Source organism: Camelina sativa, chromosome 11 (genome assembly GCF_030686135.1).
Source record: "Camelina sativa cultivar CO46 ecotype springtype chromosome 11, ASM3068613v1".
Taxonomy (NCBI): Eukaryota; Viridiplantae; Streptophyta; class Magnoliopsida; order Brassicales; family Brassicaceae; genus Camelina; species Camelina sativa.
Genome location: NC_141890.1, coordinates 7159729 through 7218440, shown reverse-complemented (window position 1 = coordinate 7218440; position 58712 = coordinate 7159729). Strand labels below are relative to the sequence as shown.

The following is a 58712-nucleotide window of genomic DNA, read 5'->3' as shown; positions in this document are numbered from 1 at the left end:
CAGGTGTTGACCAATCTTCATCAGGAGAATCCGAGCCGAGCACGGAAACACATGCAACCCCCAGTGGTTATCTTCCGAATGAATCAAACGCAGAAGAAGCTGAGGGGAATCACCCGTAAATTGCCATCATATTTTCAAGCTTATCTGATACTACTTTTTTTACTTAATTGTGACAATGAACTTGCATGGTCTTGCTTAAGTGTTTGCGTGTTTGCTTCACGTTTCTTTGTAACTCCGAGCAAAACCATTCAGAACAGAACAGAGAACAAAGGATTCTTATATGCTCTGCTATGTTAATTGTCAATGTCCTGCCAGTTTAACTACTCTTTAACATTCATTAGTTTAGGAAATTAATAGTAGTGGTTGAAACTGGCTTCGTTCGTCTCTTTCTCTATCGTCAGCTCTCATTTGGGTTTTTTTTCGACTAGTTTTCTGGTTTTTTTTCTCGGTCTCCTGAACTTTGTTTTATTACGACTCTTTATCATGTCCCCAACGAACAAGGTTTCCTTTGAAATTCTACTTGTTTTGTCGTATTATTTTGCTTCAAACTTGGATTGTTGTTCGGGTCCATCAATCCGGTGGGGTTTAATTTCGATATCAAGATTGATTTCTGAATACTTGACCTCTCTCACAATTCAGATTGCTTGGAAGCCCCCTCTCTATTCTCTATCATCAGTTTGCTCTTTGAATATTTTAGCTAATACATTAGTACTTCACACGACTAATCATGAACAGAAATTAGTAGTCTAATCATGAACAGAAATTAGTAGTCTATAGGAGAAAACATAAGCCAAAACCATGAACAAGAAAATACATATTTGTTTTACTTTTTTCTCTACACAAGTAAACAACAAAATCTTGAAAATGTTCAGAGAAATTGAAACAAATAAACATGATAAGAGAACAGGCACAATTCCCAAATAGTCTGCTCTGCTAATATGCTATTATTTTTCTCAGGTATCTACCACCTCCAAGTGCAACACAGAGCTCGGTAATGCAGTCGTGATATCCCTGTACGTAATATGAGAGGTCAATGTTAACAATACTGTGATGCAGAAACAAACATTGGAAGACATGCATTGGTTCAATAACTCACTTGAGATACTGGCGAGTCATGTTCCTTAGAAGAGAAGGATGCCTAAGAACAAGGATCCTCCACTCTTCCTTATCGATCTTTCCATCCTGTTTTGTGTCAGCCTCCTCAAACGTCTGCCAAAGAAGAAACTCAGAAATTATTCTTTACTTTATTCGCAACTGTTATCTTAGGTTGGTTATACTACAGTGGAGCAAGAAAATAGTATCATGCAGGGAAAGCAAGGAACCACACCTTGTCAATTATACTCTCTATGATTTCATCTGACAGATTCATGCCGGACTCAGCAAGAGTAGCCACCACCATTTGTTTCACCTCCTGCCTTTCGATTGAAACCTTGCTGCTTAAGATCATATAGCTGAATTAAACGAAACTGCAGAACAATGTTCCCGGTAACTACTAATGAACTTTCATGGATTCTATGTAGTATGTGAACATCGCATAGTAATTTGTTATAGATGGTTTCTTGGGTTAAATTTTGAAGATCAGAGACGCACAGTCAATCTTGTCTTCCGTAGGAGCATTTCGATGAAAGACAGAGAGAGCACGAGCAAACTCCTCGAACCCCAGTATTCCATTATGCTACTTCGTGTCTAATAAATCGAGTACCTGTAATTGGTAGTGTCAATACACTTTGTATAACTTCCTGAACCACAATTACAACAGGATACATCCAAGGAAAATCAGAAAAGGCTGTCTAAAAGAAGTAGCAATATGCTTGATTCGTGAGTGGCATAACAGACATATGATTCCTTCATACCTTGTTTATTAGCCCATCGTCAATCACAGCACTGCTGGTTTGATTTTTTTAAACAGCTCATAGAGAGCCTCTATCTCACTCACGCTAACTGCACCCAAACGATTCAAATGATCAATATCCAGATGTAAGATTTGCATTCCTGTTAAGAGGGAGCATCAACTAGAGAAATAGCTTACCTTCAAATCATATAACTGAACAAAAAAAGAGGACATGGAAGCTGAAAGAAATGGAAAAGAAGCTGAGAGCATACAAACTATCTGTCCCGCAAGCAGTTCAGGGTCTCCAAGGCCTCCATTTTGGTTTGGGAAATCAACTGTAATCAAAATTGAAATAAGAAGATAATTATAACATCACTTGGGTTCTTCATTCAACATCTACTTCAAGATCATTTGTCTTTTTAAAGTATTTTTTCATCGAACCTATGTTAAAGAGCATACGGAAAAAACTCTGACATCTTTCTTTGTACACCAACAAGTAAAGTATTGTTCTTTCTCACAAATTGGCCGTGCAAGCTCATCTCCCGAATACTCTTAGCACAGATGAGGTGAGAGCAGAACTGAGGAACCTCATGCCGGATGATCCACCAGGGAAGTAGGATATACAATAGTAAATCAGCGCAAGAACCTGTCCATTAGCACAGAGAAATAGATATCAGAATTACGAGATTCAGAACTCAGAAGAATGTGCGGAGTTAAGTTCTTAGACCTATGCAAGTATCTTTTATACAGTCCATATATATATAACGGGTGAAGAACCAGATAAGCATTGACACTTGTTAAACAGCTAATGCTTGTTGCTAAACTGGGGGAGGTTCAAAAGGTTCCATCTCAACTCTCAAGACCGATTCAGCAATGAGGTTACTATATGATCTCGAATACTTAGATGAGGTCCAATTTTGAAAATATATATTTGCTCATAGGAAAATCTCATTTTCAAAAACTTCAACTCAGACAAAAAGGGAATATCGTAAGGGTCGGAAGATGAAATGTTTAAGTACCTGTAACACAGAGAAGAGCACTGAGAGGATGTAGCTGTGGAGAACCACTGATACGTATATGGTACCAACCATGGTGGCAATGAAACCTAGGGTTGAAGGAAGCCTCTGGAGAAGTAGAGAAAGATATATTAATAAGAGAGGAAAGAATCCACTCTTGGGGATTTAAGGCATGAGACTCAATACATAATAGTGTAGCATACCTCCATCGATGACATGTGTGCAAGCTGATTTTGTGGGCCACGAAGTGCGAAGAAAGATCCAATGATGAATCCACATCCAATGGTGAAACAAATGGCAAATTTCTGTGGCATAAGCACCATGACTGGAAGAAACATTGTGAAGGCAATGAAGATGAAGAATACACCACTTGCGAGAAATAAACCAGAAATACATGAGTGCTTTTCCTGATGGCATACTGCTGGTAGCTGACTGCAGGCTCCCCGGAATATCTCTAACTCCCTTTGAAACCCTGGATTCATCAAATTCAGAGGTACATTGCAAAATCAACAAAAGAACAAGAACTTCTTCATAAGCGAAACAAAGGAAGATTCCTGATAGCTAAACACAAGACACTCTCAGACCTACAAAATCTGCACTAACAAAACTGAACAAACGGTTCCAAAACTACTTATCAAAGGCTAAACACAATACTTAAAACAAAATACAGCACATAGCATAACAGACCTATAAAATCTGCACCACACACGTTTCCAAAACTGCTTATCAAAGGCTAAACAAAAAAGCACGTAGCATAACAAGTAGACATGATAAGAGAAAACAAACAAAATTCCCAAATACTCTGCTCTGCTAATATATGCTACTATTTGTTTTTTTTTTTTTTTTTTTTTCTCAGGTATCTTTCACCGCTGAGTGGAACACAAAGCTTGGAAATGTAGTCGTGATATCCCTGTACGTAATATGAGAGAGATCAGTGTTAACAATACTGTGATTTAGATACATTGGAAAAATGGATTGGTTCAGGAACTCACTTGAGATACTGGAGAGCCACCAGCGTCCTCCTCTCTTCCTTATCGATCTAATAGGTGACGATTAGATACGAAGGCTTGCGGCGGGATTCGCTAACTCCGGTCAAAGGTTTGATGTTGAGGTCGTAACTTGCAAAGGAATCGTCTTTGTTTAGCGTCGGATCCATCTAATAGGTGAGGATTGCGTCTCCGGTGTACCCGCCTGTTTCAGATCTCTCAGTTTCTGGTGTGTTCCGATTTGGGCCTTTCTATTTTTGTAACCTTCTTGGCCCATCATCCAAAGCCCGTGAGTGAGGCTTTACATTTATTTTTTATTTTTCCTTTTTTCTTTTTTTCCTTTTTCTTTTTGTTCTTTTTTCCAGTTTTGATGGGAGAAGCCGATTATATATATAACCCTATAAAGTTAGCCACTATATTAAAACCTCTGTTCTTCCTTCAGTAAGCAGCCAGAAAAATCCTAAAGTTTCGTCTTCCTCGGTGGTTCTGTTCTCAAAAGCTTTAAAAAAAGAAACCCTAAAGAGTCAGATATAAAAAGATACATCTAATCGGAACACAGGAACTTATATATAATCTTCTACTGTCTCTTGTCAGATACGTACAGGATTAAAGATACATGGATAATTATGAAGAAGAGCAGCGAGATCCTGAAACATACAGTCGTGCCTTAGAGGATGAGAGTATGAAGAGGGACAGACCCTTGATGAGACAGCTCTATCTTGAGAAAAGGAATGAGAAAAAGAAGGGGCAAGATTCATCGTCGGATTTCGATATACCCGATGATCCAGAAGAAGTTGAACAAATGATCCTAAAGCTCAGGCAAGAAGTAGATAGGTATTTTGAAAAGGAAGAGGTGGAGATGCAAGCCCCAGAAGAAGAAACAGTTGCTGACCAATCTTCATCAGGAGAATCTGAGCCCAGCACGGAAACACATGCAACCCCAGTGGTTATCTTCCGAATGAATCAAACGCAGAAGAAGCTGAGAGGAATCACGCATAAATTGCCATCATATTTTTTTTAGCTTCTCTGATACAACTTTTTTAATTGTGACAATGAACTTGCATGGTCTTGCTTAAGTGTTTGCGTGTTTGCTTCACGTTTCTTTGTAAAATCCAAGCAAAACCATTCAGAACAGAGAACAAAGGATTCTTATATATGCTCTTCTATGTTAATTGTCAATGTCCTGCCAGTTTAACTACTCTTTAACATTTCATCAGTTTACTAAATCTCTGGACATCTGGAATAATATTTAATTACCACAAAAGATGTTGGATATAAAAAGCCCACAAAGTCTCTTCCATGGCTTCTCTCTCTACCTCCATTAGCTTCCTATTCTTTGTTCGGTTGGTTCGATCAAATCGGTGGTCTTCAATTTCGATTTCAAGATTATTACTTGGTCTATCATCAGTTTGCTCTTTGAATGTTTTAGCTACTAAAATACTTCATATCATAATATCTTTCACACGTCTAATCTTAAACAAAATGTTAGTAGTACATATATACTACTACATATGCTAGGAGAAAACATAATGGCTCTTTTTTTTCTCAGAGAAGTCACAACAACGTCTTGAAAAATGTTCAGGTAAATTGAAACAAATAGACATGATAAGAGAAAACAAACACAATTCCCAAAATAGTTTGCTCTGCTAATATGCTACTTTTTTTTTTTTTTTTTTTTTACTGAGTGGAACACAAAGCTCGGAAATGTAGTCGTGATATCCCTTCCCTGTACGTAATATGAGAAATCAGTGTTAACAATACTGTGATTTAGAAACATTGGAAAAATGGATTGGTTCAGGAACTCACTTGAGATACTGGAGAGTCATGTTCTTTAGAAGAGAAGGATGCCTAAGAACAAGGGTCCTCCACTCTTCCTTGTCGATCTTCCCGTCCTGTTTTGTGTCAGCCTCCTCAAACGTCTGCCAAAGAAGAAACTCAGAAATTATTCTTTACTTTATTCGCAACTGTTATCTTGAGTTGGTTATACTAGAGTGGAACAAGAATATAGTATCAAGCAGGGAAAAGCAAGGAACCACACCTTGTCAATTAGACTCTCTATGATTTCGTCTGACAGGTTCATGCCGGACTCAGCAAGAGTAGCCACCACCATTTGTTTCACCTCCTGCCTTTCGATTGAAACCTTGCTGCTTAAGATCATATAGCTGAATTAAACGAAACTGCAGAACAATGTTCCCGGTAACTACTAATGAACTTTCATGGATTCTATGTAGTATGTGAACATGGCATAATAATTTGTTATAGATGGTTTCTTGGATTAAATTTTGAAGATCAGAGACGTACATTCAATCTTGTCTTCTATAGGAGCATTTCGATGAAAGACAAAGACGTACAGTCAATTGTGGTTCATCGCATTAACTTCCTGAACCACAATTACAGCAGGACACATCAAGGAAAATCAGAAAAAGGCTGTCTAAAAGAAGTAGCAATATGCTTGATTCGTGAGGAAGTAACTCAAATGAAACAATCAAATCGGATACAAGAGAACTCTCCAATCTCTGAAACTGAGATCTCAGTTTCTGGTGAGTTCCGATTTGGGCCTTTCTATTTTGTAACCGTGTAATCTTCTTGGCCCATCATTCAAAGCCCGTTTGGGATTAATTAATTTACCAATGTTAAAAAAAAATCTACCCTGATCACCTGTGGGCCCATCATTCAAAGCCCGTTTATGATCTAACTCGCGCTACAATAGCGCGTGAGTAAGGCTTTTACATTTATTTTTTTATTTTCCTTTTTCTTTTCTTTTTTTTTTTGTTTTTCCAGTTTTGATGGGAGAAGGATCTAGAAACCCCAAAGTTAGCCACCATATATAAAACCTCTTCATCCTTCAATAAGCGCAGCCCTTTGAGATTAGAAAATCCTAAAGTTTCGTCTTCCTCGGTTGTTCTCTGTTCTCAAAGCGTAAAAAAATCTCAGCTCTAGTAGAGATCGTGATGTCGTCGGACACAGAGACGTTTGCCTTCCAGGCTGAGATCAATCAGCTTCTCTCCCTTATCATCAACACTTTCTACAGCAACAAGGAGATCTTCCTTCGTGAGCTCATCAGTAACTCTTCCGATGTGCGTCCCTCTTTTCCCCTCTCTCTCTCTCTCTTTATTAGGTTTACTAATTAAGTTTCTTTGTTGTTGAATGGTGAATCTTATTTATTTAGGGTTTCGATTTCACTAGATGAAGTAGATATGATGAGGATTTTAAGGTTGTTAATCTGTTGAAAGTTAGGTAGATTGTTGATTATTAGTTTATTTATTCGGTCGATCTATGCTTGGTTTGGTTGCTGTTCTAGGTTTAGGTTTTGCTTTGCTTCTATCTTGGAAGATTTAATTAAGAAGAATAGGAATTGTTTTTAGGTCTTAAACCTCATCTTATCAATATTGTTTGTGAGTCTTTGATCTGATCTTTTTATTATGTTTGTTTTAATCATATATGCCAGACCTAACAATCTCTCTTGTTTGTTTGTGGTGAATAGGCTTTGGACAAGATTAGATTCGAGTCTTTGACTGACAAGAGCAAGCTCGATGGTCAGCCTGAACTCTTCATTCACATCATCCCGGACAAGACCAACAACACCTTGACCATTATCGACAGTGGTGTTGGCATGACCAAGGCTGGTAAGTTTTCTTTTGTGCAGTAGAATAGATTCTCTTTTATTTGTTTCCCTTACGTGTATTAGTGTTGATGTGTGCGTTTACCTTTTTCCTTTGTACAGATTTGGTCAACAACCTGGGTACAATAGCCAGGTCTGGAACCAAGGAGTTCATGGAGGCATTGGCTGCTGGTGCTGATGTCAGCATGATTGGTCAGTTTGGTGTTGGTTTCTACTCTGCCTACTTGGTTGCTGACAAGGTTGTTGTCGTCACCAAGCACAATGATGATGAGCAGTATGTGTGGGAGTCCCAGGCTGGAGGATCCTTCACCGTTACCAGGGATACCTCTGGTGAGGTCCTTGGTAGGGGTACCAAGATGACCCTTTACCTCAAGGAAGACCAGTTGGAGTACCTTGAAGAGCGCCGTCTTAAGGATTTGGTCAAGAAGCACTCTGAGTTCATCAGCTACCCGATCTCTCTTTGGGTTGAGAAGACCATCGAGAAGGAGATCTCTGATGATGAAGAAGAGGAAGAGAAGAAAGACGAGGAAGGAAAGGTTGAGGAAGTGGATGAGGAGAAAGAAAAGGAGGAGAAGAAAAAGAAGAAGATCAAGGAGGTGTCCCACGAGTTTGATCTCATGAACAAGCAGAAGCCTATCTGGATGAGGAAACCCGATGAAATCAACAAGGAGGAATATGCTGCCTTCTACAAGAGTCTCAGCAATGACTGGGAGGAGCATTTGGCTGTCAAGCACTTCTCTGTCGAGGGACAGCTTGAGTTCAAGGCTGTTCTCTTTGTTCCCAAGAGGGCCCCATTCGACCTCTTTGACACTAAGAAGAAGCCCAACAACATCAAGCTTTACGTCCGCCGTGTCTTTATCATGGACAACTGTGAAGAGATCATTCCTGAATACCTTGGATTTGTCAAAGGTATTGTTGACTCTGAGGACCTTCCTCTCAACATCTCCAGAGAAACTCTTCAGCAGAACAAGATCCTCAAGGTCATCCGCAAGAACCTGGTGAAGAAGTGCATCGAGCTCTTCTTTGAGATTGCTGAGAACAAGGAAGACTACAACAAGTTTTATGAGGCTTTCTCCAAGAACTTGAAGTTGGGTATCCACGAGGACTCTCAGAACAGGACCAAGATTGCTGAGTTGCTCCGTTACCACTCCACTAAGAGCGGTGATGAGTTGACCAGTCTTAAGGACTACGTGACCAGGATGAAGGAAGGACAGAACGACATCTACTACATCACTGGTGAGAGCAAGAAGGCTGTTGAGAACTCTCCCTTCCTTGAGAAGCTAAAGAAGAAGGGATACGAGGTCATTTACATGGTTGACGCCATTGATGAGTACGCCATTGGTCAGCTCAAGGAGTTTGAGGGAAAGAAACTGGTCTCTGCCACCAAGGAAGGTTTGAAGCTTGAGGAAACAGAGGACGAGAAGAAAAAGAAGGAAGAACTCAAGGAGAAGTTCGAGGGTCTGTGCAAGGTGATGAAGGAGGTTTTGGGGGACAAGGTTGAGAAGGTCATTGTCTCTGACCGTGTTGTCGACTCACCCTGCTGTCTTGTCACCGGGGAGTACGGCTGGACTGCTAACATGGAGAGAATCATGAAGGCTCAGGCCTTGAGAGACAGCAGCATGGCTGGGTACATGTCTTCCAAGAAGACAATGGAAATCAACCCAGAGAACTCGATCATGGATGAGTTGAGGAAGAGAGCGGATGCAGACAAGAATGACAAGTCTGTCAAGGATCTCGTCCTTCTTCTCTTCGAGACTGCTCTTCTCACCTCTGGTTTTAGCCTTGATGAGCCCAACACCTTTGGAAGCAGAATCCACAGGATGCTTAAGCTTGGACTCAGCATTGACGATGATGCAGGTGAGACTGAAGCTGATGCTGACATGCCACCACTTGAAGATGACGCTGAAGCTGAAGGAAGCAAGATGGAAGAGGTCGACTAAGTGCCCAAATAGTAATAGTAGTAGTTGAAACTGGCTTCGTTCGTCTCTCTCTCTTTCATCTTTTGGGTTTTTTGGACTAGTATCCTGGTTTTTTCTCTTGTCTCCAGAACTTTGTTTTATTACGGCTCTTTATCATGTCTTCAACGAACAAGATTTCCTTTGAAATTCTACTGGTTTGTCGTATTGTTTTGGTTCAGATAGCCGGACTTCTATTGCTGTTCGGTTCAATCAAACCGGTGGGTTTAAATTCGATATCAAGATTGGTTTCTGACTACTTAAGCTATCTTACAATTTCAGATTGCTTAACAGTTGGAGCCCCCTCTCTTTTATCTATCATCAGTTGCTCTTTGAATATTTGAGCTAATCACGACTAATCATGAACAGAAATTAGCAGTATACTACAGATGCTAGGGGAAAATAGAAGCCAAAATCATGAACAAGAAAAATACGTACGTACATGTTTTACGTTTTTCTTCACACAAGAAGAGTATACAACAAAATCTTGAAAATGATCAGAGAAATTGAAACAAATAAACATGATAAGAGAACAATCACAATTCTTAAATAGTATGCTCTGCAAATATGCTATTGTTTTTCTCAGGTATCTTCCACCTCCGAGTCCAACACAAAGCTCGGTAATGTAGTCGTGATATCCCTGTACGCAATACGAAAGATCAATGTTAACAATACTGTGATGCAGAAAATGCATTGGTTCAGTAACTCACTTGAGATACTGGAGAGTCATCTTCTTTAGAAGAGAAGGATGCCTAAGAACAAGGGTCTTCCACTCTTCCTTATCGATCTTCCCGTCGTGTTTTGTGTCAGCTTCCTCAAATGTCTGGCCACATAAACTCAAAAATCACTATTCACTTCACATTTATCTGTTTACACACACTACAGTGGAACCAAAAAAAATAGTAGGAAGGAAAGCACACCTTGTCGATTATACTTTCTATAATCTCGTCGCTCAAGGTCATGCCGGATTCAGCTAGGGTAGCCACCACCATTTGCTTCACTTCCTGCCTCTCGATGAATCCTTGCTGCTTCAGATCATATAGCTGAAACGAAACTGCCAAGTAATATTCCAGGTAGTCATTATTAATAAATTATCATGGAATTTATATAGGATGTGTTGAACATGAGATAAATTTGTTAGAGATGGTTTCTAGGATCAAGTTTTTGAGATCAGAGATGTACCGTCAATTTTATCATCTAAAGGAGCATCTGGATGAAAGACAGAGAGAGCTCGGGCAAACTCCTCAAATTTAAGTATCCACTATGCTTTGTGTCGAACAAATCGAACACCTGTGATTGATTGATTGGTAATGTCAGTATATATTTTAACTGCCAAATAAATAGATTACAAAAAAAATTAAGATACCCTGTCTGCAAACAAACTCTCTTTTCTGTTTGTCTTGAATATGGCTACTTGAAACTCTTCCTGATACAAGTTACAACAGGACCAAGGTTATTGGAAATCTGAAAGACTGTTCAAAAGAAGTAGCAAATAAGCGTGCGTGGCAAGAGAGACATATTATCCCTAAGGTACCTACCTACCTTGTTCATTTCACCACCGTATATCTCCTCCACTCTGTTTTTCTTCCTCCACAATACACAGTAGAGTCCTATCATCAACAATAATCCACCTACAATGCTACCAAACATAGAGTACATAAAATAAGTTCATTGAATAGTTTCTTTTTAAAATGAATGAAGTTTTAAAAGAACCTTCCAAAACTGATGATCCCGCTCATGAATATCGCTGAAGACAGGAGAGTAAAGATTGACATGAAGACAGGTCCTCTGTTTTCTATAAACCATGATTGCAAATTATGTGGTACGCCTTTCACAACGTCTCCCTGAAAATAAGAAAATACAGATTTATATGCATACAGTGCGTGGCAAGAAAGTCACATACAATTTTTAGGTACCTCGTTTCTTTGCCCATCAGCACCGCTGAGTTTCTTAAACAGCTCATAAAGAGCCTCTAGCTCGTTTTGATTCGTAAAGCAACCCGTAGAGTTGGAAGAAGCTGCCATTGTCGATTTCAGAAAGAGTTAACAAAGGAGAGAAGATCAAAATAATAGGATTGTCAACGCTTGGACTATTCAGCTATTGAGAGAGGGACACATATATAATAGGAATGACTGGTTTATTTATTCCCCAAGTAAACTCTAATTACTTTGTCAACTCTAACCGAAAAGTCAATCTCCTAAAAGACTAACCAATCCTACAGTTGTAATATTGCATCCGGTCCGATCAAACTGGTGGTTTCAGTTTTGATATCAAGATTGATTTCTGATTTCAGGATCTAGATTAGAGCTTACCAGATCACTGATGTTGAGTTCTCTCTCTTTTCTCTCCATATCAGTTTGCTCTTTCAATGTTTTTTTTGACTTAATAGTAGGAATCATGTCTCAACATAAGTAGTATATCTATCTACAGATGCAAGGAGAGAAAAACATCAATCAAAATAAGGAGCAGAAAAAAATACAGATTTGTTTTCTTTTCTTTCTTTTTACAGAAGTAACAACAAAATCTTGAAAATGTTCAGAAGAGATTCAAACAAATAAACATGATACATAATCAGAAATAAAACACAATTCTCAAATAGTCTCTCTGCTAGTATGCTATTGTTTTTCTCAGGAATCTTCCACCTGCGAGTGGAACACAAAGCTCGGAAATGTAGTCGTGATATCCCTGTACGCAATATGAGAGATCTATGTTAACAATACTGTGATGCAGAAACAAACATTGGAAGGTACATTGGTTCAGTAACTCACTTGAGATACTGGAGGGTCATGTTCTTTAGAAGAGAAGGATGCCTAAGAACACGGATCCTCCACTCTTCCTTATCGATCCTCCCATCGTGTTTTGTGTCAGCTTCCTCAAATGTCTGCCAAAGAAGAAACTCAGAAATCATTCTTTACTTTATTCACAACTGCAATCACGAGTTGAACAAGAAAATAGTATCGAGCAGGAAAAAGGAAGGAAAGAACCACACCTTGTCAATTATACTCTCTATGATTTCGTCTGACAGGTTCATGCCGGACTCAGCAAGAGTAGCCACCACCATTTGCTTCACCTCCTGCCTCTCGATGAAACCTTGCTGCTTTAGATCATATAGCTGAAACGAAACTGCAGAACAATGTTCCCAGTAACTATTAATGAAATTTCATGGATTATATGTAGCATTGTGAACATCAGATCATTTGTTCTCGGATCAAATTTTAAAGATCAGAGACGTACAGTCAATCTTGTCTTCTATAGGAGCATTTGGATGAAAGACAGAGAGAGCACGAGCAAACTCCTCGAACCCCAGTATTCCATTATGCTTTGTGTCAAACAAATCGAATACCTGTGATTGGTAACGTCAATATACTTTGAATAAGGACCTTGGCAACAGGATCACAAAGTCTTTTGGTTGAGAAAAAAACATACCCGGTCAGCAAACAAGCTCTCTTTTTTATTTGTCTTGAACAAGGCTAACTGAAACTCTTCCTGACACCACAATTAAAAACATGACACATCAAATGAAAATCAGAAAAGACTGTCCAAAAGAAGTAGTAATATGCTTGATTCGTGAGTGGCGTAAAAGAGATATGATCCCTACATACCTTGTTAATTAGCCCATCGTCAATCACAGCACTGCTGATTTTCTTAAACAGCTCATAGAGAGCTTCTATCTCACTCACGCTAACTGCAGCCAAACGATTCACATGATCAAAAAATCCAGAAGTAAGATTTGTATTCCCTCTTAACAGGGAGTATCAACTAGAGAAAATAGCATGCCTTAGAATCATATAAGAGAACAAAAAAATGACAATGAATGGAAGGCGAGAGAGCATACAAACTGTCTCTCTGGCAAGCAGTTCAGGGTCTCCAATGCCTCCAGATTGTTTGTATATATCGATATCAAAACACCGGAAAAAAGAGGAGCACACATGCTTGAAACCGTCTAGGCACTGCGACATGATACCTCTCGTGAATCAAAACTCCCCATGTCTGTTGAATAACCAAAAAAAAAAAAAAAAAAAAAAAGTAAGAAGTTAAAGAACAACCTGAAAGAAACTAAAGACAATATATGCATATGAACAAGATAAGTACCTTTTAACCATTTCCTGGTTTGTCAAAAAGGCAATGCTTTATACACCTTTAAAATAATCCTGCAATGTGAAAGAATTGACATGTAGCTCATCAAAACGATTTGAAGAAGAGCAAACAAGTTTCATCATATTCAGATCTGAAGCAGTCACCATAAAAAGAGGTATATCCTAAACGATCTAAGCTTTTATGCATTAATCTTATAAAGTCCAGATTAACCAGTGATTATCTTGTTAAACCATCATAGTCATAGTCATGAAAACAAGTCTAATAACACAAAAAACCCCAAATCTAAGAAGGAAACAGCCCCAACAAGTAGAAATTGAGGGAATCACAATTTTTAACGTCATGAAGAAGAAATAAAACAATTCGAAACGAATCCAAAACCATGAGATGATGATGATAAACAAACAATCATGAGGATCGAAACCTGAATCTAGTCGCGAAATGAAACACACAAAAGTGATTTTTTAGAGAAACAACGCTTATGAGAAGAAGAAAATAAAAAGGCGATCCAGCGAGGTTTTAGATTCCAAATCGTTCGGATTCAGATACAACAAACAACAAACTCAAGAGTTCATCTCGTTATATAAAGTTGGTAATTCAGCTCACGGATCTATCAGCTAGCGATGATGGATTCACAGCGAATTTGATTTAATTAGTTTGCTTCATTTCTCAATCTCTTAATTTTAAAATTTTCCAATTGCGATTTTCCCGGAAAAAATACACACACGAGATTAATCACGAGGAAGACGACCGACCGAGAAATCGTAGAAAAAGGAGAAAAAGTTGTAATAAAGCCTTACGCCACTGCGGATGAAGAGCCTTCCTTGCGGCGGCTCCTGCGGTTGAAACTGACGATGGTTGCGGTGGTAAACTCGGAAAATAAAAACTCTTTATTATTATTATTGGTAACACAAAAGTGAAAGAGAGAGAGAGAGAGAGAGAGAGAGAAAAAAAAAGGCAGACACGATTCTTTTCTATAAGCAGAATGAGAATATTTGCAAAAAGATTTAAATATGGAGTATAAATGATCTAACACAGACACACAGTTGTAAAAGGAGTGATAAAAATAAAAACTGCTTATTACATTCACTTTCACACGCCGTCCTATAGTGGAGCATGTGTCCATTATGCGCTGTATCCTACGCCGTCGTTTTATGCACTTAATAATACTATTAGCTTGGTTTTGGTTCGTCTTTGGGTTTTGATCCGGTTAAGTCGTTTTTTAAAAAAAATATATCAAGTTACCAATACCACCAATCAAAAGGAGGAGACATGATTCACATGAACGCACCCACAATAAAACTCTGATTTGTGATAAACAGTAACAACTAGCCCTGCGCATTTTAACCGAATCTGAAACCTAAATCCGAATCCGATCCGAAGAATCCGATCCGAAGTGAACAGTTTGGTTCGGATTCGGTTAGGGTAAAATACCCGATCAGATTTGATTTTTCATAAGATCGGATATCCGATCGGGTTCGGGTAATACCCGATATCCGAACCAAAATCGAAGATACCCGAAGATAATAGAAACCCATAAATGATAAATCCCTAACCCCTTTTCTTTTCTTTGTTTTTATCGATTTCAAACTTATTATAGCCTGTTCGACTACCCAACTTCAAAATCGAAGGTACTTTTTGCTTTTACCCAATAAAATCAGAGATTAATCTCATTTGTTCAAGCTGAAAACCCTAAATCCTTTAGCCTCATCCCCTCCTTCTGCGACTTCACGACGGAAATCACAGGTTTGTTTTTGATCTCCTTTGGGTTTTTTTATCGTCTTCTGAAACTGAAACTAAATCGATGTTTAGAAATTAGAACCTTAAGTCTATATGTGTCATTTACTTTCTCTTAAGTCTTCTCTGCAATTTCTATATGTGTAGAGAGAAACACAAGGTTTTGCATTTTTATTGTTAGTGATAATAATAAGATCATATTCGATTTGAGAATCTGATATTGCTTTGATGTTATATGTTTCATCTTGTTTAATGTATAGACTTAGTTTGAATCTTAAAACTCCATTGTAATGATTATACTTGTCTTAATTTGATTGTTATATGGGAAACTATCTACTATCGCTGACTTAGTAACTTTGCTATCTCTGTTAATATGATATGCAGATGGGTTCGTCATCACTAGTGAACGAAAATTATACCGATGATGATTTAAACGATGAAGAAGAAATGATGACACCGAGAGCAAGAGGAAAAAGGAAACAAACTCATGGAAGTGGATCTGGTGGTGGCACTACTGCTGAGCAAAACAAGACACCAAGGACACTAGCACCAAGGTCTGGTGTATGGACCCATTTCACAAGATTAGCAGGCAGCCGTAACAGGTGTAAGTGTAACTATTGTGGAAAGGAATTAGGATGTGCGACGAAATCAGGGACGAAGAACTTGTGGAATCATCTCAAAATATGTAAGGCCTACAAGGCATGGAAAGAAGGTCAAGATGCTACAGGAGGACAACAGGTGATTAATAAGGAAGGAAATATCCAGTATGCAAAGGTTCCTGAGCATGTTTTCAGAGAAGCACTTAATCAAATGTTGGTGATAGGAGAGTTGCCATTGTCTTTTGTAGAAGGAGTGGCATTAAAAAAATTTTGCGATAAGGTTAGTAACTTAGTCTTTTCTTATGTGCATGATTTAAAACATGTTTCTTATACAGTTGATCTAATCAATCTTATCTATTTGTTACGGCTTTAATCAGTCTTTTCTTATATGTAATTCATTTAGGTTAACCTCTATAAACCGCATTCAAGAAGGACAGCAACAAGAGACATTGTGAAAATGTATTTGGAGAGGAAAGCTACTCTTAGGCAATGGTTTTTGGCTAATAAGCAAAGAGTCTCACTTACCACTGATATATGGGTTTCTTCGGTAACATGTACTTTTTTTTTAAACTAAAATTCTGATCTTAGCTTTTTATTCTTAATAACCTATACTTACTGTTATTTTTTATTCTTATAGGTTCAAGTTACATGGTTATCACAACACACTACATTGACAAACACTAGCGATTGAAGAAGCTAATCATTGAATTTAAGAATGTGATAGATCACAAAGGTACGACGATTGCAAACACACTTATAGAATGTCTTGTTGAATGGGGGATAGAGAAGGTGTTCAGTGTCACTGTTGACAATGCAACTGCTAATAGCAATGCTCTGAGTCAGTTTCAATGTAGATTCTCTGAGATATCAAAGGATTATCTGGTTATGGATGGAGATTTCATGCATCTTAGGTGCGCTGGTCATATTATAAACTTGATAGTGAAGGATGGATTGACTGAAATCGATGCTAGTGTGGCTGCAGTCCGTAATGGTATCTCATATGTCAGGTCAGGACCAAATAGAAGAAAGGCGTTTCAGCAAAGAGTCGAAAATGGTAGGTTCTCAAAGGGTAGTATGCCACTAGATGTGCAAACAAGGTGGAATTCTACGTATTTGATGCTGACAAGGGCAATTAAGTTTAAAGGAGCATTTGATAAAATGAAGTTTGAGGATAAGCTTTACAATGATCACTTCTTGGAGTATGAGAATGGCGTAAAAAGGATTGGACCTCCTCAAACCTTAGATTGGCTTAAAATTGAGAGGTTAGTTAAGCTTCTTAATGTTTTCTATAAGGCTACATTGGTAGTATCCGTCTCCACTACTATGAATGCACATCAATGTTATGGCGAGATAGTTAACATTGCTGTGAAGCTTCAGTTACTTTGTGCTAGTGGGGATAAGGATGTGAAGTTGAATGCTGAGAAAATGTTTCAGAAATTTGATAAGTATTGGGATGGGTTGAAGAACATTAACAGGATGTTGATTATTGTTAGTGTTTTTGATCCAAGAAAGAAGATGCAGTTTGCAAGTTTGTGTTTTGAGGAGTTGTATGGGGTAGATACTGTAGAAGCTGGGGCAATGAAAGATTCAGTTAAGGCTATAATGCGTGATATGTATAAAGAGTACAATGAAAGATATGCTGAAGCAACAACATCTGCGGAACAAACTCAGTCTCACTGCTCATCTCAGAGTATTCAAGAGAGACATCAAGACTTATTTGACTCGGTCGATGATGACTTTGATGGATACAACCCGATGGAGCAGAAGTATGATACATTGCTCAGAACTATTGGAGTTAGAGATACTAATGAACTAGATACGTATCTGAGAGAAGAAGTTGAGAATCCAGATTTGATGATGGGTGTTGAGTATGATATACTCTCTTGGTGGAAGGTCAATAGTGCAAGGTACCCTGTTTTATCTCAGATGGCTAAAGATTTATTTGCAATGTAAGTGTCATCTGTTGCTTCTAAAAGTGCTTTTAGCAATAGTGGAAAGATAATAGATCCCTACAAAAGTTGTCTTACACACTACATGGTGGATGTTCTCATGTGTACTGAACAGTGGTTAAAACAAGACATAAAGTTTGAAGAGAAGGTGCTTACAAATGCTCAAATTCTTGCAGAAGTTGAGTTTGAAGATGAGCTTCAAAGAGGTCACTTTCTTATCTCTCTATGCCATGTTAAGTACTTACTTACAAGTTACAGTTTGTAATGTTGGTTTGTTTATTTTCAGAGTTTGAATGTGAAGAAGAAGACTCTTGAGCATGTGACATGGCAGAAGAAGAAGAGGATTAGAAGACTGGTTTACTTGTTTAATCTACTTGTTTCTCTCTTTTAAACTTTATCTACTTGTTTCTCTCTTTTAAACTTCAGAATTTAGACTTGCATTCTCTTTGAATCTCTAAACTCTTTAAGACTTTCAATTCTGATTTTCAATCTTTATGTTGTTCTACTTTCATTTCTAATCATTCTTGTTGTTTTTTGATATTTAAGTTATTTGTTGTTTCAGGTATTTTGGTATGAGTTCAGGTTTTTTATAAATATTTCGGGTATTTTTATCAATTTCGGATACAAATACTCGAAATCCATCGGATATCCGAAATTCAGTTTGGATTTCGGGTGTATCCGAAATTACCCGAACCCGACCCGATTCTACAAAATACCCGATCGGATTTTATTTTTATATATCCAAAGATCCGAAAATCCTAAGATCCGAACCCGATCGGGTTCGGGTCCCGAACCCCCACGGCTAGTAACAACACATTGATCATGTTATATGATTTTCTGGTTACTCTTTTTTGCTCTCTTTTTCAGGTATAGTTACGGTTACTCACTGGTGAGCTCTTTTGTACACAAGTAAAGGACACTCACACAAGTAACCGTGTGTGGGCGACAACAAAACCAAAACCAAAAGTAAAACACAAACACAAAGCGTTTTTAGTTAGTTAGGGAGATCTTGTTTGCATAGAGGACAACACGATATGATACGAAGCCATTGATCTACACATTTGAGGTGAAACCTATGCGCACATGGCAGCTTTCTCACTTCTTCTCTATCTTTGTACTTTGCCAAACATATGCAGCATTCCTGCAATTAATGTAACCCCGGGTGGTTCAACTTTTGATATCAAGAAATGTTACTTTCAGTTTTAGAGGTAAAAAAACAACAACAATCCATTGATTTCTGACTATTTCAGGTTAGAGATCTTTACCGGATCATTGTTTGCTTGAGTAGAATCAGAAGTTTCATCAATGAGTTTGTATTTCCAACTGGGGAGACTAGATATTTGGTCATCTGACGCTCCTTTGTCAGAAGATGCAATGTTCATGTTGTAGCCGAGGAAGCTACTAATGAGAGGCACAACACAACAGAGCAGGAGGAAGAGAAGAAACGGGAAAGAGTAGCAGAGAGCGTTCCAAGCGAGCAAGGAGATGCAGAGGACATGAAGGATTGGAGCATAGTGGAACGAACCGAACCGAGAATCAAACACCCATACATTACCTATCACAAACCATATCGCAAAGAAAAGCTCCAACGATGTCCTGCATCTGTTCATCAAATGCGAGCACCTAAATAACATACACACAGAATATGTCATTTGCTTAGAGATCTTTTGCATTCCAAGTTTTATGATAAAATGTTCAATTTTGCTAGTAACCTGGTCTCTTCTCTGCTCCTATGTTGCTGCTCAATATCGCCAAAGCCAAATGCGTTTCCTTGGCTAGTGTCATGTTGACGATACCGACCGTATAACAGCATAAGATTGAGAAGACATCCGACGTTGTAACCGGTGATCCATAGCCTCATCGGCCAAACAGGTCTCTCTTTCTTAGACAAAGCTAGTGTGAATGTTATCACAGTGATCTGTACAAGTAAAGCGATGAGCTCTGATATCATCCAAGTGACAGAATTGAAAGGATTGGTGCCAAGATCAGATCTTGATGCGTTCTGGTAATGAAACACCCTTCTCAAGAAAAAGAACCACCTTGCTCTAGATACCCTCATAGCCAGTCTCATTAGAAAGGAAGAAGAGGGGGAGCTCTCGGGAGCCATACGAGTGTTATCATCTTCATGTGGCGTGGAATCGAGGAGAGAAGATGAGGAGACAGTGATGGAGTTAATGGCTGATAATTGTAACTGAGAGGAATAACGGTTACTCATGTCAGAATCAGAGAGATGTTGATGGATTGTTTTGATTTCTCTTGAGAAACTGAGCAAGAAGAGAAGAAGAACAGAGTAAAAGCTGGAAAAAAAACCCAGATAAGAAGAAGAGATGAAGAAGAAGAAGAGAGGAAGGTGTAGTGATAATGTCAGAGAAGGTGAAGTTGGGTGTGAGATGGCGACGAAGAAGCAACCAAAAAAAGAACGGATTTTTTTTTTTTTTTGCTTAGGTTTGAAGAATGCAGAAGCAGAGAAGGAGGAGAAGATGACCGTTGGCCTATAAAAAAACCTAACAACCTTAGTTTTTGTCTTTGATTCGACAGCAACCGCTGCTTTTAACCATTCTCTCGTTCTTTTAGTTACAAAACAACAACAACTCTCCCTCTTTCCCTCTCTCCCTCAACGCAAGGCTGGCCACGAAATCAATTACTTGTTGTGGTCGGGTCGGTTAAACAGGCATCCAAATTTTTTCAGGGTCCCGCCTTGGGCCCAGCCAATTCGGGTTGCGGCTTTCCTAATCTCCTTTTTAACTCCACCGGGTAAAACGATACGGATATTTGACTCAGTGAGTTTGTGATCGAGTCAAAGGTGAGCGTTGGAGCTTAGGTGTGAGCAGGCCTGACTGAGTAAGAGATCTCCGAGAATGCTTGCATCAAGCTAGTCCTCCACTACAACTTCCTTCTTTTTGCAACCTCTGGAGATCTCTCTCGTCATGATTTTGAAGGTTTGAAAACCCAATTATATGAAGCTTTAGGATCTGATTGACGTGTACATTGAATTGCAAATAGAAAGATGATTAATTTGGATCTTGATTGCTTGGAATTGATAGGTAGGGAAGTAACTTCCAGCAGCTGTTTGTGGAGCGTAAAGGGTCTCTTAGGATTTCAATTAGAAAAGATAGAAACTTTTAGCATTTGTTTTGCATTTTGCTTGAATTTGAAACAATACACTGATGACTTCAGGTAAGAGACTCTTTTTTGTTGCTTTTGATGAATCAGATAAGAGGAGCATTATTTAGCTCTGTGGTGGGGTGTGCTATTTCCTCCGTGCTCTCTACTGTGAATATTGTTTTATCAGATTTGCTTGGAGAATGATCAGAGCAAGATGGAGGCAGTAAGCTACTCTTAAAAGGAGCCATCAGCTAATATTGTTTTATCAGATTTGCTTTTCATCAGAGAAAATAGATGGACCTCGCAGACTTTGATGATCATCTTCGCCATGTCACCAAGTAAGCGTGATGCATAAATCCGTAAAGCTACACCTTTAATGTACAAGATGGTAGTATCTCATTTCTACTCACTGTTATTCTCTAATTTAATTGCAGGGACTGGCTGAACCCTGCATTCCTCAGCTGTAGAACTGTCAGGCGATGTACCTATGCGCTTCAGTCTTCATCATTATCATCCACGGTTAGCTTTTGGAGACTCTCTTTTTTTGAGCTATAGAGTCTGTGTTAAAAAAGTGTTTTCCAGATTCACGATAGAGCAAAAGTGCTCAAAGTACTATACTTTTTTTGTACATCTTGAGACACTGTGGTTAAAATTTACAAGTATAATGAAACTTCTTCTTGTGATCCATTTTCTTAGATCCCTAAACTATGATCTTTGGCTGTTCTTTTATCTTGCAAGATGTATGTTTAATAAACCAGGGTCATTTAAATTCGAAATCATTTTTTACATCGTCACTTAAACTCACAAAGTCGTTACACAATATTATTGTCGCTACCAAACCATTTGGCAGTAGTTGTCCCTCACCTGCAGGTCTAAGAAAGTCCAGAAAATGTTCAACTGCTGCAAGGTTTTAGAACACCGGGCAGCCATTAACTACGATCCCTTTCGCTGTCGGGCAATTTGCCAAAGGGCAATGGTCTGTGTTCTCACTCCCCCACCAATCAGGTAAGCTTATGTCATTGTTTTGCAACACAAAGTAAATCAACACACCCATAATCGCAGTGCCTGCATCAAGAGCTGCAGAGAGGATGTAGTTATGCCTTGCCCACCATCCCTTATATCTCCTGAAGATATAGTAGTTGAACACGACCCCGACAACGAACCACGACCAGTAGTTCACAGCCTTGGCCATTGGCATCATATTAGTCGCTGAGAAGATCAAGGGAATATGAATCTTCTGTATCCACTTCTTCTCCGGGAATTTCCTTGCAAAGAACCAGACCGGGACAGGAGCAAGAAAGCCAATGAGGAAGAACCAGTTCATTCCCGGGTAAATGCCTTTACTTGTAAACATCCTTGCAGGGCCAATGATTCCCCAAATGATTGACGCGTTATAGAACACTTCATCCCCGGGGCAAGTCCACGTACTACTCTTTGGGAGCTTATCTATGTTACAGATGTTCTCGACTGAAGAAAGCAGCCACCATGTGGTCCCGAAGGAGACAGTTGAAGCAACAATAGTCGCAACTAGTTGAACGAGGAACATAGATCTCGGTGGAATCTTCATGTAGTGGCCAAGTTTGAAGTCTCCGACAAAGTACAAGGCTTGAGACATACTCACAGAACCATAAGTCTTAAAAGCCACATTGGCAAGTGGCTTTCCCGGATACAAGAACCCGATGATCAGTTCCGATATAACATTAAGACCCATTTCCTGGTTTGTGGTCGCTAAGATAACTCCGATAGGCAAAGTGAAGGTAAAGGCGATGGCACAAGCGAGTAAAAATCCCCACCATGGAAGCTGAAGCTGTTTGCCAAATCCCTCACATGCGTAAAGAGCTACAACAAAGGAAACAGCGAGAACCGCGACAAACCACCATTGAGGTACTTCTTTATAATTCTTCTTCATCAGTCTTGTATGCACATCTCCAAACTTGTCCTTTGTTGCCAATGTTGCCTTCTTCCACATCCCCCAGATAAACCTTCATGAAAACAACCACAACAACAACGATAAAAGAATTTTCATTTAAATTGATACATTGATCTATATTTTGAGATGCAGAGCAGAGAAAAAAAGAAGGATTCTAACTTTCCGTCAAAGAGGGCGACGTGAGAAATGGTTGCGGTTAGAGTACCGAAGCTGAGTCCATAGATCAGAGCAAACAGAATGCTAAGGTAAAGCTTGCTATAGTTTTCGTAAGCAGGAAGATCGATATCGAATGCCTTCTGGTTGAGGATACGAGTGGTGTTGTAACGCTGACCAGTGTGATCAAATGTGTGAGAGGTATAGAAAGGAAACTTCTTTGCCTCGTAAGTGTTGCTCCAGTAGAAGATAGGAAAAATGATGTAGAAGAAGATGACAAATCCGCCAAAGCAATTGGCTATAGCAAAGAACGGTACAGCTAAAGGACTGCCTAAGAAACCTGCAACCGTGGACCAATCAAGACCAAATGAGCCAATGCCAAGACCGTGCAGACCTGAACCAATCTGTTGAGCTGTCACAGATCGGCTCCATATCCAGCAGACGAAGGAGAGGGAGGAGATGGAAGGGAAAAGATAGCCAGGGACTATGTAGTAAGTGAAGCTCACGAAGAAGACTATTAAGAAGAATCTAAGCCTCGTTTGTTTGCCTTCACGCTTCTCCTCCTTCTCATGTAAGGCTCTAATCCATACAATTTGACATACAAACAATAAAAGCAAACAAATTTTATAATATCGCGAAACTTACAAATGTGAATGTATGAGAAGGAGAAAAAAAAAACACAAACCTAAAGAGAGAGACTTGAACCAGATTTGCAGGCCACCACATGTAAGGTGAGTCCACTAGGAATTTCCTGAACATACCAGCCCATCCATATCCCAACAACTATATGATAAAAAATAAAATAAAAATGTTACTGCACGTTACAAAAAGTTTATTTAATTTTAGACTTATGTATATACATGCATATACCTGAGTGGTTTGCAGAAGCAACATGGCGGCTGTGGGATTAAGATCCCGGTGGTAAAATGCTTTAACGATGGTAATGATGCTGGTCGCATAAACTCCTCCGGCTCCGGTATTAGCGAATATAGTGATCAATACATGTTCCCTTCATGTTGAATGGTCCAGGGTTCAACGAACCGAACCAAATTGTACCGAGTAACCGGAATTTCCTTGTTGGTAGAGTCGTGGCCATGAGCTTTCCTAGAGGGAGAGTGACGATCTGAGCCACGACTGAAGATACCATCAGCTCGTTCGAACGGTAACCGAAGAAATTGTTCACGAACGCGAGTACCACGCACGATAACATTCCTAAGAACCATGTTCGGAACGTCAAGACAGGCAGAGATGGATCGTCGGTTATCGGCACGGTTAACCGGACTTCTTCTATTGGACTGTCGTTTTCATCCTCCTCTTCTTCTTCATCTGCACCGTCACAGATGGTTTAATCACAACCAATCAAAAATTACGTAAAAGACATTAATCGTTAGAATTCGAATTGTGTTTTAGGATATGAATATCCAGAATTTATACAAATCAAGTATGTATCAGTTAGGTGCTTAGGTTCTGACATAACGGTAAAAGAAAAAAAAAAGAATCAAACCATAGCAAACCAAGTTTGATGAGAACAGAACCGAGAGTTCATTTACCCGCTATGACGATCTTGGACTCAAACGTGTTGTCCGGAGGCTTGGATACTTGGAGAGAGCCTACCATTTTCTATTTTCCTCCAAAAGTAGACGTCGGCTCGATGGGGTGAGAATGACCAGAGAGAGTCCTAGATAACTTGCCGGAGAATTAATGTTCTTGTAAGACACTTGTGTAAATGACCTGACACTAGTAAAAGAAGTTTTCTCTGTTTTAGTAAAGATGTTTAAGAGGATGTAGTATTAGATCAAAATGCTAGAGAGTATTTTCTGTAATTTGTAGTGTGAAGAGTCTAATAATTCTCAAAGAATTTATCTACACTTTATAAATTCGACAATTCACTTATAACTTAGAAAAAACTTTCAACTTGGGGGTAAAAAGTAAAATCTTGATTTCGAGTATGAAGGTAGGATTTTGCTTTTACTATCTTGTTGAAACAGAACAGATACTTTAACTAGCTAAAAGAATAAACAGATACTAAATATAGCAACTGTTAGCATGAAATCACTTACAGATACAGTCTATTAGTATAGCAATTTGTAGTATGTACAGTCTATATTGCTTTTCTTTTGTTTGTTTTTCCTTTCCTTATTCACTCTATTGCCTTAATTTGAAAGAAACAAAAGTCACTTCCACGGACTTCTGTATACAAGAATAAATAACTTATCAAACATACTTTACATACTTTTTTCATTCAAAATAAAGATGGGTAGGAGGATATATAGAAAGAGAGAGAGAGAGTAAATTATAAAACAAATAGAGCATTCCAATAATGATAACTAAAGTAACGGATGTTGATTAAATTTCATACAAATAACTAGTAACAGACAATTTGGTGATGTAAGAGTTGCAATTTAATTGGCGATCACATTCAGCAGCTAAAAACAAAATATTTTAGCGATAGTAACAAAGTCTTACTCTTATACATGTAATAATTGGTTCGTGTTCGGTGGGAATAATGCTGTCTAATGAAGCACCGCTTAATACAACTCCCCGAATTTGACTTGGACTCTTTTGTTTTGTACGTAGGACGCGCGTCAGAACAAATTAGAGGTACTGTTTCGGTCTTGTAGTCTAGTCACAATTGTAATATTGCGTTTGTTTTGATTTTCCAATCTGTATCGTTGTTTCCATTATCAACCTGTTATACAATATGAATGCATGTTTACACTTTTGTTCAAGTTTCTGTTTCTAGCCACTATGGATACACTGTCTTATTCAGTCTGTTCCATGTCAATGTCTATGACATTTTAGGTTGTATATTTGTAATCAATCAATCACCTGTAAACTTTTATCCCAAACAAATAGAAAAAACAAAACATGCAAATGATAAATTTTATATTATACGATTTAACAATTTTCTTATAATTTTTTATGCTTGGAATCTAAAATTTACCAAAGAAAATTAGCATTCAGCGTTCAGAATTTGAGTATAGAAAATTACGTGATTTCAATTTTTATTATATCAACTTTAATTACTCATGCATGGGTGTACGTACAAATACTTTGTTTAGTGAGTTTCAGGTCTGGCGAGCTTCAGGTTTACCTCTGAATATTATTCTTATGCCAACAAATTCTCTAGAGGATAAGATGGAGGCTATTCTATCTGGTTTTATTGCACCAAGTGATCATCTCCTACATCAATCGGCTATTCGAATCCTTTGGAAATTATGGACGAGTCGAAACTATCTAGTCTTTCAGTAGAAGAGTTATTCATGGTTTTCAACACTGGTTAAAGCAAGGTAGGATGCTGAGAAATGGATACAAGCACAAGAGTATATTCAAAGTTTGAGCTGTGAGATAGTTACTCTAGGTCCTATAAATAGGACTGCAACAACTACCACGAGATAGCAACAACCTCGATAGGTTGGATAAAATGCAATTATAATGGCTCTTACAATACGGTTACAAGACAATCAAAGGCAGGATGGATTTTGAAGAATGAAAGAGGAGTATTCATTGATGCAGGACAAGCTATTGGAATTATGACTACATCTCCTTTAGATAGTGAACTACAAGCTCTCCTCATCGCAATGCAACACAGTTGGTGTAAAGGTTTCCGGAAAATAATTTTTGAAGGAGATTGCAAAAGCATTTTAGAGATTCTCAATGGCAAAACTCTTAACTTCGGGTGCTACAACTGGATAAAGGAAATCAACTATTGGAAAACTAGATTTGAAGAAGTTGACTTCACTTGGACACCAAGACAAAACAACCGACCAGCTGATTTATTAGCAAAAATTTTTTTACCAGATAATAGTTCTTATAATGTCTATTCATGTATTCTTACTTTTCTTCTGCATGATCTAAGATGTAATAACTACTAAGTTTTCGTAATAAAGAAACCGTTAAAAAAAAGAAATATTTTGTTTAGTGAGTTAAAATATATTTCTAGGACTCGATGATTAATATTAGTATTAAATAGATCAAAGAAAAATTATAAAATTAGCTCTTCATTAAATCAAAGATCATCTGTTCAATATGATAATTATCTTCTATACTTCTAATGTTCTGTACACACCAATTCTAATTCTATAGTTACTTTTTGAGAGGTTGAACAATATTTTGACACATATACGTAAGTAGTACTGACATTTATGATTTGGTTTATTAATCATCAATTTAGTGATTCTTTAGAAATCTACAAGCTAAGTAGTACTCACATATATATAACACACTCAAATCATTAATTTCCAACACACAAAGTGGTGTTGTAAAGCAGACACGGGTAAATTAATTAACACAAAGTATTGGGCTACCAAATTACTAGTAAATTCGAGTACGGCCCATTAGTTAGCTTCAGTCAGCCCATTAACGTTGTTCAGTCTCCGGGTAAGTTAGTTAGTTTCCTCGACTACTCTACCCTCCATCTTCATCTTCTACCTCTGCACTTCTGCTAAAACCCTCGCCGCGTTAAACCCTAAGTTGTAATATAAACTTATTCCATGGCTGCTCTGACGCGTAACAAGAAGAATAGGACAAATTCACAGACTCCTCCACTGAATAAGCGGACCAAGTCGTCTCCATTGAAGAAGGCGGCGAAATCTCAGAAGCCTCCGTTGAAGAAGCAGAGGAGATGTATTCCGGAGGAGAAGCCTGTAATTGCTACAGATGAGGAGGAAGAAGAGGAAATTGAACAGTCCAATCAAGGAGATGAAGGGTCTGAATCAGGTTCTGACTTTTTCTCAGATGGTGATGGAGAAGACGTAAATGATGATGGTGGTGCTGACGACTTGCTTTTTGGTAGCGATGATGAGGAGGGAACTTTGGGTTCTGACTCTGATGAGTCCGATATTGAGATCAAATCTAGAGCTATTGATAAAAAACGTAAAAAGGAGGAAAAAGATGCAAAAGATGAATTCACAATGAACATTAAGGAACAGCCTGATGAGTTTCAGCTACCAACCAAAAAGGTGACATTCTTCTTGGTTGCTCTGTTATGATTTTGTTCATTTTCTTGCTCTCTTAGAAAATGATACAAATCAAATTTACTAGTTTTCTAATCTTTGCTATTGCTCCACATTGTTTAGGAGCTTGAAGCAGAGGCACGTGGGGCACCAGATCTTCCTAGCTTACAAATAAGGATTAGAGAGAGTGAGTAACATTTGTTCAAGTCTTATTCCTTGGGAGGTTCTTCGTATCTCCTAAGGAATCATCCTCTCGGTTGTTAGTTTAATTGTACTAATATATGTTTCAGTTGTTAGAGTGCTGTCGAATTTTAAGGATTTGAGGCCAGATGGAGCCAAGAGGACAGATTATGTTGACCAGCTTAAAGCTGATCTTTGTTCTTATTATGGCTATAATGAGTTTCTTATTGGAACTTTGATTGAGGTTATTCCCTAGTCTCTGACTTTTCTCTTTACGCTCGCTTTGGTCTAAAAGTTATGTGGGAATTCTGTTACTTATATATATTATGTTCTCTTTTGACAGATGTTTCCTGTTGTTGAACTCATGGAACTAATTGAAGCTTTTGAAAAGAAAAGGCCTACATCTATACGTACTAACACTCTTAAGGTGAAGTTTGTTTTGCTTTGGAGTGTACAGAAATAAGTGTTCTTTGACTGTTGAGGTAGATAATTTATGTTGACTTTTGTTTTGGTTAAGACTCGGAGACGGGATCTGGCTGATGTACTTTTGAACAGAGGAGTTAATCTAGACCCATTAAGCAAGTGGTCAAAAGTAAGTAGCATTTGCAGATTGTCTTCCATTTCCATTTAATTTGTGTAAACATTTTTGTGGACCATCTGTAGTTAATCCTGGCATTATATTTTGTAGGTTGGACTTATCGTTTATGATTCACAAGTTCCGATTGGTGCAACTCCTGAATATTTGGCTGGTTTCTATATGGTAATTGATTTTTGGATGTTTTGTTACGTACAGCTCACACTTTTATGTGTATTCTTAATTGTTTACTAAGTATGTTCTTGGTACATATTCAGTTGCAAAGTGCTAGTTCCTTCTTGCCGGTGATGGCCCTTGCTCCTCAAGAAAAAGAGCGAGTTGTGGACATGGCGTAAGTAATTATATTTACAGAAATGCACTATATTTGTGTCTTAGATAACCATATGATGACAAGCATTACCATAGGTTGATATTTAAGTGTTGCTAATGATACATATCATACTATCATGTGTTATAGATCATGTGCTATTGATGCAAAGTGTTGTCAAAACGAAAAAGCCAATTGATTGTCCCGTGATGTGAGACATATGCAACTAGTTGTATATTGTGGTATCCATAACAAGTTTTTACTACTGCAGTGCGGCCCCTGGTGGTAAAACAACTTATGTTGCTGCACTAATGAAGAATACAGGTATGCATTCATTGGTTCCTGGTTCCTTGTTCCTCCAGCTCCACAGTTATAGTCAGTTATCCTAATGCTATAATGATTATATAACCAGGCATAATATATGCGAACGAGATGAAAGTACCTAGGCTAAAGTCACTTTGTGCCAATCTGCATCGCATGGGAGTGACAAATACTATAGTTTGTAACTATGACGGAAGAGAGGTTAGCTTCTTGAACCTTTCTATTGACAGTACATGCTTGAGGATGTTAAATTTTGCAAATTGGTTGTAAATCATCAGCTCAACCAAATTAAAAATTACTGGCAAAACTGTAATTGCATCAAGTAACTAATTCTAAAAGACAGTTTCTCTGTTATTCCCTTGCATTTTTTGTTTATCTTATCTTTTTTTGCCTTTCAGCTATCCAAGGTTTTAGGTCAGAACTCGGTTGATAGAGTATTGCTGGATGCTCCTTGCAGTGGAACTGGAGTAAGAAATTTTGGACCCGACCCTCTTATAGTCTTTTAAATGAATTTTCTGTTCATAGTTTGATATCGACTTCTACATAATGCAGGTTATATCAAAAGATGAATCGGTTAAAACTTCCAAAAGTGCTGATGACATAAATAAATTTGCTCATTTACAAAAGGTATGTTGTTGTCTTGAACAAAGTAAACTAAAAACATTCTCTACATCGAAGACAAATATATAAAGTTGAAAAATAGCATGAACGCTTCTTATACCCTCTCATTGCGAAAATATCAAGAAGGATGCATGTGGTTTGTAATGCTAACTTACATTTTTATTTTTTTGTTCATAGCAACTTATACTTAGTGCGATTGATTTGGTAGACGCCAATTCCAAAACTGGTGGATATATTGTTTATTCAACATGCTCCATTATGATTCCCGAGGTTGGTTAACCATACGTTTTCTGTTCCACTTTTGTTTTTTCAGTCATCTTTCATGTTTCGTCACTATTTTATTTGTACACAAATTATGCAGAACGAAGCTGTTATCGATTATGCCCTTAAAAAGAGGGATGTTAAAGTCGTTCCATGTGGACTTGATTTTGGCCAACCAGGGTAATATACAATTTTATCTGCATAGGAAATTTCATGATTCGTCTTCTGAACACATGCTTTGCTGCATGTCATCAGATTTAGTAGTTTTAGAGAACAGCGGTTCCATCCTTCTGTAGAGAAGACTAGACGTTTCTATCCTCACGTACACAACATGGACGGATTCTTTGTTGCAAAGGTATGTATACTTTGGTTATAGCCTATGAATTGTTTCCCTGCGAGAGATCCAACCATTTGATGCGGATGGACGAAAATATGTCTTATGATATATCAATAGTAATTTAAATGATTAGGTATTTTACTCTTCATTTTTGGTTCTGCAGCTGAAGAAGATGAGCAATGCAATGCAGCCTACAGAAACTGATAAGCCAGTTGAAACAATGAGGCAAGCGCAGGTGTCGTCTAGCGATGATGATGAAGAGGCTGAGGCCATTGAGGATTTGAAGAAACCTTCTGTTGCAAATGGGCAACCCAAGCGAGAGAGTAACACAAAAGAATACAAGAACAGACAAAAATTTCCAAGGTCAAAGGAGACTCACAAAGGCAGAAGGAATACACGCATAAAAAGCGAAAGTGGTAGTGGTACTGTGGAAGAACCAAGGAAGCAAAAGAAAAAGAGATCACAATGGAAGAATGAAATTGCTCAAGCTAGGTAAAAAATCATTCACTGTTTCCTTGACAGATAAAAGAGAATAAGTAAATTGTTGTATCATACGTCCATTTGTTCATAATGTTTGAATATGTTACAGGGAAGAGAAAAGAAATGCCATGAGAGAGAATGCTAAGGAGAGGCCAAAGCACAGAAAATAAGATTGGGTTCGGAATGCATCTTGGATAACAGACTCAAAGAGGGAGAATCTTTCGGTGTTATAGTCATGATGAAGGACACAAGAAAGGAGAGGCTTCATTGGCTGAGGGTAAGGTTACCGTTGCAGTATACAACAATGGCTTTGTAATGTTTGACTAGTTACTAAGTAAACACCAAAACAGCTAGAAACCATGGGAAAGTTAGAGTGACACTCACATGGATAAGTTTTGTATTTAATCTCATAACATTACATTTTGCGTGAAGCCTGTTTCTTTTGTTGTTGTTTTTTTCTTTGTTTTCATTGTGGAGCTGTAAATTAATTGAAGGGGGAGGCCTTAAAATGGCAAAGTGTTTGAAAGGCTATGAATTTTTCGGATCAGTGCCACCTCGTCAAATGATATTTGGAGGGTGGGGGCCATGATGCCACAACATAAAGATAGAATTTATCTGATGAAAAATTAAGGGAATTGGGAGTAAGTGAGCTGCTACTGTTAGGGAGGGATGTGAAGGTTTTCTGAAGTGGGACTTTTGTGTTTGGAGAAACATGACAATCACCCAATCAATATCTTCATCCATCATTGTCAGAATTATCTCTCTGTTGGGGACCTTTACATTTACTTCTCTCACACTAATCTTCTTGTTTCTATTTTTAGCTTTTCAGCACATATTATATACCGCTTGCACAAACACTCACATGCATTATATATATATTATCGTATAATTTGCTGTTATGTACTTTATATAAATTAAGATTTGGATATTCCAAAATCCGGTAAAGAGTATTAAAAAAGAGATTCCTTTGCAGGACCCGACCAAAAGATACATCTTTTAAAAAGCAATTAGTTAATCTACCATTCTTGGTTCTTGCTACATAACAAATTGGTAAAGTAATTTGAGGACTATAGTATTACTGATGTCGATTCAGACAAGAACAAAGAGTTAACTACTAGTAATTAATGAAATAATCAGTCTCAAAAAAACCATTGAAAATACAGCTCTCTATGCATCGGAAATAATCATCATTATTATTATTGCAAATTACAAGGCATGAGGCATCCTTGAAAGCTTTGACCTTTTTTTTTTTTTTTTCTTAATCGAAAGCTTTGTCTAATTGTGTCTTCCAGTTGTGAGAAAAAAGCCCTAAAAAAAGTTGAAAACTTTAGTTTTGACCACCTCTTTTCATGGTTAAGTCCCAACTCTCAATTCTCTCACTCTCTGATTCATTTCTCTCTCTCTCTATCTTCGTTTCCATGGAAGGAAGGTGATGAGTTCATCAATCTCTATCTCTCTTTAGTCTTTACTGATACATGATGATGGAAAAGTCATCTCCTTCCTTTTTTGGCATATCATCATCCCTTTTCTTCTTTCTTTGCCTAACTCCTCAACCTCAAAGATCTTTCTCTCCCAAAGCTCTTCTTAATTAAAGGTAACGATTTTGTGAATATTTCTCCTCTGTTTATGTTCTTCATTTTCTTATTTTTTTTTTTCTGTTTCTGTGGGTCTGCATAGATCCAGAAGAGCTTTGCTTGATTGTTCTTACATTTCTGAGATCTGTTTAAAAGGTCAAGACTTTGCATGAAATCTGTGAGTAGGGTTTATGCTAATTTGTTGGTAATTGGAGAGTCAGAGAGTCTGAATTGTGTATCCCTGATGTAGAAATGGTGGATTACTTTTGAGTTGAGTAAGTGTCTGTTTGTTTTACTCAATTACTTGGGAGCTCGAGATCCGTAACTTGCTTCTTTCCACCTGCTTTCTATATAGAAACTATAATTTTCAATCTTAATTTGATCTTGTGATTCCAACATGAATCCCTTGGTTATCATTGAGCTCTGAGTTTATCTTCTATTTTTAAAAATAGCAACTTTTTAGGGCTTTTGTGTTTATCTGCTCAGCTCTGTCATCTGTGGTAAAGGATGCGATTTCAAGTCTTCATAAATGAGAAAGTTCGAGTCTCTTGATTACGGGGAGAAAGTAATAAGAGTTATTGTTTGTATTTTTTATAAAAGAGCTCAACTTTATGTAATCTGTATCTGTTGTGTTTTCTGGTTATTTTTATTCTATTGGTAGTCTTCCTCTATATAAGACCCAATGGTATAACTGTTTTTGTTTTGCGAGTTTTCTTTTGAGATTTAAGTAACGGACCACCATGTTTTGTTCAATGCAGAGCTCTGGTCACTATCTGACGGGATCGGCGGTGTGACAGCACGATAACTGAAGTTAAGAGCAGTTTCTTGAAATCTTGGGTGTAAAGTAGTTAGGTTCCGTTCATGGCCTCAAAGTCTGGTGCTGGAGTTCTCCCAGAAAATGATAAGCAAACCTCGGAAGCATCATTTTCCAATTCCAGTCAAAGTGTCTCAGTCAGCACATTGGCAGATCAAGTATCTTCGACTTTGTCTTTTGCTCCAAGCAGTAACAGTAAAACTGGTGGTGAAGTTAAACTTAGTGAGCAGTCTGGTCCTGCTCAGAGCGGAAAGAGTAACACATATAGACCAAGCACAAGTAGTGATATCAGTGATGAGAGCACATGTAGCAGCTTAAGTAACAACAACAAGCCTCACAAAGCGAATGACGTTAGATGGGAAGCAATACAAGCTGTCCGAACGAAACATGGTATTTTGGGTTTAAACCATTTTAGGCTCTTGAAGAGGTTAGGGTGTGGGGACATCGGAACTGTTCATCTTGCTGAGTTGCACGGAACACGGTGTTATTTTGCAATGAAGGTTATGGACAAAGGGGCTTTGGCTAGTCGTAAAAAGCTTCTTAGAGCTCAGACCGAGAGGGAGATATTGCAATGTCTTGACCACCCTTTTCTCCCAACTTTGTATAGTCATTTTGAGACTGATAAGTTCTCATGTTTGGTTATGGAGTTCTGTCCTGGAGGTGACTTGCATACCCTTCGACAAAGACAGCCCGGGAAGCGATTCTCGGAACAAGCAGCAAAGTAGGAGTTTTTTTGAACCAGAATCAATTTAGTGCTGTGTCCTTGATCCCTCTTTTGTGATAAATCATATTGGTTTTTTACTTTTTTTACTTTTCTTCCAGGTTTTATGTAGCGGAAGTACTTCTTGCAATGGAATATCTTCATATGCTTGGGATCATTTACCGCGATCTTAAGCCAGAGAATGTTCTTGTGAGAGAAGATGGACATGTTATGCTTTCTGACTTCGACCTCTCTTTGAGGTGTACTGTCAGCCCCACAGTGGTTAGATCAACTGCTCTCGTGTCTGAAGGGCAAAGGAGCTCAGGTTATTGTGCCCAGCCCGCTTGCGTCCAACAGCCATCTTGCATTTCCGCTCCTACAACATGCTTTTCTCCGCGATTTTTCTCAAGTAAATCCAAGAAAGACAAGAAGATGAAAAATGAAACTGGAAACCAGGTTAGTCCATTGCCTGAGCTCATGGCTGAGCCTACAAGTGCTCGTTCAATGTCATTTGTTGGCACACATGAGTACTTAGCTCCTGAGATCATCAAAGGTGAAGGGCATGGGAGTGCAGTTGATTGGTGGACTTTTGGAATCTTTCTGTACGAGCTATTGTTTGGTAAAACCCCGTTTAAGGGGTCTGGAAACCGAGCAACACTCTTTAATGTTGTGGGTCAGCCTCTGCGTTTCCCTGAATCTCCGGTAGTCAGTTTTGCTGCTAGGGATTTGATTAGGAGTCTGCTTGTGAAGGAGCCTCAGCATAGATTAGCGTATAAGCGTGGTGCAACTGAGATGAAGCAACATCCTTTCTTCGAAGGAGTGAATTGGGCATTGGTTCGATGCGCTAGCCCACCAGAGATACCGAAACCCGTTGATCTTGAGAGTGCTCCTGCTACTCCAGCAGCAGCCACATCTACCAGTGTCAAGACTGACCAGAGTTATCTGGAGTTTGATTTCTTTTGAGAACTTTCAGCAAGGAAACTGCCAATAGATTATCAAATTGTTCTCTGCAATCTGCAAACCCGTTTAGTAATTTGAAAATATGATAACTCTTCAATTCTTTGTCGATGCCATTCTTGGATTGGTTTGAGACATGAGTACCCACGGCTTGCATGTTAGTCTTCAGACAAAGACATAGTTACTTTTCCAGTATGGTTCTCTGGTTTCGTTTGGGATGAAAATTGGGTGTAACATCACATAAAGATCGTTTATCATATGGACTTTTTCATATATAGTTGTGGGAGTGTGTTATTTGCAGAAGAAAGTGTTGGGGGGTTTTGTGAAAATGCATCAAAGAAAAACTGTTGGGGTTTTGTGATGTGGCTTTGAGACATCCAACAAAGAAGGTTATCATGGTTAGCTTTAAAACTTCATTCCAATGTTCGAATCAGTCCAAGTCAAAAGACTAATCTTTAAATCTTTAAAGCCGTGGGTACCATTATTCTTCCACCAAAAAGAAACCTCAGCCAATGAAGTCTTTCCTTTATTGTGTCCTTCACCTTCACCATGACCATAACACGGAAAGCTTCTCCCTCTTTGAGTTTGTTATCCAAGTTCCCGAACCTAACCTTATCCTCTGTGCTTTGGCCTCTCCTTCGCATTCTCTCATGGCATTTATTTTCTCTTCCCTGTAACATATACAAACATTAATAACAAATGGGCGTATGATACAACAATTTACATAAGAATGTATTCTCTTTTATCTGTCAAGGGAACAGTGACTGATTTTTTTACCTAGCTTGAGCAATTTCATTCTTCCATGTGATCTCTCTTCTTCTTTTGCTTTCTTGGTTCTTCGACTTCTTCTTTTGCTTTCTTGGTTCTTCGACAGTACCACTTTCGGTTTTTATGCTTTTATTCCTTTTGCCTTTGTGAGTCGGTCTCAGTCTAAAGACTAACGTTTAAAGCTGTGGGTACCATTATCCTATCCTTTGTTTTCACCAATCTAGTCTCTGTCTAAAGACTCTTATGTATCTTTGCCTAAAGACTAAAACAACAAACCGAACACTGATCCATGTCTAGAGATTTCAAGCCATCTGTCAAGGGACCAATGTTCAAATCGGTCTCAGTCTAAAGACTTATGTTTAAAGCCGGTACCATATTTCTTTAACCAACACTGTTTTTTCCCAACCAATATATCTCAGTCTCTGTCACAAAGACTGATGATTTCTATAAGTTACGGGTAAAGTAACAGTTTTGTCCCAATCTCAGTCACACAGACTTGATGATTCTATAACCTGTGGGTAAATGAATACTTTTGTCCTTGATGATTCAGACTGTTTTGTCCCACTCTCAATCACAGAGACTGATATAATTTCTATAAGATGTGGGTAAAGGGATTTTGTTTTTCCAATCTCTGTCACACAGACTTGATGTCATGATTCTATACGTCTTGGCTGACAAAAGGGAGTTTTTTTCCCAATCTTAGTCACAGAGAATAACGATTTCTATAAGCTTTGGGTACCATATTCCTTCCACCAACATTGTTTTCCCCCAACCAATCCCAGTCTCTGTCTAAAAACTGAAACAACAATCCAAACAAGATCCATGTCTAGAGATTTCAAGCCGTGGGTACCATAAGGGATCAATGCTCGAATCGGTCTCAGTATAAAGACTTGATTTCTTCAAGCCGTGGATAACATACCCCAACCAATCACAGTTACAAAGTCTGAAATGTTTTTAACCGTGGGTAAGAAAAGGATTGATTTGTCCTTAATCTCAGTCACAAAGACTGAGATTTCTTTAAGTTGTTAGTAACAAGGTTTTGTCGTTTCCCAATCGATCTCAGTCACAAAGTCTGAGATATTTCCAGGCCGTGGGTAAGAAAAGGTTTTGTCGTTTCCCAATCGATCTCAGTCACAAAGTCTGAGATGTTTCCAGGCCGTGGGTAAGAAAAGGGATTGATTTGTCCCTAACCTCAGTCACAAAGACTGAGATTACTTTAAGCCAGGAATTGATTTCTCTCTAATCTCAGTCACAAAGACTAAGATTTCTTTAAGCCGTTGGTAACAAGGTTGGTAACAATATTTATTTGTGATTTGTCCCTAATCTTAGTCACAAAGACTGAGATTTCTTTAAGCCGTTGGTAACAAAAGGGCAATTTGTCCCTAATCTCAGTCACAAAGACTGAGATTTCTTTAAGCCGTTGGTAACAAGGTTTTGTCGTCTCCCAATCAATCTCAGTCACAAAGTCTGAGATGTTTTTAGGCTGTGGGTAACAAAAGAAGGGATTTTGATTTGTTCCTAATCTCAATCACAAAGACTGAGATTTCTTTAAGCCGGTGATACTAATCTTGTGACTAAGATATCTATAAGCCGTTGGTACTAATCTCAGTCACAAAGACTGAGATTTCTTTAAGTCGTTGGTACTTATCTCAGTCACAAAGACTGAGATTTCTTTAAGCCGTTGGTACTAATCTCAGTCACAAAGACTGAGATATCTTTAAGCCGTTGGTAAGAAGGTTGTGTCGTCTCCTAATCAATCTCAGTCACAAAGTCTAAGATGTTTTTAGGCTGTGGGTAACAAAAGGGATTGATTTGTCCCTAATCTCAGTCACAAAAACTGAGATTTCTTTAAGCCGTTGGTACTAAGCCGTGGGTAGCAAAAGATCTTCCCAATCTCAGTCACAAAGTCTGAGATTTTCATAAGCCGTGGGTAGCAAAAGGGATTCTCTCTTCCCGATCTCAGTCACAAAGTCTGAGATTTTCATAAGCCGTGGGACTGCCTTATCCCAATACTCTCAGTCACAAAGACTGGATGATCTGTATAAGCCGTGGGTACCAAGAGGGACTGTCTTATCCCAATACTCTCAGTCACAAAGACTGGATGATCTCTATAAGCCGTGGGTACCAAAAGGGACTGTCTTATCCCAATACTCTCAGTCACAAAGACTGGATGATCTCTATAAGCCGTGGGTACCAAAAGGGACTGTCTTATCCCAATACTCTCAGTCACAAAGACTGGATGATCTCTTTAAGCCGTGGGTAACTTGATCTTTATGACCATTGAAACTGAAACCGATCCCAAGTAGAGCGTCTGTCTGAAACAATTTACTTATAAGCCATGGGTAAAAGGATCGGTAATTCAGCCTCGGGTCTAAAGACTTAGATAGCATAGAAGCCATCCATTGGGACCAACCTCAGAAGGGACAATATCCCCAAAAGAGAATCTGACATAACACCATTAGTTGAGTGTTTGCCTTATGATCTCTCTTAGGATTTCTATAGAAAACCAAAAACCAAAAACAAAACAAGGAAAGAATAACAAACAAACCACAATCGATCGCAACAATTTCCACGCTTTATCAATTTATCGAAAGCGTTGCAAGAAACGAAAACCAAAACCCTAAAAACACAAATCAGAAGAAAGAAAGAAGTTGAAATACAGAGAAACTTAGAAACGAAGAGTCGCGATTCGTTTGGTTTATATAAATTATCAAAGCAGATTCAAAAACGGAAACGAAACCCTAAAAAAAAAAAAAAAATCTTTAAAACAACAACGAAACCCTAATAACAAAAATCAAAAGAAAGAATTGAAATTCACAGAAACTTATAAAGGAAAAGTCGCGATTCGTTACGTTTATGTAAATTATCAAATTCCGATTCGAAAACGGAAACGAAACCCTAAAAAAAAATCTTTAGAACAGAAACGAAACCCTAAACAAAATCAAAGAGAAGTTGAAGATTTCTTACAATAAAGCTGTGCAAATCTTCTTCTTCCATCGATCGATCGATCCATCGCGAGAGCAACAGAGAAGAAAAAAAGGAAAAAAGCAAAAATTAGGTCTCTTCTGATCGACTTCGTTCCTTTTATAAACACGGCTACTAACTTATGTCGGTGATATATAAGTACGCTCCTCCTCTACATTGCTAAAAATAAATAAGCACGCTCCTCCGCGTTTTCCCTTTTTCTAGTAGCTATCCTTTTTGCTAATTTCCATTTATTTAGACGGAACAAAAAAGGTGGGCTAAAGGTAGCCCAATTTCATTAATGGGCCGATTGATTACGCATAGTTTTAGCTACTTCTTCTTTTTTTCGGAATTATTTAGGAAAAAGGTCAAATACAAAACTTGCAATTTAAACGTTAAACAAACAATTACAAGATATTAGTCCTCTTTGCCTGAGCTCATTGCAGAGCCTACAAGCGCTCGTTCAATGTTTGGCATACATGAGTACTTTAACAATTCCTCCTGAGATCATCAAAGCTGAAGGGCACTGGAGTGCGGTGGACTTTTGGAATCTGCAAACCAATCCGTTTTAGTATTTTGAAAATGTGATGACTCATTTAATTCTTTGGCAATGCCATTCTTGGAAATTTCTGAATCACTCTCGAGACCAAAGAAGGTGAAAGTCCCTAAGCGTTTCTTTCATAAATCTAAACTTAGACTGCGGATATCTGTTCTAATTTAGAATCATGAAAAGTAGGATAGGAGCACATAAATTACATATTATCAAACAGTTTTTAACATGGATCGTTCTTTCAAAGGGGAAATGTAGTCTGAAAGCTGAAACAAGAACATAATCATCTTAGGGCTAACATATGTCTTCATTACAACTGTTTGTAGCAAGTATAAGCAACAGCCACAGAAGCAGCAGCGCAGACAACAGCAAGTGCAGCATATGTATCTTCTCGCTCCCAGCTCTCTAGCCATGTTGGTATTCCACAAACCTTACGTGTTGAAGATCCTTTCTCACTATTTATTCTAAAGAATGTCTTTTCTGCAACTTTTCTTCCCGGTGTTAGCTTCTCATTCTTGTTTCCACTTTCAAGTTGATTATCTTCTGATGTTTGTTCCAGAGACAACAACATCAGACTTGTGTCGTCTTGACAACATGAAGAGCTGTTCCCATTTTGCTGGCAACAACCGTTAGGTTCTGCAGCTCGCGACTGGCAACACGAAACATCGGCGCTGTGACTTGATGATTCCTGAGACACTTCTTCATTGCTCTGTATCGTATGGACTGCACCATTTAGCTGAAACCGCCCTTCTTGAGTTTTCTTCTGATCTTCTTCTGTTAGACCCATTTCACCCCTAAAAAACCAGACAACGGTTATGTGTTACTGTCTCTACCTATCACCAAAGTTATATGGAAGCAGGCCAAGAAACTCTCTACTTACCTCCATAGCCGGTCTACAATCTCGCCTTTGTTCATGTGCTGCTCCAAGAGAATAGGTACATCTTCTGGCGTCACATACCCATACCTAGACACATGAATGATTCTATCATCAAGTCAAAATCAGGGTATTGAATGATTTGGACATTGCAGAGAACTTCCATGTTCGATCCACATCTTAATTTTTAAGATACCTATTAAAAGAACACTCAAATGCATATTCTTGATCTCCTTATAAAAAATTATTATAAAACCACATGAAAGAAAGAAGTATGTCGCCTCAAACCAGTCAATAAATATGTATTTCGTTACGCACCAGTGTCCTGTGACTTCCCTGTTGATGTTTGATCTGTAGATGATAACATTCCCAGCGTATTTGTGACCACCAATGTGAGAACATGGGCTAACTGACACTTTACCTTGAAGACCATGAAACTCAAGTTCTTCTCTGAATCTACTAACCAGCGACGGCCCACAAACCCCACATCGCCGGTCTCGGGATCCATGGGAACATACAAAGACATATGAGCCTTTTAGCAATTCAGGATTTCCAGGCAGCCATTCACCATCCTTCACAAGCACCTCTTCCACAAACGTTTCCACATCAAAATGAGTCAACCTTCTGCATTTTAGTTTTAATTGAAACTGTCAAAAACAAGTCATAACTGTTGAAAAATGAGAGCAAAGAAGTCTCCAACTAGCACAGCAGGACTTCAACCCTTACCTGTATCTTATCATATCAGGAAAGATAAGTACATCCCCATTGGATGTCTCTGTTCCATCATGGCCCTCACATATTGTGAGTCGAGTCTACAGAGCAATGGACGAAAAGGGAAAAAAACGTGAGGCACTGACGCTTAAAATATCATAATGCCAGACCTGTAAGGCCTCATTATAAGACTATCCGATGATAAACAATCAATTAACCTCCATTAGAGACACCATCTCCACTTAAATTCAAAACTGACATAACACATGAAATAAGAGTAAAGAAACTGCACATTAAAGCTCAAAAAAAAAACGTAGCTGCGTCACTGCGTGCTCTAAAGATCCCATCTTGAAGGCAAAAAAGTTATTATGTTGTTATATATAGAATCTTGCTAGAAATAGACACTTTTACCTTATCTGACCCAAACATATACTTTAAGTACAGAGAGCAAGTGCTTTTTGCCTATATTTGGGAGGATGAACTTTTATAAGGAAGAAAAATAAGTTGGAATCACAAAGCCATGGATCAAACTTAATCAGACCTAAATCTATGAGAAATTGGGAAAAAGCAATAAACTTGGAATATGGATTCAAGTCAACAGCTTGAATCAATCCGATGAAGATGGAATCAAAACAATTGCAGATTAGGAACCTCACCTCCTTCTTCATGCTACCCTTTCTAGCAGATACAGCGGCAGAGAGTAGCCTAGGCAATCGATCGAACTCAGCAGCCTCGATCCTAGCGGGCCAAACTGAGGGCTTTTTGTAGCACAAGAAAACATGCCTCTCGTAAAACTGTACAGTCCCAGCGAGTTGCTCCGATCGGAAATCAGGACGAGCGAATCCGAAATCAGCGTCGTTGATGCTCTCTCCACCGCCTCCACCGAGTAAGCTGTCGCTCTGAAAACTACCGGAACGAGAAGTGGGTTCGCCGAGAAAGGTGTCGAGATAGTCAGATACAGTGACCGGAGACGACGCCGTAGATTGATTGCTGGTAAATGATAAAGGGTCGTCTCTATCTCTTCCACTTCCCATTTGAAAATACGACCCACACGAAGTTGGAAACTTTATAGATCGAAACTGAAAACTATGCAAGGGAGAGAGAAGAAGAAGAAGAAGAAGAAGAAGTGAGAGTTTCAGTGCCTTCCCACTGAGAGGTCTCTCAAGTATATTCCGTTACTCTGGCTCCGGTTTAGTTCTTAACCGATATTCTATTTTGCAATCGGACCGGTACTTTTGCCTTTGTTCGTTCAAACACTACTTTGCGAATCAAAAGAACCATTTAAGCTAGAAGGGGAAAATGAACTCTTTGCCTTTGTGTTGTGGTGTAATGGTCTCTCGGGGTTCTTACATTTGTGTTTAGATGTTTAGCTGTGTAGTTTTAGTAAGTAGTAGCCGCAGCCAGAATTGGTTAAGCGTGGACAAGTGTTGCACTTGCACGACAATCTATTTAGAATGTAACAATAGCATTTACGTCCTTTTGGAACGTATTTTTGTGTTGTCCAAAAAGGGAATGCAAAAGAAGAGCACAGATTCTTGTCTGTAGATTTTGGTCCTGTAATAACAGATTATCTTCTATATCAAATATTACTCTTATGTGTTGATAATGTCACCAATTCCTGCATTTCTTAGATTGTATTTCTCTTACATATCTGCAAAATATAAGGAGTAATAATGACTTATTCTGGGTAGATTTGCAGATATGTTAGAGATAGAGACCAAGGTTAACATGATCAGCATAAGATCCTTCTGCAATATTCAAATATATACTAAATTCCAAGTCGAAAGGGGATATCAAGAGAAATATATTATTCATTTATTACCATTGGCCTCCTTCAAACCAGAAGACATAAACTAAAGAAAGCTTTAACAATATCTTTAAAAGAGAGCCTCACAAATCAAAGACAATCCAAGGAGGCTTTTATGTTAAATGCTATAGACATACAAGCAACCTATCCTTTGGCTATGCAGCTTCTTCCTCTTGTCTCTACCGAAAGTAAAGCTTCAGACTCCAACAACAAAAGATTACATCAACATATTTTAACTTACGCATTTGCCAGATGACTACTAGGCATTAGGCAACAGTATCTGTGAGAGAAAGAGAGAGATATAGAGAGAGACTCAATATGTGCGATGTGATCAGCAAGGAGTTTAGGCTTTCACCTCCTCACCACCACCAGACCCTCCTGCTTTCTCCTTCTCTGCATCTTCTTCTTTCTTCTCCTCCTCATCTTCCTCCTCTTCCTCAGCCTCGTCTGCTAATTTGGTGAGCTCCTCTTGGATAATCATCTTTATAGATGACTTTCTTGGGGTGAGATCTTCTTTAAACTCCTTAGCTGAAAGATGGGCGAGAGACAATGTGTTTTACTTTACATATATAACCAGAAAATCACTGAAGAAATAAACGACTGGAAACCAATCTGTTCATACCAAGTTCTTTGAGGATGTCCGTGAACGTAGCCTGCATAAGAACAACAATGCTCTTGTTAGTTTATCTAGGTAAACAAGATGATTCACAGAATCACAGTTTGATAGATATTGCACAACAAACTTCAAATCAGCAGAATCCGATTTTGTTTTATTCCATAAATTCCAAGTAGTTAAGTGTATCGAATATTAAAGGTTGAAAATTACTCACGGTAGTAAAGTCCACTCTTTTCAAGATCTCTACGATTGCATTTTTCAGCTCTTTATCAGAAGGCTTGTCTTTCCCTTTTCCAGCTCTTTTTGCTTTTGCATAGACATAAACACAGATAAATATAGTGTCAGAAAACATTCGTGGCTGCAATATTGGGTAGCTTCTGCAAATGAACTCGTCAAGGAATAAGATTATCCAATGCATCAGACAAACCCTACACTCAACATGTGCTTTATTTTACCTAAGCGAGCATCTAAGTGGAAGATAAAGCACAATATAATGACCAAACCTGGCTTCTCTTTTGATGCAGACTTTGAAGGAGCCGGGGAGGCCTTGGTAAGTTTTTCAGACTTCTTCCTCTTAGAGGACAGCTTTGCACTTGTATCACTGTCATCATCAGTTTTCTTTCGTTTTGCTGATGATCGCTTCTGTGTAACTTTCTCTGGTGGGCTGGATTTTGCCGCGACTGCCACTTTCTTGTTTCTGGCTCTCCCTGCTGATTCTTTCTTCCCAGCTGACAATCTAGAACCACGTTTCTTCTTTGTAGTTTCTTCTTCAGAATGCTCCTCAGATTCATCTTTCTCCTCGCTTTCAGAAGGCTGAGGCGCCTCATCCTCAGATCTATCAGGAATGCCATTTTCATTCTCGTCCTCTTTATTCTCTTCTTCTGCCTTCTCCTCTTTCTCCTGTTTTTCTTCTTCCTCTTTCTCCTCTTCAGATTCCTCATCAGAATGAGCTGCACTCTTTTTGTCACCCTTTGTTGCCTCTTCAGACTTTCTTCGGCTCTGCAAGGAAGAGCAAATAATATAATCGGATTTAGGTAATTGTCAAGAGGCATGGACCTATGATGGACAGTTGCACATAAGCTAATATTGAAGCACACATTCTCTTCAGAGAAAATAACCTGAGTAATCAATCAAATAAGTCACGAGTTTTAAGCTACGCATTGATACCTTTGCTGATCGTCTGGAGGATGAACTCCCAGCTGCAGGTGAACTTTGCTTGGGAGTTCTCTTGCGCTTTGCTCCCTTACTTGACTGTTTCAAGAGAATGTAAGATTCCAATAACAAATAAAACAAACAATGTTTAAAACACCAAATTACCTTCTCTTTCTCAGAAACAGATATGTCGCTTGTCGCATGAGGTTTCTCCAAAAAGTCAAACAGTTTTGTAATGATATCTTCCTGTGTTGAAAACACAAGCAACACATGCAACAATAAGTAGCCGTATTTTATAAAAGGGGGAAATGAATTAGCTTAAACTTCGTGCAACCAGAAATGGCTGATAAAGCAGCTCAACAGGAGAGAAAAATTATAACTTTGATGCCATCTATTTACACAGGAAGAAAAATGAATCTGAAGAACAACTTAGAAATTAATAACCATAATGACCTTCTTTGTTGTAGTCTTGGTAATATGTATGTCCAACACATCACAAAGCTCCAACAGTTTTTCTTTGAAGCATTTTTCAAGCTTTTCTTTTACTTTCTCTTTTGCCTTCTTCTGCAAATAACAAAGACTCCCACAATTATATACGAAGCAAAGGCATACGTAAAACAATCTCTATGTGTAATGTTACACACCTCATCTCCATGCCAAACGAAACCAGAGAACCCCAATATGTTAGTCCTGATCTGAGCAGCCTGTTAAAGCAACAAGAGTAAGTCATACAAACATAATTAGCCGACTAGCTGCTAAGATAAAAGCTGCAACACCTGAGTCGAAACCACTGGTTAAAACCTACAAGAGTATGCCCATAACTGACAATTTTAGAATTATAACTATTGAAGCAACAGAATGTGAAAGGGTCCACAGAGACGCTCACCTTCCCTCTCCTCCCACCAAATAGAATTCCATGCAGCAGCTTCAAACTTTCATCAGCCTTCTTCCTCGCTACCTTGTTAGCAACTACAGAGAAACAATATTCAAGTTATCTATTTAATTTCAACTGCAAAATAGATGAAAAATGGAACAATTAATAAAGGTATCTTATAAAGGGTCATGATTATTAGATTTTGGTTTCCAAAAAAATCTTGCTTCTGCCCAGCTGTAATTGCTAAATGCCAAGAGAAACATTTGGATGAAAATTCACATAGCCAGAACAGAATAGTATATAGATCAATCAACACAGACTATTTAAACGCAATTTCACAAATGGTAGTACCCAGCACTTAAATTTCAAGCAATAAATGAAGGTTTAGGCCATGCCACACATTAGGAAATAATTAGGGCTCAAACTGAAACTCGGAAAGCTAACAGAAAATTCAGTACAAGGTTAATTAGAACATTAACATACCATTGGGAATATCTTTGAGATATGCACCTCGGCCCTGTAATATCCAAAAGATACTCAACTCAGTAATATCAAAAAGATAATTATGAACACATCTACCAATGAAGTTCTACACAACACAGGAAAGTATTGGCAAACCTTTTCAATATAGAATTCTTTCGAAGAGTCTCTATCAATCAATGCAACAAGCCTTTCAACAGATTTCCGCTCACGCACAGGGCGATTGGAGAAAGGAGTCCTAGGCTCCGCTTCCTTTTTTTCTTCCTCATTTTTTGTCTTCTCTCGAACCTTTTCAGCAGAACTCTTTCCTTTCCCCCGCTTTTTAGAACCCTTGCTCTCTTCTTTTTTATCATCACCACTCTCTGCTTTTTCATCTTCCTTATCGTCAATTCTCTCCCCTTGCTCATCTTCCTCTGCATGTTTGCTCTCCACCTTTTCATTGTCGTTCTCATCCTCACTCCCTTCTTTTTCATCTTCAACCTTTGCCTCATCCACCTCAGCCTTTGCCGCCTCAACTTCCTCTTTTTTATCTTCTTCCTTATCTTCCTTCTCTTTTCCTTCTTCAACCAACTCCTCCTCATTCTGCTCCTTCACATTCTCCACTTCTTTCTTTTCATCCACATTATCCACTTTTTCAACAGTTTCTGTCGCTTTGTCTTCATCTACCAGCTTCCCTTCCTCTTTGATGTCTTCTGTATTCCCATCTTTCGTTCCATTTGACTTTTCACCTTCATGTTTTACGTCCTCCTCTGATTCTTTCCCAGCTTTCTTGTGGTCTGCTTCAGTACTACCCGTCTCTTTGGTGTCTTGCTTTTCATCATCTTTGGCATTGTCATCGTCTTTGGATTCCACATCCTTCATTACAGTATCTTCCACTGAAACACCATCATCAGTTTGCTCCTTCTTTCCATCTGCATCTTCGTCCATGTTGGTAGCCTCTGCTTGTCCCTCATCTTTTGTGACCTTAGCATCTTCGTCCACTTTTTCAGTCTCAGCATTGTCTCCATTGCTCTTAACCTCTGACTCTTTATCTTCCGTCTCAGCTCTTTCATCATCTTTCTTTATCTCAGCATCTATCTCCATTTTCTTTGGTTCAGACATCCCCTCATCTTTCGTAAGTTCTTGTGTTTCTTTACCTCCAGCATTCTCCACCTCCTTCTTTCCAGCCATAGCCTCTGTTGGCTTCTCAAGAGAACAAGTCTTGTTTGCTGTTGGCTCAACGGTTGCCTTTGTATCTTCCCCCATTTGTAAAAAACAGCTTCAGTAGATCCTTCCACCAAAAACACTTCTTCTTGTAATTAAAGGCTGTGCATGAAAAATAAGTTCAGAGGATTATATATTTGCAACAAGCAGAAACTAATGTTCCCTATAAACAAACTCAAAATCTGCAGAACCAAATCCAGACTCAAGGAGTAGCAAAAAAGGAATTCAAATCTCATAAAAACGCATTGACTTCACACTGGCATATATGCAACAACAAAAACCTAATTCTACGAAAACAAAATCCAACGCTGACTGGACAATAATAAGAGAAATCTAATTTAGATCGCATTCGTGATCCATAATTATCTCTTATTCCCACTTTAGATCTGACAATTGAAGAACTAAATGAAAATTTTGATTGGAGAATTCCAGATTATACAAAGAGTTTATAAATCTAGCAAGTCATTAAAAAACCAAATCTTAAAGGTTCATCATTGATCCTCACTTCAATTACATTCTGAAGAAGCAAAGATCCAGATGGATAATTGAAACAAAAAAAAAACACACTTTAACTATGAGAACCCTCCTAAGCTTTACACCACACAGATTCAGACAAAACACAAACCCATCTTCATCACTTGAATCTCTCGAAATTTTTAAGTCAATCAGCGTCAAAATCATGCATTTTTCCGACAACTTAATAGAAACAGACAGTAAAAAGACAACAAATTCCCAAAACATCGAAATTCTCAGACAAAAGAAGCGCAGGAGAAACCCTAACTTCTCATCGCAAACTTACAAAAACACAAAGAACAACAACACCAAACAACAAAAAGAACATGCGAATACAAAACCAAGGCTATAATAGAAAACATAAAAAGCTCACAAAGATCTCAGTAAGAGTTGATGAACAGGGATCCTAAAGCAGAAGACTTTGGAATCTCACCTCAGTATCACAAAGCCTCGCCTCGGCACTGAGTTTGTGAAACAGAAGAAAATTTTTTAGCTTTTTGTTTTTTCTTTTCTATGAGAGAGATAAAATACAAGGATTCGGACTCAAAGCCTCTTTTTAAATACAATTAAATGCCACGTCAGATTTGAGATGAATCACCGCGGTTCAATCTATGATACCTCATCAACGGTCCAGATTTTATGTTTGATGCATCTCGTGGATCGATGACGGTAGTACAAGAGCTTTTGGTCCGGTTCCGAACCAGGTACCGAGCCAATACCTTCCTTTTTTTTGGTCAAACTGCCAAAAACCTTCCTTGAGAGTTATATGTGTGAAGATTTTTTGCCAAAAAAATATAATATTTATCAATATCTAAGGATATTTTACCAAATAAAAAACGTATCTAAGGATTTCAATTAGAAGTCTTCTAGAACCAAAAAAAAATCTTACAATGTTTTATGCTTTGTTCCAAAAAAAAGTTTTTTACTTTTTAACTAAATTACTAATTTAATTTTAAATTAACAAATGGATGAATTGGTAATCTTCTATGATATGATAGTTTGATAAATAAAACTGTCATAAAATAGCCGATAAAACATTGACACGTAATAATTAGGATAACGGTTTTAAATTACTGGAATTTTTTTACTTCATTTTAATATGTAGACGAAGTTGATATTATTGACCAAATGATTAAAACAAAATCTTTTGTTGAATAGTTTTACTTCTTTCTGCATAATGTATACGCATAATGAAATAAATTAAGATAAGTAATCTGCTCTGTTTTGCAGATTGTTAACATCGGGAATGTGGTACTCGTAGGAGTTGTTAGCGTATGTAACCGTTGTCCAGACAGGTCCGCGGGATGGGACGTTGTCCTCTGATCCAGAGCTCAGATTTTCATAAGTATTGATTTTTGTCGTCTTCGCTCATTTTGCATGTTTGGAAAAGATGTGAGAACAAAACTTTCTCTTCAATTCAAATCGTATTGGTTCGACTAATAAATTTGATAACTATATATTTAATTATTTACATAATGGTTGAAGTAGTAAATTTGATAACTATATATTAAATTATTTACTTAGATATATGTGCATGGAAATACCTAAAACACGTTTGTTTCTCCTGCAAAGGAAAGTGTTTAATCTACTTTTATATAACTATTCATTCTGGTGCATATTTGCAATTGCATAGAACGTGAGCAAAATAGCAAAACATAAGCAAAAATAAAGTAAAATATAATTTTTTTTCAAGTAATAAACAATATTAATTATATATAGAAAAAATAACATTTAACTATAGTAACTACAAAATAATACTATATAAATATATATATATATATATATATATTTAAGTCCAGAACCTCCATTTATAACAGTGATCTTAAACAATTTAGAACTAATGTGCAATAGACCAAAAACTAAGGCATCAATATTTTTGGTTTTTGTAGTAGTTTTTTGTTTTAGTTTTTGCAATAATCTATTTTGTTGTCATGTCATTAATATTCGTGATTTTGAAAAACGTTTTCCTATGTAACAAAGAATATAATTTTGGAGTGTTTAACAATTCTTCAAAGAAAATGAGAATAAAATATTTAAACGATGGAGAATATTATGTGCGGTTTCATCATGGTTCTTAAACGTGGGTTGCACAAATTTAGGAATTTAGGTGATTTACCGTCTTATTCTTAAAAATAATAAAAAAATAAAAATAAGAATAGAAATCGCTCATAACGTTGATCATCTTGGTTATTAATGTGTTTTTGTCAACATATTTCACTCGATCATATAATTTCAAAATTACAATTTTGTTGTCAACATATCGTGATGATATACGTGGATCAGTGGATGCATGTCGACATGTCGTTGTGCTGATGGCTAGGCCAGCGCTACCGGCAAATAGTTGTGGCCCTGTAGGCGTATCATGTATGGCAACGATTCATGAAATGATGCAGTTATCGTTGATTCACTATATTGATGTTAAATTTTATGTCAAAATTATTGACACTATTAGAGCATTTCCAACCCATCTCTATTTAATAATATACTTATATATATATATATATATATATATATTTTATATCATTTTTTGTGTGAAATTATGTATGCAAATAAAACAAAACAAATTTGTTACTTGGTTTGATATTTTGTTTTGTTTATGGGCTTTAATTATTTTTTGTGTGAAATTATGTATACAAATAAAAACAAAACATAAAAAATGTTTTAATTATTTTTCCAAATACAAAAACATGACTAAACACAAACATCTATCATTTGGATTTTATTTTAGAAACCTTTATTTATTAACCAAAGATCCAAAAAACATTAAATAATATCATTTGGATTTTAATTTAGACTCAGAAGATAACTGAAATTGAATCAAAAGATGGAATGAAAATATTTAGTCATAAGATTAATTTTTTAATATAAATTTACTCTTAATATCATCAGAAATATATTACTGTTTAAGCACATAATTTCATATTTTCGGTATGTTACATATACACCAAAATATTGACAACATCCTAAAAGAGTGGCCAGCTAATTTTTATGGAAAATTCTATTTTTATACAATTTAAATTTTATAACCCAAAATAGTTTATTATTTGATTGAATACTTATTAAGTAATATAGTTTTACCAGTGTTTTTGAAGTAATTTAATTTACTAATTAAGTACATATACTTAAAAACAATAATTAATTTTTGAGAAAAATTACAGTCTATTTGTAGTATTAAGACAAGAAAAAATATATGTAAACTGAAACGGGTAATTTGAATAATTAATAACAATATATTGAATAATTATTTTTTTAAAAAGGGACATAAATTTTAGAGAAAAGTAAGAATTAAAAAATATAGGTAAATAAATTCAAATGTTAAGCTTCACTAATTTGGATAAGGATTGATTTTGCAACATGTAATTAACCACTTAGGAACGATAACTTTGAAAATTTTGGTATATTTGAAAACAATTATATAGTTTTTGAAAATTATATATTTGGATATTTTCAACTAACTAAACAAAAAAAATCAACAGAAAACTCTGTATCCTTCTAAATTTCTTACCCAATCTCTTTTAATAAACATTGTTTAACAAAAAATTATTTAAAAGAGAACAAACATTAGACAAAAAAGATTATGATGGATACGGGACGATACGAGATAATAAGAGATGAGACGAGCCGAGATGAAACGGAATAAGACGGGACAAGAGGGGATGAGTTGGGACGTGAGGGGATGTGACGGTATGGAATGTAGTTCCCGTTCCAAAGTAAATATGTGTAAGTTTAAAATTTTTTAATTTACATAAAAAATAACGTACATATGCTACAATGCCAGAATTAATATAATTTTTATTCATTTATGAATTTAATTTAAATAAAAATATTTCGTCTTAGTTATTAAGAAATGAGGATTCTTTTTTGGTCAATGGGGAACCCGTACGCATCGTTACTTTCTTTTTAATGCATATAAAAAGAATCAAAATAAAATTATACAATCTTTGAACATTAAACGAAACACAAAAATTTAACAAATAAATACAATTTGTATGTTTAATTTTTAAATTAAAAAATAATTTCTCCGTTTCAAAATATAGGATGTTTAAGGTAAATCACGCATATTAAGATAATTTACTTTTCTTTTTAAAAGTAAAATATATATTTAAATTAAAAAAATTCAATCAATCATAAAGAATATTACACAACTAATGATTACAGATTATTAAATATATATTAAACTTAGTAATTAGTAAAAGATCAAACAAACAAGCTAAGAATAGCATTCCTACTAATAAAAGGGACAATTTGAGCCCTCTCAAGTAGTACACCTCAGCTTTTACAAAATCTCTCTTACAATTTGCCACCTCATCTCTTCTACTTTCTTTGAATTTATGGAAAAAAGAAAAAAAATTGTGATGCCACGTTAACTAAGCGTTATACTTCTAGATTTCCAAGGAGCATCAATAAATAACGATCTCTCCACTTCCTTATTCACAATCACAACTCTATATTCTAACCTTTTAGACTTCTATCTTATTGTTTTGTTTGCGTCAGATCTAAATATATATTGATCTTGTGCGAGATGATGGATCCATGGAGTACACAAAGAGGTCCATGTTCTATTGTTTGAGATTAAAAGATATTTTTTGCAATGGTCAGGAGTAATCTGGACATGTCTCCAAAAAAAAATATAGGTTGATCGAGTTGGTTGTAGGTCGCATACGATGATGGATGAATCTACGGAACGCACAAATAGGTACATGTACATCAATTGTTTCGTTTGCGTCGGAAGTAAAGATATTCTGAGCCATGGTGACGACGAATCTGAGACATGTTCTACAAAAAATTATATTGTTCGAGTTAGTCGCAGGTTGTGTAAGATGATGGATCTATGGAGCACTCAAAGAGGTGCATGTACATTGATTCTCTTATTAGAGTAATTGTGTTGCGTGTGTCCTTGATGTATACTTTTCGTTTATTATATTTTTCTGTTTCAGTAGAAATTTTATTAACTAAATGGGGTTTCAAACCGTAACCTCTTCTGTATGCGATACTGATCTTGATACAACTCATTCTTTTCTAATCATCTGAATAAAATTTTATCATTTTTCCTACTTCTTTTTTTTTTGGACAAACTCATTTTTCCTACTTCTATGATATAGGTTTTAATTTGTTAGCTAATTTGTCTATTAGAATTCAAAATATGTAGATATATTTGTAGATACATTTTTCCTTACTATGTTATAATTGAAGATGGAAAAGTCTCTCATTTTTCCTTACTATGTTATACATGATGAATGTATTTTTAAGCGTGTTTTGAAATGTTTTTGGTTCATGGTTTCTGATGTAGATCTTAAGGCATGTTCCATGTATTTTAATTAGTTTGTATATAAAAGTAGTGGAAGCCGAAAGGCTTCGCAGCGGCTCCATTAAAACCAAACTAAGCCTAAATGGAATTGTAAATTTTATGTTACTAAGAGTTTACCATTTCATGAATACTATATAACACACATCAAATGTGCACGACTCCTTATGGACATAATTATTTGAGCTTACGATCTTAATAGTTTCTTGGGCTTTCTTCCATGTTTTTATTGTTAGTCGCAATGTCCCATGTGGTCAGGTCCAAGGTGAAGAGGGATTGCATAGGAGGTGGTGCAACACAAGAAAACAACGAAAGTAGTGAAAATGATCTAAATCCCGACTCTATGATGCTTTTAGAGATGATTAAGACCTCAAGAGTCGTAGTTTTATTATTGGTGAATTAAGTAAGAGTGTAATACTCGAAGAATCGTATGAGCAAGAGTAGTAAATTATGCCAATATTAAGAAAGTTTATTTCTTGCATTCGTGTTTTAATTTGGATTTCAGTGCTCGACTTCGCTATTCATGTAATAACCACCACATGTACATATACATTTCTTGTGTGGGAAAATAATATTTTCATTGGTGAAAGGTCTAATTTACTTGCCCTTCAGTCTCAGTTACCGCTAATTAATGCAACCTTCATCTCTCATTTAGCAAAAAAAGAAAACCTTCATCTATCATCGTTATTCAATGACACCCGTTCTAATTGGTAACCGGTACAGCCGTACAGGTACATACTACATACGATGACCTTAAGGGTCACATTGTTTGTCTCTATAAACATCCTCACATTGTTTACTTTCTAGCGGTTAATTTATTATAGAGGATGTTTTTACACATTGTTGACCGCTAGACAGTAAAAACATCCTCCATAATAACTTAACCTTTCACCAACAAAAAAAACATCCTCTATAAATCAACTAGGCTCACAATGTTTTTTATATAATTAATAATTGTATCTTTTTTTTTATAATAAAAAAAAACTACATCATCTAAGGATATCGAGGCAAGTAGAGGTAAGGATCCTATATGCCATGATGTCGCAAGTTCAATTATTATAGCTAACATTTAGATTATATTTCTATAATAGTATAACACTGGTGAAGAGTTGCCCAAAAAACCGTTCAAATTTCAATTGTAGTAATAATGCATATATAAATAAATAAATAAAATATATTAGGCAACATTTGAGATAATATGTTAATATATACTTATAATCTATATATAATAGCAAACCCACTTTTTTGTGTCATCTTTAATCCAACGGATGAAAATTGTTCTATTATTACACCTAACTGTTGATATTTATTAATGGTCTAAGAGTTGCAAGTCTTTTTCCTCCAAATAATTGTGTCTTTTTGTCGTATCCCCATCTTTTTAAAATCGCACCTTTTAATTGTTGCATCTATTCGTCGTACCTACATCTTTCAAAAAATCCCACCTATTTATTTTTGCACCTCTTGGTTTCACACCTATAAATTTTACATCTTTTTGTTTATTATATATAAACTTATATGGAATACAAAAACAAGTTTCAAATTTATCGTTTTCAGAGTATTTTTAAAAGTTAAAAATAAAATCAAAGAATTTTTTTATTGGAGTGTTTTTAAATTAACCTGCATCAATCTCTATATCAAGGTATGTTTATAAACTTGTTAGTGTCCATCCTGAAAAATTGGTTTTGTTCCCATATATAGATTATAGATTAAAGGAAATCTGGTTTTTCTTAAGTGTTCTGTTTGTCTACATGTTGTCCGTTAGATAATTTTATAATAACAAACCCATTTTTTAGACACTGTTGACATCATATTTTAAATCCAATGGATAAAATTATTTTATTTTCTCATCCAACGGTTTAGATCTAAGATGATGTCATTAATTTATTAAATGAAAAGGCACTTCTCTTCCTTCCCCAAATCGTCGCTTCTCTTTGTTTAGCCCTCCGAATCAACACTTCTGTATGTAAAAAAACCTGTTCAATTGCCTCTTTTCAGATCTATATATTTGGAATTCGTTTAATCATTTTAGCCCTCCTGGGAAACTTCATATTCCTTATCCTTGAATATCGTTAATTACGTTGTGATATTACTTATCGTGTATATATAGTTTACGTGTTTGACTTTTTGGTTCGTATTTTGTGGTATCACCGTTATTAGCGCTTGTAGTATTGCCTATTAATTTAGTATTGGCTTTTGGTTAAGAAAACTTTATTCTTTGGAACGTTATGTTCGTACATGATAATTGAATTCCTAAGAGGTGTGCATTGTATATATTCCGGTAGATTTTGATATGGGTAATGATATAATGAAGAAAGATTTTTTCTTGGAATGCTATGTAACAACGGAAGAATTGGGTTGTTAAAATGGTGGATTGTTCATAGTAAAAGGGTCATCCATTATGATGTGTGATTAATTCGCTGTCTTACCATCTCACATTTTCATATCTTTCGTTTTATTCACTCTTCTGCAATAGTAAGGAAAGACAATATAGCACAAGGGGGCGGAATCTAAAATTTTGTGTCATGATCGGTGGCCATATTAGATTTGTTATGAGAAGTTTTTTTTTCGTACATAATTCTAGCTAGGAAGAGTCTGTTAACTCCATTTCGGATTGATCACACCGTAAGTGTCACTCGCCACTGTTGCTATTTTTACAACTGCCCTGTTAGTATTCTGATAGCTGGGCTTACAAAATCCAATTTGCTTAATCAATATTTTAAAACGCATTCGATCTTCGTTCTAGACTCCTTTGAGCAAGCATCATTTCGCAAAATATTGGTTAGTATTTTCCCTGAATGTAAAACCTACACATCTCTCGTCCCCATTGTTACGTCTGCTATTTTGTTGAGATTGTAATTCATAGGTGTCTAATTCTCTTAGTCACCAATTTTTTACATTTAAAGTGGGCGTTGTTTTGAGAAACTATTGACGTTACAATTATATCGTAAACAATGTGGCATATTGATTAGGAAAAATGATCGTAGTTGGTGTCTATATGTTTACGTTATGGTAGAAAGGCTATTGTATAATGTAGTTGAAGATCCTCTACACACGTGTGCTGGACTTTTTCTTTTTTTTTGGAAGATGGTATAAGCAAAAAAATCAATCAGGACGAGTTGTATACCTACCAATAAAATATATATAACAAAATTCAAGGTGAGGTATGCATATGTTTCTTTATTTTTTTGTTACATCATCCCAGCGAATGTTCTGGCTATAAGCCGCTTGTATGTTTTGAGATGCAGCCATTGGTTTTTCTTTTTTAATCTCTTTCCATTACATAGTGCTTTCAATTAAAACAACTTAACTCTTCAATTTTGAATGTTTATAGTTTGTAAATCAATGGGATGATATCGTGAACATTGCTTCTAATCTGCTAACAAATAATAAAAAGAAGTTTTAGATTTGTTACATCGTCGTCACAACAGCTGAGACACAACTACATCGTTTATGGTCTTTTTAAACAAACAAAAAAAGACAGTTTAATGCCTCTTTGTTTTCAAAAAATGCTGGCCATACCAAAGGCTTCGTCATCTTCAATGGTTGTGATTCATCATATATGTCTTCCTTCGTAATATATCTTAAGTTGGGGTGTAGGCGTGTAATCACCACCTCTCTATTCACCATTACCCCCACGGCTTCAAGCCTTCAACTCTCATTGAAATAAGACATGTTATCCGAACGTGTTGGTTACACACGCTCCTACTTAATTTCTTCTTATTCTCCATTGTCCAAAAAATAAATATAACTATGGTCCTGATTGGTAACGGCTGTTACTTATGACTGTAAAGACTTTAACTATAAAATTTTAGATGTAGAGAATTTGGATGTAGATGCTTTAACTGTAGAAACTTTAAAAACTTTAACTGTTAAAATTTGATTGGTAACAAATACTTTTAAAGCGATAGCTGTTACTTTTATTATTAAAATATATTGAAATGATGATATTAATGATAATAATGATAATAAAAATAATTATTATTGAAATGGATCTTATAAGAAAGAGAATAAAATAAAAAATAATAATTTATAAAAATAAAATTATGTAATATATATATATATATATATAAACTTGTGGAGAAATTTTAAATATAATGGAAAGAAAAAAAAATAAAGTTTTTATATTTGTTTAATTTTAAAGCATGAATTTGAGGCTTTAAAAATTATGAGAAAACAACGAAGAGGAAAAAAAAAGTGACTTACAAAGCTTTAAAAAAAAAAGTAAAAAAAGTCTGATTGGCAAATTATTGGCTGTCAAGTCTTTTATTTTTTTTTAAGCCTTAAAAGTTTTGTGCCAATCAGGGCCTATATTCATTTAAAAAAAAAAAATCTTTTTTTGTTCACAGAGTCGAATAGTTTTTTTATGTTTTAATTATCATAAGTGGAAGTAATTTTAAATATGTGATAAAACAATAATGATATAAGGTAGATCAAATTATGTAAAACTTAAAAGAAACTTATTTTTGTGTCGGAGGAGGATAGATTATATGGAAACTTTCTGCAAAATCTAATTTTTTGTTCGAGAAAATATTACACAAACATGATTTTTTAAATTTTTGAAAGACATTATCCCACTGCTACCACATGTTTTGATTCTCGAATGCGATTTCTAAAGAAATTATGTTTGGACACGCATTGGAAAGTTTTTGAAAACGTAAAAACTAGAAATAATTTAAGATACAAATATATAGGGATATATGATATATAACATTATATAAATTAAATTAGTAAGGAAAAAGAGGGATTAAATTTCCAATATTATATATATATATATATATATATATATATATTTATATATTTCTTAGATCCAGCAATAAATTAGAATAACTAACAAAATATAGTATTTCATTCAAAAATCCAAACTTAAGTAATGAGTCTACGGCGTAGTTGTGGTAAAAGGATTCAAAAGAAGGTTTTTTTATTCTGTTTCTAAAAGATTCATGAAACAGTCACGAAAAACTTAATCATTCAGAGGGGAGGAGGGAACAAACCAAATTTTGAATCACAAATTAAATATACAATTAAATGTGGTGAGAACTGAGAAAAAAAAGAGGCGATGCTTCACTTAAGACGTGAACAAACTAAAAGACACATCCTTTGGTTTATTGAATTTTAGCAAATTTTCCAGAAAAAAAACAACAGCCCTTAGATTAAGAAAAAAACAATCCTCAACCGTTGGGTTATAAAGATTGTATATAATAGCAAACCCATATTAAGTCTAAATATAATAGCAAACTTATTTTTAGAGGGTCAATTTAAATCTAACATATGAGATTGTTTTTATTATTTCATGTAACGGTTTAGATTTGTTAATGATTTCAAAAGTTGTAATATTTTGATTCAACAATTGTGTTTTTTTCGTTTTATCCCAGCTTTCAATCTTCGCACTTGTTAGTTTATACCTTTTTGTTTCACACCTCCTTGTTTTCACACCTCTTTGTTTGTACTTTGTATATATAGATTTTTTGGACCTTGAAAATAGTTTTTATTTCTCTGAGTATTGTTTCACACCTCAGAGATAGTGGAGTATATATAGGGAAATTTAGGCTAAAGTGTCAATTTTATCATTTTAAAAAGAAATTAACTGGTGAGCATCTTAAAATTTAAGTGAACATATTTCATACATCTTTATATATATATATATTTTCCTCTTGATTGATGAAACACTAAAAGAAATTTTAGATTTTCTTTTTGCTTTATTGAAAAATAAATTTCTAATAAGTACATATGTATACTGTTAATTCAGATTTTTATTTTAACGTATAAGAGTTTAATTAGTTGGACAACATGCATTACTATCATGGCATTGTATTGG

At 36.6% G+C, this 58712-nt stretch overlaps 10 protein-coding genes, 2 long non-coding RNA genes and 2 pseudogenes across 24 annotated transcripts; 4 read left to right on the top strand and 10 right to left on the bottom strand.

Annotated features, from left to right (window-relative positions):
* Positions 1-774: 774 nt before the first annotated feature.
* On the bottom strand, positions 775-2172 carry LOC104727731 (calcineurin B-like protein 3). Of its 4 annotated transcripts, none has more exons than XM_087473992.1 (6): positions 2030-2172; positions 1854-1941; positions 1591-1702; positions 1328-1466; positions 1097-1209; positions 775-1011 (listed from the first exon to the last, which is right to left on the bottom strand). In XM_087473992.1, exons 4-6 carry the CDS (start codon positions 1445-1447, stop codon positions 954-956), a joined length of 291 nt encoding a protein of 96 aa, XP_087330118.1. In that variant the 5' UTR covers positions 1448-1466; positions 1591-1702; positions 1854-1941; positions 2030-2172; the 3' UTR covers positions 775-953. The 4 variants fall into 4 exon arrangements, with proteins under 4 accessions (XP_087330118.1, XP_087330120.1, XP_087330119.1 ...); XM_087473994.1 differs by having other exon boundaries at positions 1328-1433; XM_087473993.1 differs by having other exon boundaries at positions 1328-1433; positions 1591-1739; positions 2030-2082.
* A 101-nt stretch (positions 2173-2273) lies between these two features.
* On the bottom strand, positions 2274-4003 carry LOC147933716 (protein transport protein sft2-like; annotated as a pseudogene). The gene is made up of 5 exons (XR_015571316.1): positions 3909-4003; positions 3715-3757; positions 3051-3408; positions 2851-2955; positions 2274-2477 (listed from the first exon to the last, which is right to left on the bottom strand). The product of XR_015571316.1 is annotated as a protein transport protein sft2-like (transcript).
* A 1345-nt stretch (positions 4004-5348) lies between these two features.
* LOC104722292 (calcineurin B-like protein 3) lies at positions 5349-6372 on the bottom strand. 3 transcript variants are annotated; one of them, XM_087473998.1, is made up of 4 exons: positions 6135-6372; positions 5872-6010; positions 5640-5752; positions 5349-5559 (listed from the first exon to the last, which is right to left on the bottom strand). In XM_087473998.1, the coding sequence occupies exons 2-4, from the start codon at positions 5989-5991 to the stop codon at positions 5511-5513; spliced, it is 282 nt and encodes a 93-aa protein (XP_087330124.1). In that variant the 5' UTR covers positions 5992-6010; positions 6135-6372; the 3' UTR covers positions 5349-5510. The 3 variants fall into 3 exon arrangements, with proteins under 3 accessions (XP_087330124.1, XP_087330123.1, XP_087330122.1); XM_087473997.1 differs by having other exon boundaries at positions 5872-5977; positions 6135-6331; XM_087473996.1 differs by lacking the exon at positions 6135-6372 and having other exon boundaries at positions 5872-6093.
* On the top strand, positions 6333-9578 carry LOC104722291 (heat shock protein 90-2-like). The gene is made up of 3 exons (XM_087473990.1): positions 6333-6910; positions 7318-7459; positions 7558-9578. Exons 1-3 carry the CDS (start codon positions 6785-6787, stop codon positions 9393-9395), a joined length of 2106 nt encoding a protein of 701 aa, XP_087330116.1. The 5' UTR covers positions 6333-6784; the 3' UTR covers positions 9396-9578.
* A 235-nt stretch (positions 9579-9813) lies between these two features.
* Positions 9814-11492, bottom strand: LOC104722290 (calcineurin B-like protein 7; annotated as a pseudogene). The gene is made up of 8 exons (XR_015571811.1): positions 11327-11492; positions 11124-11254; positions 10953-11049; positions 10777-10836; positions 10593-10700; positions 10331-10464; positions 10121-10233; positions 9814-10050 (listed from the first exon to the last, which is right to left on the bottom strand). The product of XR_015571811.1 is annotated as a calcineurin B-like protein 7 (transcript).
* Positions 11493-11847: 355 nt separating this feature from the next.
* On the bottom strand, positions 11848-14629 carry LOC104722289 (calcineurin B-like protein 3). Its single transcript, XM_087473991.1, has 9 exons — positions 14306-14629; positions 13503-13561; positions 13246-13400; positions 13013-13095; positions 12837-12896; positions 12645-12753; positions 12400-12533; positions 12179-12291; positions 11848-12095 (listed from the first exon to the last, which is right to left on the bottom strand). The coding sequence occupies exons 3-9, from the start codon at positions 13367-13369 to the stop codon at positions 12038-12040; spliced, it is 681 nt and encodes a 226-aa protein (XP_087330117.1). The 5' UTR covers positions 13370-13400; positions 13503-13561; positions 14306-14629; the 3' UTR covers positions 11848-12037.
* A 3864-nt stretch (positions 14630-18493) lies between these two features.
* Positions 18494-20423, bottom strand: LOC104722286 (E3 ubiquitin-protein ligase At4g11680-like). The gene is made up of 3 exons (XM_010440427.2): positions 19503-20423; positions 19056-19413; positions 18494-18931 (listed from the first exon to the last, which is right to left on the bottom strand). Exons 1-3 carry the CDS (start codon positions 20003-20005, stop codon positions 18785-18787), a joined length of 1008 nt encoding a protein of 335 aa, XP_010438729.1. The 5' UTR covers positions 20006-20423; the 3' UTR covers positions 18494-18784.
* LOC104722287 (uncharacterized) lies at positions 20000-23608 on the top strand. 2 transcript variants are annotated; one of them, XR_757171.2, is made up of 3 exons: positions 20000-20729; positions 20835-21233; positions 21330-23608. It is a non-coding gene; the product is annotated as an uncharacterized LOC104722287 (long non-coding RNA). The 2 variants fall into 2 exon arrangements; XR_015571809.1 differs by having other exon boundaries at positions 20324-20729; positions 21004-21233; positions 21330-21582.
* Positions 21641-25042, bottom strand: LOC104722288 (oligopeptide transporter 5). The gene is made up of 5 exons (XM_087473988.1): positions 24529-25042; positions 23849-24304; positions 23664-23761; positions 22985-23557; positions 21641-22877 (listed from the first exon to the last, which is right to left on the bottom strand). Exons 2-5 carry the CDS (start codon positions 23870-23872, stop codon positions 21806-21808), a joined length of 1767 nt encoding a protein of 588 aa, XP_087330114.1. The 5' UTR covers positions 23873-24304; positions 24529-25042; the 3' UTR covers positions 21641-21805.
* Positions 25043-27224: 2182 nt separating this feature from the next.
* On the top strand, positions 27225-31466 carry LOC104722284 (26S rRNA (cytosine-C(5))-methyltransferase NOP2B). 3 transcript variants are annotated; one of them, XM_010440425.3, is made up of 16 exons: positions 27225-27939; positions 28057-28120; positions 28224-28357; positions 28457-28540; positions 28631-28705; positions 28802-28873; positions 28966-29039; positions 29287-29339; positions 29428-29537; positions 29735-29803; positions 29889-29963; positions 30135-30227; positions 30319-30398; positions 30474-30573; positions 30719-31047; positions 31145-31466. In XM_010440425.3, exons 1-16 carry the CDS (start codon positions 27472-27474, stop codon positions 31203-31205), a joined length of 1941 nt encoding a protein of 646 aa, XP_010438727.2. In that variant the 5' UTR covers positions 27225-27471; the 3' UTR covers positions 31206-31466. The 3 variants fall into 3 exon arrangements, with proteins under 3 accessions (XP_010438727.2, XP_087330113.1, XP_010438728.2); XM_087473987.1 differs by lacking the exon at positions 31145-31466 and having other exon boundaries at positions 27370-27939; positions 30719-31051; XM_010440426.3 differs by lacking the exon at positions 28631-28705 and having other exon boundaries at positions 27384-27939.
* Positions 31467-32081: 615 nt separating this feature from the next.
* Positions 32082-35387, top strand: LOC104722283 (serine/threonine-protein kinase D6PKL1). 2 transcript variants are annotated; one of them, XM_010440423.3, is made up of 3 exons: positions 32082-32629; positions 33368-34144; positions 34246-35387. In XM_010440423.3, exons 2-3 carry the CDS (start codon positions 33471-33473, stop codon positions 35084-35086), a joined length of 1515 nt encoding a protein of 504 aa, XP_010438725.2. In that variant the 5' UTR covers positions 32082-32629; positions 33368-33470; the 3' UTR covers positions 35087-35387. The 2 variants fall into 2 exon arrangements, with proteins under 2 accessions (XP_010438725.2, XP_087330115.1); XM_087473989.1 differs by lacking the exon at positions 32082-32629 and adding an exon at positions 32632-32884.
* A 71-nt stretch (positions 35388-35458) lies between these two features.
* Positions 35459-38956, bottom strand: LOC147933715 (uncharacterized). The gene is made up of 2 exons (XR_015571810.1): positions 35858-38956; positions 35459-35751 (listed from the first exon to the last, which is right to left on the bottom strand). It is a non-coding gene; the product is annotated as an uncharacterized LOC147933715 (long non-coding RNA).
* Positions 38957-39545: 589 nt separating this feature from the next.
* On the bottom strand, positions 39546-42369 carry LOC104722281 (uncharacterized). The gene is made up of 5 exons (XM_087476354.1): positions 41604-42369; positions 40963-41048; positions 40555-40860; positions 40243-40326; positions 39546-40156 (listed from the first exon to the last, which is right to left on the bottom strand). The coding sequence occupies exons 1-5, from the start codon at positions 41979-41981 to the stop codon at positions 39673-39675; spliced, it is 1338 nt and encodes a 445-aa protein (XP_087332480.1). The 5' UTR covers positions 41982-42369; the 3' UTR covers positions 39546-39672.
* Positions 42370-42740: 371 nt separating this feature from the next.
* On the bottom strand, positions 42741-48328 carry LOC104722280 (DEK domain-containing chromatin-associated protein 3). Of its 2 annotated transcripts, none has more exons than XM_010440421.2 (12): positions 48026-48328; positions 46015-47181; positions 45880-45913; positions 45409-45491; positions 45167-45226; positions 44976-45086; positions 44688-44768; positions 44538-44621; positions 43874-44369; positions 43585-43676; positions 43377-43407; positions 42741-43282 (listed from the first exon to the last, which is right to left on the bottom strand). In XM_010440421.2, exons 2-12 carry the CDS (start codon positions 47119-47121, stop codon positions 43098-43100), a joined length of 2364 nt encoding a protein of 787 aa, XP_010438723.2. In that variant the 5' UTR covers positions 47122-47181; positions 48026-48328; the 3' UTR covers positions 42741-43097. The 2 variants fall into 2 exon arrangements, with proteins under 2 accessions (XP_010438723.2, XP_019088499.2); XM_019232954.2 differs by having other exon boundaries at positions 47966-48123.
* Between the last annotated feature and the right edge of the window lie 10384 nt (positions 48329-58712).

Bases quoted from the DNA above. Each gene is read 5' to 3' on its own strand.
- LOC104722291 (XM_087473990.1), top strand. From the start codon at position 6,785: ATGTCGTCGGACACAGAGACGTTTGCCTTCCAGGCTGAGATCAATCAG. The intron at 6,911-7,317 runs GTGCGTCCCTCT...TGTGGTGAATAG, and splicing joins TCATCAGTAACTCTTCCGAT to GCTTTGGACAAGATTAGATT. The intron at 7,460-7,557 runs GTAAGTTTTCTT...TCCTTTGTACAG, and splicing joins TGTTGGCATGACCAAGGCTG to ATTTGGTCAACAACCTGGGT.
- LOC104722280 (XM_010440421.2), bottom strand. From the start codon at position 47,121: ATGGGGGAAGATACAAAGGCAACCGTTGAGCCAACAGCAAACAAGACT. The intron at 45,914-46,014 runs GTTTGCCAATAC...TGGATATTACAG, and splicing joins AAGAATTCTATATTGAAAAG to GGCCGAGGTGCATATCTCAA. The intron at 44,370-44,537 runs GTATCAATGCGT...TCTTCCTTGCAG, and splicing joins CCTCCAGACGATCAGCAAAG to AGCCGAAGAAAGTCTGAAGA.
- LOC104722283 (XM_010440423.3), top strand. From the start codon at position 33,471: ATGGCCTCAAAGTCTGGTGCTGGAGTTCTCCCAGAAAATGATAAGCAA. The intron at 34,145-34,245 runs GTAGGAGTTTTT...CTTTTCTTCCAG, and splicing joins TTCTCGGAACAAGCAGCAAA to GTTTTATGTAGCGGAAGTAC.
- LOC104722289 (XM_087473991.1), bottom strand. From the start codon at position 13,369: ATGTCGCAGTGCCTAGACGGTTTCAAGCATGTGTGCTCCTCTTTTTTC. The intron at 12,292-12,399 runs GTGTGGTTCTTT...CTTCTTTGGCAG, and splicing joins TAGAGAGTATAATTGACAAG to ACATTTGAGGAAGCTGACAC. The intron at 12,096-12,178 runs GTGAGTTACTGA...TATTGCGTACAG, and splicing joins ATGACCCTCCAGTATCTCAA to GGATATCACGACTACATTTC.
- LOC104722286 (XM_010440427.2), bottom strand. From the start codon at position 20,005: ATGAGTAACCGTTATTCCTCTCAGTTACAATTATCAGCCATTAACTCC. The intron at 19,414-19,502 runs GTTACTAGCAAA...TATGTTATTTAG, and splicing joins AGGAGCAGAGAAGAGACCAG to GTGCTCGCATTTGATGAACA. The intron at 18,932-19,055 runs GTAAAGATCTCT...CATTAATTGCAG, and splicing joins CTCAAGCAAACAATGATCCG to GAATGCTGCATATGTTTGGC.
- LOC104722288 (XM_087473988.1), bottom strand. From the start codon at position 23,872: ATGTTGCTTCTGCAAACCACTCAG. The intron at 23,558-23,663 runs GTTTGTGTTTTT...TGTATGGATTAG, and splicing joins GTTCAAGTCTCTCTCTTTAG to AGCCTTACATGAGAAGGAGG. The intron at 22,878-22,984 runs GTTAGAATCCTT...GTTTTCATGAAG, and splicing joins GTCGCCCTCTTTGACGGAAA to GTTTATCTGGGGGATGTGGA.
- LOC104722284 (XM_010440425.3), top strand. From the start codon at position 27,472: ATGGCTGCTCTGACGCGTAACAAGAAGAATAGGACAAATTCACAGACT. The intron at 28,541-28,630 runs GTGAAGTTTGTT...GTTTTGGTTAAG, and splicing joins TACGTACTAACACTCTTAAG to ACTCGGAGACGGGATCTGGC. The intron at 29,964-30,134 runs GTATGTTGTTGT...TTTTGTTCATAG, and splicing joins AATTTGCTCATTTACAAAAG to CAACTTATACTTAGTGCGAT.
- LOC104722281 (XM_087476354.1), bottom strand. From the start codon at position 41,981: ATGGGAAGTGGAAGAGATAGAGACGACCCTTTATCATTTACCAGCAAT. The intron at 40,861-40,962 runs GTAAGGGTTGAA...ACTAAAATGCAG, and splicing joins CCTGATATGATAAGATACAG to AAGGTTGACTCATTTTGATG. The intron at 40,157-40,242 runs GTAAGTAGAGAG...CTGGTTTTTTAG, and splicing joins ATTGTAGACCGGCTATGGAG to GGGTGAAATGGGTCTAACAG.
- LOC104727731 (XM_087473992.1), bottom strand. From the start codon at position 1,447: ATGATCTTAAGCAGCAAGGTTTCAATCGAAAGGCAGGAGGTGAAACAA. The intron at 1,210-1,327 runs GTGTGGTTCCTT...CTTCTTTGGCAG, and splicing joins TAGAGAGTATAATTGACAAG to ACGTTTGAGGAGGCTGACAC. The intron at 1,012-1,096 runs GTGAGTTATTGA...TATTACGTACAG, and splicing joins ATGACTCGCCAGTATCTCAA to GGATATCACGACTGCATTAC.
- LOC104722292 (XM_087473998.1), bottom strand. From the start codon at position 5,991: ATGATCTTAAGCAGCAAGGTTTCAATCGAAAGGCAGGAGGTGAAACAA. The intron at 5,753-5,871 runs GTGTGGTTCCTT...CTTCTTTGGCAG, and splicing joins TAGAGAGTCTAATTGACAAG to ACGTTTGAGGAGGCTGACAC. The intron at 5,560-5,639 runs GTGAGTTCCTGA...TATTACGTACAG, and splicing joins ATGACTCTCCAGTATCTCAA to GGAAGGGATATCACGACTAC.